This window comes from Lithobates pipiens, unplaced genomic scaffold (assembly GCF_037356315.1).
Source record: "Lithobates pipiens isolate NorthernLeopardFrog02 unplaced genomic scaffold, aLitPip1_a1.2 Scaffold_16, whole genome shotgun sequence".
NCBI lineage: Eukaryota > Metazoa > Chordata > Amphibia > Anura > Ranidae > Lithobates > Lithobates pipiens.
The window spans coordinates 575,657,479-575,729,567 of NW_027507748.1; positions in this window are offsets into that span (position 1 = coordinate 575,657,479).

Below are 72,089 nucleotides of genomic sequence, written 5' to 3' on the forward strand. Positions count from 1 at the left end.
GGTACAGTGTCACCTGACTGCGCAATGTTTAGTTAAATTAACACAGTGCTGTATCGCGAAAAATGGTCTGGTCATGAAGGGGGGGGGGGGGGTAAAACCTTCCAGCGGTCAAGTGGTAAAGGGTAAGTTCACCTTTTCACAAAAAAAATGTTTTCTCCTGTGATCACTATGACAGTTAGTTGTAGTGACCACATAACTAAACTGTCATAGAGGGCATAATACACAGAAAGGCATTTTGACAGAAGCAGCAGGCTGGCGGGCTGTAGCTGTAATGCCGCATACACACGATCGGAAAAGATATGATGTTTTTTCAGACGGAATTCTGCTCAAGCTTGGCTTGCATACACTCCGTCACACAAAAGTTCTCTGAACTTTCAACCGTCAAGAATGCGATGACGTACAACACTATGACGAGCCCGAGAAAATTAAGTTCAATGCTTCCGAGCATGCGTCAAATTGTTTCCGAGCAAGCGTAGGAATTTTGCGCCTCGGAATTGCTACAGACGATCGGGATTTCCGATCAAAACTTTTTCCGTCTGAAAAATTGAGAACCTGCTCTCAAATTTTTGCTGGCGGGAATATGGCCAGCAAAATTCCGATGAAGCATACACATGGTCGCATTTTCCGATGAAAGCTCTCATCGGTCTTTTGCTGGCCGAATTTCCGATCGTGTGTGTAAAGTGCAAAAATTTGAAAACATATATAAAAATACATGCAAGTCTATTCACACTAGATATATTGCAGCCTTGGCCAAAGCAATCCCAATGCATAGGCAAGGCAAAAAAAAAAACCTTGTTCACTATCATGGTAGGTCACATCACACACATCAGTAGTGCACACTGAAAAAAAGCACAGAATGCAACTTCATATTGCAGCCCAGAGTTTTGCAATGCAATCCACTGTAGTGAACTGCGCTGCAGCCAAAACATATGAATAAAATGCTAGTTTTGGTCATTACTGTAAAGTTAGGAAAAAAAAAGTTAGTTGCTTCTACATTGCAGACCAGAGACCGCGTGGTAGTGTGCGCTGTGAGTGTGAACCAGTGCTTGATAAGAAGATTTCGTAAACTGTTAAGTGGAAATTTATTTTATTTTCACCTTTTTTTTTTTTTTTGTCAGCTTATAATAGAAATGTTTTAGTGAGTAATTTATTAAAACATTTTACTAAGAAAAAGCTTTATTTAAAAAAAAAAAAAATGATTTTTTTTTTTTAAAAAATCAGTGTCCCAGTTATTCAAGTAGTGCTGGAGTAATTGTCAAGTTAACGGATTGCTGATCAACATGAGCATCATTGACGTCTGGTCGCAAAGGGGTTAAGAGCATGAACAGCTCCCCATTTTTATACTGGAAAAATACCCAAAAAATTTACAAAATAATCTCTGTAAATGGCATAAAAGGCATTCACAATCCCCCCCCCCCCCCACCGCCCCTCAAAAAAAAAGCTTATTGAGAAACCGTTAACGGAAGAATAAGCAATGAGCGCCTGGACAGTCATTAAAGGGTGTGGAGATGTTATATAAAAATGAAATGAACTTCTGGCATTTGAGCTTGAAGTTTTCCGTGCCCTGAACCTAGCCCCCAGTCACCTGTGCCTCTTCCCTGACAGATGGCTGAAAGCCTACCCCCCTTCTCAAACTGTTGCAGTCAGGCCATCTGTTCTGTGTCCCGTTAGGCCTGCCGGGCTATGTCACTGCAAGAAGAGGAGGAGATATAGGCAAGAGCTAGAGAAACGAATGGTTTGCCCATTTTACCATTCATTTGTGACTTTCCTATTTTGTTTATTAGGACCTCATGCAAGATTTCTTGTTTCAGCCCAAAATGAAGACACTTTGTGTAATATGCAGAGTGCAGCAATTCGCAACATCTGATTAAAACGCTGATGTGGTGCCGTTTGTACCCTGGCACTCATGTGATTGTACTCTAATAATTAAATGAAATAAAAATAGCTATAGTCAGCTCATTAGTAAAAAGTCCTGCAATTGTAAGATGTGTCATTGCCACAGAGAACCTTCCCGGGACTTCAGTAGCTGCATAGCTCCCAACTGTCCCTGATTTTGAGGGACTGTCCCTGATTTGGATAAATGTTCCTCTGTCCCTCATTCCTCCTCATTTGTCCCTCATTTGTCCCTCATTTGGGTGTGATCTATATAGTTGTACATAAAATGCACGATTTATCTTTTAAAAAGTGTTTCCCAGTGCTAAACCTTTCATCCGATTTCTAAATTGCTGCATTTGTAAATACCAAAAGCCAATATTAAGGAATAGTAGTGGTAAAAAACACTTGTGGGTTTAACTACCGTAATCATTCTTTTTTTTTTTTTACAATTCTCCTTTAAGGGGGCTTGTCGGGGGTGTCCTATGCCTACACCTACATACTTTTGCTACTATGTGTCCCTCATTCCCGTTTCAGAAAGTTGGGAGGTATGGTAACTGTAATGCCGCGTACACACGTCTGGACTTTCCGGCAGACTAGGTCCGACAGTCTTCCCAACGGACTTTCGGCGGAGTTCTGATGGACTTTCCAAACTAACGGACTTGGCCACACACAAGCACACCACAAGTCTGACGGATTCAACCATGATGACGTACGACCGGACTAGACATGTACGGAGCTGTATTGAAAAGGAAGCGCAGGACATACATGACAGGGTGCAAGGGAATTACTGGGCTAAAGGAAAAGCAGCGTGGGGGTGGTTTAAGATGCAGGCGTACTTACCCTATTGGTGGATGGTCACAAGGGGGGAGGAGTGTGGGTCCTTCGTCCATGTGCCAGGGTGGGGCAAGTCAGCAGTTGGGGGTCAGCAAGCGAGGAGAGACGTTGTGTCCTGCAATCAGATAGAGAGAGGTTAGTTAGGATGAGCGGGTTGCAGGATCTTTGGGCGCAGCTTAGGGAAGCAGCGGAGGTGCATGGCACGGAGTGGCTTCAGGGCCAGATTGCTGCCACGCTGCAGGGGGTAGGACAGGGTCCTTCCACAGCCGGGCCTGTCCAGCTGCGTGCTCGGAGGTCTAGACCCCCGGAGCGCCTGAGCCCAGACAATACCCCCCGGACTCGACGCCGTTATGGGAGCCCCAGCCGGGACCCTTCAGCCACCCCCGCCGAGCGGACACTCCGGCCAGCCAGCGGGGGGGCCTGGAAGGAATCCCCGTCCACGGCAAAGTCCCAGGGGGGGGGAAGTTCGGGGGGCCGGCGGGCCCCCACCCCCTCCTGCCACCTCCGTGACTCGGATCCGTTCGGCTGCTGCCTCCGGCGAGGTTCCGGTCGGGGGGCAGTCCGCCGTGGGAGACACAGACGAGCGGGCACCAGTGCGGGAGTTGAGGCAGCTGGGGGCTTACCTCGTGGAGTCGCCATCTTGGCTGCTGGCAGTGAGCAGGATCGCGCCATTGCATCACGTCGGTCGGGAGGCCCCGCCTCCAGGCTCAGTGTGGGTCCTGGGAGGGCTGGCCAGGGGAATGCCTGCGCGGTGGACGGGATTGCGGCGCGGCTTGATGACGTCACCGGCTCGGCGCCAATTTTAAATTCTGAACGGAACACTATGAGGAATCCTGGCTTTTCTCCTCTGCCCAGCGCTGCAGTGCCCAGGGGGGGAGGAGGAACTGAAGGACATCAGCGGTATCAGATGTCGGTGGACCGGGCTGGCAGCAGCAGTGAGGAGGGAGAGCTGCCTGAAGATCCCCAGGAGGCTGCAGGAGTATCCGGTGGGGCGGCTGGAGGTTCTCATCGCCTGGGACAGCCTGGTGAGTGTTCACACTCTTCTTTGTCTTGTGGGGGGGGGAGGGTTGTCGGGGGGGCCTCTGGGGGGGGGAGCGTGGCGATTGTGGGGGGGAGGGGGATGGGGGAGGGTAGTGCCCAGGCCGGGCAGGGGGTGGGGGAGGGGTCGCAGGGGTTGTTGGAGTCCCTCAGGGAGTTGCTACGGCGATTGGACGGGGGGGAGGCGAGACCCCCGACTCCGGTGACGCCGTGGGTTTTTCCGCCGGAGGTGGTGGAGGGGCAGTCTGGTGGGGGGGGGGGACGGCCCAGAAGGTGTCGGTGACGACGGAGACGCAGACGGAGAAGGACGCCGGGGGTACTAAGCCGGGATCAGAGACGGGGGACAAGGATTTGGACAAGGTGCGTTTGGCGGATGCAGCGCGCTGTGAGGTATACGTGTGTTTTGAGGGCCCATTGGGGGCCCACTTGAAGAAGGAGGTGCGGGAAAAGATTTGGAAGGACGAGTTTGTGGAGATTTTTTCCCTGCTCCCCTTGGAGAAATTTAATTTAGATCGGGTGAAGCCGGATGAGAGTAAAAAGGATGAGGAGGAGAAGAGGAGGTATAGGTTAATCCCGCGCACATTTGCAAACTGGCTGCAGGCGTTTGCGATTTTTGCAAGTGTGATCGGGGAGAAGGCCCCGGAAAATTGCTCCGCACTGTTTTGCTATTTGGAGGCGATCAGTGAGGCGCATAGGGTTTATGGGGGTTTGGCATGGCTTCGGTATGACGAGCAGTTTCGTCAGCGGAAGGCTGTTCGCCCCTCCATCAGATGGGATCACAAAGACATTAGTCTTTGGATGAAGCTGATGACATCTTCGAGGGGGTCGGGGCAGTTTTTTCCAGGGGGGGCAGCGGCGCTTCTTCCGCGGGATCGCCAGCCCCTAAAAAGAAAGGGGTCTGCTGGCAGTTCAATGAAGGAACTTGCCGTTTCGGCGCAGCGTGCAGATACAAGCACGAGTGCGCAGGCTGCAGCGGGAGCCACCCCTTCCTGCGTTGCTTTAAGCAGGGCAAGGGTCGGCCAGGGGACAACGCTGGAAAAAGGGATGACGCCGGTGAGTCTGGTAAGGATGCTTCCTTTTCTAAGTAGGTATCCGGACAGGGCGGCGGCGCTGTTTTTGGAGGTTGGCTTTAGGGAGGGGTTCAGGATTCCGAGTATGGTGCGGGAAGTGCCACCGCTCTCGGATAACTTGAGGTCGGCCCGTCTCCATCAGGAGGTGGTGTCGGCCAAATTGGCCAAGGAGGTGGCGTTGGGGCGGATGGCGGGCCCGTTCGTGGATCCTCCGCTGCCAGGTTTAGTTGTTTCCCCGTTGGGAGTTGTTCCAAAAAAGGAACCGGGTCAGTACAGGATGATTCATCATCTGTCCTACCCTAAGGGCGGCTCGGTTAATGATGGTATTGACCCGCAGGCATGTGCGGGTACCTATACATCATTTGATGCGGCAGTAGCATGGGTTAGAAGATATGGTAGGGGATCTCTGATGGCGAAAACCGATGTGGAATCGGCCTTTCGTTTGTTGCCTGTACACCCCGCGAGCATGTGTTTGTTGGGTTGTTGCTGGCTGGGGGAGTACTTCGTGAATAGGTGTCTCCCGATGGGGTGTTCCATTTCTTGTGCGTATTTTGAACAGTTCAGTTCATTTTTTGAATGGGCAGTGAGGGAGGTTGCGGGGGTGAGTTCTATTATCCACTATTTGGATGATTTTTTATGCATAGGCCCCCCGGATTCTCGTTGTTGCGGCATTTTGCTTGGGACGGTTCAACATTTAGCGCACAGATTTGGGATCCCCCTGGCGGCGGATAAGACCGAAGGTCCCACATCGGCCTTGGTTTTCCGGGGCATCACGATTGATTCGATGGCCATGGAGTGTAGATTGCCGGAGGACAAATTGGTGGCATTGCGGCAGGAGGTGTGTATGGCCAGCGGCAAGCGTAAGCTTCGCTTGAAGGAAGTGCAGTCCTTGCTTGGCAAATTGAATTTTGCTTGCAGGATTATCCCTATGGGGCGTATTTTCTGTAGACGATTGGCGGCGGCGACTGCGGGGGTACGCATGCCGAATCATTTTGTGAGGTTGACGAGGGAGTTACAGGAAGACATGAAGATTTGGGATTCCTTTCTGGCGGAATTCAATGGGCGGGCCATTTGGCAGGTTGGGCCGGTCGGCAATGCTGATCTGGTCCTGTTCACGGACGCGGCTGGTTCGGGTGGCTATGGCGCTTACTGTCAGGGTAGATGGAGCGCGGGTCCGTGGCCGGAGAGTTGGAGGGAAGCGGGTTTTCTCAAAAATTTAGTATTGCTGGAGTTGTTCCCCATTGTTTTAGCTGTGGAGTTGTGGGGGGAGGTCTTTGAGAACAGGAAGGTGCGATTCAATTGCGACAACATGGGGGTGGTGATGGCCATTAATAACATCTCGGCCTCTTCCCCCCCGGTGATAAGGTTGTTGCGCCACTTGGTGCTTTGCTGTTTGCGCATAAATGCGTTTATATATGCTGTGCATATCCCTGGGGTCGACAATGGCTTAGTGGATGCTTTGTCTCGTTTCCAGTGGGACACGTTTCGCAAATTGGCACCGGAGGCACGTCAGGAAGGGGAACTGTGCCCGCAGGAGCTGTGGACGGTTGCATTGGAGTCGCCGCAGGATTGATCAGACAGTCTCTCAGCGCAGGAACGTGGAAGGCTTATCAGAAAGTTTGGCAGGAATGGTTGGTCTTGGTGAATGAGGTAGGAGGTATGGGGGGCCCGGATGGGATGGAGATGCTGGTGTTGATCTTTGTATGTGCTAATCATGCAAAGGGAGTGTCCGGGGCAGCCATCAGACGGAAGATGGCTGCGTTGGCCTTCTGGTTTCAGATGGAAGGTAGGGTGGATGTCACAAAGGCATTTTTGGTCCGCAGGGCTCTGCGGGGGTACAGAAGGGGTTCCCAAACACGCGACTCCAGGCGCCCTGTTTCTTTTGCGGTGCTGGGGTCAGTTCTGTCAGTGTTGGGGGAGGTGTGTTCCACGGGTTACGAGGTAGTACTGTTTAAGGCGGCGTTTGTGCTGGCGTTCTTTGGGGCTTTTCGGATTGGGGAGCTGGTCTCGCCGTCCAGGAGGATGGCTGGCGGACTGCGGTGGAGTGATGTCCAATGCTCGGGAGGCAAGGTGAGGATCTGGATTAGGAAGTCGAAGATGGATCAGGAAGGAAGGGGGGCCTGGGTGGAGTTGTTTCCAGGGGTGGAGGAGCAGCTTTGTCCGGTAATGGCTCTGCAGCGGTTTTTGGCACTCCGCCCGCCGGGGGAAGGAGCGTTGCTGGTGCATCGGGATGGATCCTGCCTGTCCAGGTTCCAATTTTCTGCGGTTTTTCGGAGGTGTCTGGAGGCAGCTGGTCTTCCCTCGGGTGAGTATGCTTCCCACTCGTTTCGGATAGGGGCGGCTACTGAGGCAGCTAGATGGGGACTTCCGTCGGAAGTCATTCAGAGGATTGGTCGGTGGGAATCGGCTAGGTACCGTTTATATGTTAGGCCACAACTGTTGTGCTAAATTGTTTTGTTGATTTTGTATATGGTTTTTTCTTTTCTTTTCAGATCCCCCAAGATGTCTCGTTTGGATAATGGGACATTCTTTTGTTTTTTGGGGGGCCAGGAGGGCGGATGTCAGGCCTGAAGGTAGACAACTCAGGGTGGCCAGGGAGGAAGGCACGGTCAGGTGGATTGGGATCCCGGGTATGATGTGGCATAAGGTGGTCCCCGAGGTACATCGCTTTGCTGCCTTGGATCGGTCCCCGGATATTTTGGTGCTCCATGTTGGGGGCAATGATCTGGGGATCCGACCTATGCGACAAGTGATCAAAGATATACAGTGGGATTTCTTGAGGCTCCGTACCGCTTTCCCGGACATGACGGTGGTGTGGTCGGATATAGTGGCCCGCATGTCGTGGAGAGGGGCTCGATCCTGGGAAAAACTGAACAAAACCAGGATTAAGGTCAACAAGGAGGTGGGAAGGTTTGTGGCCCGGAATGGTGGGGTGGTCATCCGTCATTGGGGGCTAGAAGTGGACACCTGGAGGTATTTGAGGGGCGACGGGGTTCATTTGAACCCTGTGGGCATTGATCTGTGGGCCTTAGGGCTGGAAGATGGTGTGCACCGGGCTTTGCTGGCGTGGCGGCGGTCACAAGTGTAAGGTTTCACACTTGTTCCGCGGTGGCGTTGGGTCCTTGGCGACTGCTATATATATATTTGAAAATATATATGTAGAAATGCATGGGTCAATTGAAAAAGGTTGGGACCCATGCCAGAGATGGAGTCATTGTGTTTGGGCTGGTGTCAGTCCAGATTAATGGCTAACATATGTTGGGGGTCTGTGGTCAGTTAGTGAGTCCTCGAGGCAAGTTTGGCGGCTGGGGACAGATGCTGACGAAGTGGGGATCACAGGCTCAAAATAATAAGGGGTCGTCAGGGACCAGCCAAAAAGCACTTAGGGTCTTTTGGGTAACTGGAAGTTGTTACAAGTTTTTTGTATTATTAAAATATTTAAAATAAAGTTTAATTTTTTATTGTTATTTAACCAGTTGCCGACCGCCGCACGCCGATGTACGTCGGTACAATGGCACGGGCAGGCATAAGGACATACATGTACGTCCCTTGCCTCCCGCGGGTCGGGGGCCCGATCGGGCCCCCGCCCGGTGCCTGCGGCGGTCGGTATTCGTTCGGGAGCGATCCCGGACGAGGGGACGGCCATTCATTCATGGCCACCCCCTCGCGATCGCTCCCGACGAATAGAAATCCCCGGTGACATCACTTCCTCTCCTGTAATGTAAACACAGGAGAGGAAGTGATGTATTCTCTCCTCCGTGTCGGTATTTTTCGTTCCGACACGGAGGAGAGCGGATCAGTAAGTTGCACCAACACTCACACACACAGTAGAACATGCCAGGCACACTCACACCCCCCCTTTACCCCCCGATCACCCCCCCAATTACCCCTGCCCCCCAGTCACAGTGACACCAATGTCATTTTTTTTTTTTTTTTTTTTTTTTTTTTTGCATTGGTGTCATTTGTGACTGTAATAACTGTTAGGGCAGTTAGAGTTAGCCCCCTTTAGTTCTAATGTACCCCCCTAACCCCCCCAATAAAGGTTTAACCCCGTGATCACCCCCCGTCGCCAGTGTCACTAAGGCTGGGTTCACATTGCAGCGGTTTATGAGAACGAATGTGATTCGCACCGCACTGCAGTGCAAATCACATCCGATCTCTGTGCGATTCGAGTTCAGCCATTCGCCGCACCCGCCGCACCCGCCATACCCGCCGCACCCGCCGCAAATTCGCACGGGACCCTTTTTTTGGCCCGCAGCAGAATCGGATCGCATGGGTGTTCACACCATGCGATCCGAGTTTGCAGATCGCACTGCGATATGCGAACTGATCTGGGGGTGTCATTAACATTTCACTGACACTCCCAGCAGTTCGCATAGGGCAGTGTGAACTGCCGCCGGGAGGCATGCGATGCGGGAACCCGCCGCGGATTCGCGGCGTTTCCGCATCGCTCCAGTGTGAACCCAGCCTAATAAGCGATCATTTTTCTGATCGCCGTATTAGTGTCACAGGTGACGCTAGTTAGGCAGGTAGGTATTTAGGTTCGCCGCAGCTTTTTATAGCGCCAGGGACCCCCATATACTACCGCATAAAGCCCCCTGATTGCCCCCTAGTTAACCCTTTCACCAGTGATCACCATATAACTGTTACAGGTGACGCTGGTTGGTTAGTTATTTTTTTATAGTTTCAGGGCACCCGCCATTTATTACCTAATAAAGGTTTAACCCCCTGATCACCCGGCGGGTGTCATTTGTGACTAATAACTGTTAGGGCAGTTAGGGTTAGCCCCCTTTAGTTCTAAGGTACCCCCCTAACCCCCCCAATAAAGGTTTAACCCCGTGATCACCCCCCGTCGCCAGTGTCACTAAGGCTGGGTTCACATTGCAGCGGTTTATGAGAACGGATGTGATTCGCACCGCACTGCAGTGCAAATCACATCCGATCTCTGTGCGATTCGAGTTCAGCCATTCACCGCACCCGCCGCACCCGCCGCAAATTCGCACGGGACCCTTTTTTTGGCCCGCAGCAGAATCGGATCGCATGGGTGTTCACACCATGCGATCCGAGTTTGCAGATCGCACTGCGATATGCGAACTGATCTGGGGGTGTCAGTAACATTTCACTGACACTCCCAGCAGTTCGCATAGGGCAGTGTGAACTGCCGCCGGGAGGCATGCGATGCGGGAACCCGCCGCGCATTCGTGGCGTTCCCGCATCGCTCCAGTGTGAACCCAGCCTAATAAGCGATCGTTTTTCTGATCGCTGTATTAGTGTCACAGGTGACGCTAGTTAGGCAGGTAGGTATTTAGGTTCGCTGCAGCTTTTTATAGCGCCAGGGACCCCCATATACTACCGCATAAAGCCCCCTAATTGCCCCCTAGTTAACCCTTTCACCAGTGATCACCATATAACTGTTACAGGTGACGCTGGTTGGTTAGTTATTTTTTTATAGTTTCAGGGCACCCGCCATTTATTACCTAGTCTCACTAGTGTACCCCTAAATTTAGGGGTGTCTACTTTCCAAAATGGGGTCATTTGGGGGGGGTTTGTGCCATCTTGGCATTTTATGGCCTTCAAAACTGTAACGCCCTTAGAAAGCCTGAAGGCGGTGCTTGGTTTTCGGGGCCCCGTACGCGGCTAGGCTCCCAAAAAGTCCCACATATGTGGTATCCCCATACTCAGGAGAAGCAGCAGAATTTATTTTGGGGTGTCATTTCACATATGCCCATGGCATGCGTGAGCAATATATCATTTAGTGACAACTTTGTGAAAAAAAAAAAAAAAAAAAAAAGTTTGTAATTTTGCCGCAACTTGTGGCAAAATATAAAATATTCCATGGACTCAACATGCCTCTCAGCAAATAGCTTGGGGTGTCTACTTTCTAAAATGGGGTCATTTGTGGGGGTTTTGTGCCATCTTGGCATTTTATGGCCTTCAAAACTGTAATAGGTAGTGAGGAGTGAAATCAAAAAATTACGCCCTTAGAAAGCCTGAAGGCGGTGCTTGGTTTTCGGGGCCCCGTACGCGGCTAGGCTCCCAAAAAGTCCCACATATGTGGTATCCCCGTACTCAGGAGAAGCAGCAGAATTTATTTTGGGGTGTCATTTCACATATGCCCATGGCATGCATGAGCAATATATAATTTAGTGACAACTTTGTTAAAAAAAAAAAAAAAAAAAAAAAGTTTGTAATTTTCCCGCAACTTGTGGCAAAATATAAAATATTCCATGAACTCAACATGCCTCTCAGCAAATAGCTTGGGGTGTCTACTTTCTAAAATGGGGTCATTTGTGGGGGTTTTGTGCCATCTTGGCATTTTATGGCCTTCAAAACTGTAATAGGTAGTGAGAAGTGAACTCAAAAATTTACGCCCTTAGAAAGCCTGAAGGCGGTGCTTGGTTTTCGGGGCCCCGTACGCGGCTAGGCTCCCAAAAAGTCCCACATATGTGGTATCCCCATACTCAGGAGAAGCAGCAGAATTTATTTTGGGGTGTCATTTCACATACGCCCATAGCATGTGTGAGCAATATATCATTTAGTGACAACTTTGTGTAAAAAAAAAAAAAAATTTTTTTTTTGTCATTATTCAATCGCTTGAGGCAAAAAAATAAAATATTCAATGGGCTCAACATGCCTCTTATCAATTTCCTTAGGGGGTCTACTTTCCAAAATGGGGTCATTTGGGGGGGTTTTGTACTGCCCTGCCATTTTAGCACCTCAAGAAATGAGATAGGCAGTCGTAAACTAAAAGCTGCGTAAATTCCAGAAAACGTACCTTAGTTTGTAGATGTGACAACTTTTGCGCAAACCAATAAATATACAATTATTGACTTTTTTTTTACCAAAGACATGTGGCTGAATACATTTTGGCCTAAATGTATGACTAAAATTGAGTTTATTGGATTTTTCTAATAACAAAAAGTAGAAAATATCATTTTTTTTCAAAATTTGCGGTCTTTTTACGTTTATATCGCAAAAAATAAAAATCGCAGAGGCAATCAAATACCATCAAAAGAAAGCTCTATTTGTGGGAAGAAAAGGACGCAAATTTTGTTTGGGTACAACATTGCATGACCGCGCAATTACCAGTTAAAGCAGCGCAGTGCCAAAGTGTAAAAAGACCTCTGGTCATTTACCAGCAAAATGGTCCGGTCTGAAAGTGGTTAAATAAAGGCCGTTGAGGCCATTTTCATCCAAGCAGGTGTCCGGGTATTTATTTTAAGATTAACAGTTAAGGTTTACATGTATTGTTGGGGAAGTAAGTTATCTGGCTACCCTAGTCAAGACATGTACGGAGCTGTATTGAAAAGGAAGCGCAGGACATACATGACAGGGTGCAAGGGAATTACTGGGCTAAAGGAAAAGCAGCGTGGGGGTGGTTTAAGATGCAGGCGTACTTACCCTATTGGTGGATGGTCACAAGGGGGGAGGAGTGTGGGTCCTTCGTCCATGTGCCAGGGTGGGGCAAGTCAGCAGTTGGGGGTCAGCAAGCGAGGAGAGACGTTCCCGCCCGCCCTCCCTAATAATGGATAGTGGTTGGGTTTGGAAGGGTTATCGTTACGAGGGTGGCGTTGGGTCCTTGGCGACTGCTATATATATATTTGAAAATATATATGTAGAAATGCATGGGTCAATTGAAAAAGGTTGGGACCCATGCCAGAGATGGAGTCATTGTGTTTGGGCTGGTGTCAGTCCAGATTAATGGCTAACATATGTTGGGGGTCTGTGGTCAGTTAGTGAGTCCTCGAGGCAAGTTTGGCGGCTGGGGACAGATGCTGACGAAGTGGGGATCACAGGCTCAAAATAATAAGGGGTCGTCAGGGACCAGCCAAAAAGCACTTAGGGTCTTTTGGGTAACTGGAAGTTGTTACAAGTTTTTTGTATTATTAAAATATTTAAAATAAAGTTTAATTTTTTATTGTTATTTAAATAAAGGCCGTTGAGGCCATTTTCATCCAAGCAGGTGTCCGGGTATTTATTTTAAGATTAACAGTTAAGGTTTACATGTATTGTTGGGGAAGTAAGTTATCTGGCTACCCTAGTCAAGACTAAGGAAATTCATAGCCAGTAGCCACTAGCTGCCCTAGCGTCGGTTTTCATCCGTCAGACTAGCATACAGACAAACCAATTTTCCTACCGGACTTGAGTCCGTCAGAAAGATTTGAAACATGTTCTAAATCTAAAGTCCAACTGATTTTTCGACAGCAAAGGTCTGACGAAGCCTACACATGGGCGAATTGTCCGATGGATTTGTTCCGTCGGACCTTTGCTGTTGAAAAGTCTGGCCGTGTGTACACGGCATAAGGCCCTGTTTACTTCTGAGGGACTCAGAATCGCAGGCAGAACCTCACTAAAATCACAGAAAAGCATGCTTAGGTGCTGTTCATGCTTCATGGTACCGAAACACACCAAAACACAGGCGTTGTGTAGCACCAAATCTCGCTGTCCAAAAACACACCAAAGTCAGTTTCCAAAATGGGTTCCGGCGCTACTGTGGCATGTTTTTGGAGTGGAGGGGCCAAAAACGCCATGTAACCCATATCTAGACGTGAACAAGGGCCTTAAAGTGAATGTAAAGGTTGCAACTTTTTATATAAAAAAAAATAACGAACATGTTATACTTACCTGCTCTGTGCAATGGTTTTGTTGATCTTTGTGGGTCCCCTGCCGGCAGTCCTGGCTCTTTTTCTTTGCAGAGGGCTCCCAGTAGCCTTTTGCTATGGGGGGGGGGGCACTCGAGCAGATATGCTCTCGAGCCACGTCCCTGTAAATGGACATTTTTTATTCACACACGGAGCGTGGCTCAGCCCTGCCCCCTGCTCTCTCCTCATTGGCTCACTGGCTTTGATTGCCAATGGCTCCTGCTGCCGTGTGAGCCAATGAGGAGAGAAACCTGAGACAGCTGCTGCTCTCATGCACATCGCTGAATCCAGATGGGACTCAGGTATGTATAAGTGGGGACTGGGAGCTGCTCACAGAAGTTTTTTTTACCTTCCATCCTATTCTATGCACTTCTATTCTAAAAAACTTCTGCCTTTAGAACCACTTTAAGGTCACACTTCTGCAGGTGCAGGAATGCATGTAAATTGCACTTTCCTACACGTGCAGAAAAAAAACACGCTGCTCGATGGGACCCCAACGCACTAAAAACAGCACTGCGGTTTACCATACTAGGACCAACATAGCATTATTTGGTTTCCCTGAGGCTGTAATTTTGGAAAAGATGCAGGAATTTTTCTCTGCGTTTTCCGTAGGTACAGCAGCCTATTGAAATAAACTGCTGTGCCCACGCAAATGCAGCCGCCAGAAAACAGGCATTGTATGAACCTAGTCTAATGGTTGAAAACATATAGAACATTATAAAGCTTCTACTGTTTTACATGTACAATATATGTTTGTCTTAATATAGTCTTAATTTAAAAAAAGGAAACATTGCTGCAAAGGAAATGTAAAGCTTGTCTTCATTCAAAGCTTGTCGTACGTCTGTATGCCATAACAAGCTTAGACACTGTGCTGGGGGAAGGGCGTGTCAAGGCAAGTCTGATCATTGGAGTTGAGCAGGCCGTGTTCTCAGCACAGCTAGAGAACTGACCATGCTGCCTTCTCCTGCTTAGTATGGTCAGTTTTTAATAGAAAACCAGGGGGACTGTCAGGTTCATTAGGGAACAGAGCTGCACCAGATTTTGCACTCTCTAGTTTTAGTAAATTAACCCCAATGGCATTCTGTTGACTAAAAGGCAAAGCGTACAACCAAACTGATATATTATTTCCTATCTTTCACTTCTGTATATACCTAGATGGTTTTGATGCCTTGGCTAAAAGCCACAGTAAGCATGGCTTGGATACTTGTGCCTACAGGTAAGCTTATAATAAAGCTTACCTGTTGGTATAAGGAATATCTCTTAAACATGCACAGTTTAAGAGATATTCACTATTCCTGCAGCTGGTGATGTCAACAGCACATGCGCACTGCACTCTGAATGGATGGCATACTAAGTATGTGCCGAGATCCTGGCTTCCATGCGCATGCGCGGGAGTGAGGTCATTGTGGTTTGACTATTCAAACAGCCGTGAACCTGGAAGGAAGACCAGGTGAAGATGGAAGCCCTGGTGGTGGAAGGCTTTGTTTTAAGGCAAGTCTTTCATAATTTGTTTAGTTGTATGCGATGCATACTAGCACATTATGACATTGACTTACAGGGGGAAATTTTTAATTTTTTTTTACAACCTTCATCATCACTTTAATTATGCTAGGTAAATAGAAGCTGATTTCCATGCACAGATGCATTCTGATAAATTCCCCTCACTGTATTGTCATGTCATAGCCCTTGTACACACGATCGGAGATTCCGACGGAATGTGTCCGATCGGAGTGTTTTGTCGGATATTCCGACTGTGTGTGGTCTGCATCGGACTGTTTCTGTCGGAATATCCGTCGGACCAAATTTTCCAACTTGCCGGAAATATTTTCCGACAAAATGCTCCGATCGGACATACTCCGATCATGTGTAGAGAATTCCGATTGGACAAAGTGCCACGCATGCTCAGATCAAATTCCTACATCAAAGCTATTGGCTACTAGCCTGAACGTAGTTTCATCGTAACGAAATTACGTCATCATGTTCTGAAAGATCGGATTTTCCGACAACTTTGTCCGACCGTGTGTATGCAACAGTTTCGGACAAAATCCGTCGGACAAAATCCGACGGACAAAATCCCACGCATTTGGTTGTCGGAATCTCCAACCGTGTGTACAAGGGCTAAGAGGATAGAACGTGCACACTATATTTCTGGCTCATCAATAGTTATTTTTCTGAACCTGCAGAATGTTTAAAGGTATAATATTGAGAATAGTCAGTGTATTGCAGAATTGGCTAATTTTGGCAAACTAGAGTAATAATGTTCCTTATTTATATTAATATCTACATTTGATAAAACGTATTGAAAGATGAAAAATAATCTGTGATAAAAATTAAGCTCACTGACATACATGAAGAGCATACCGTATATGAATTAAAAACAAGCAGCAGCATGAAGTGGGATACATACAAAGGATAACTAGAAGTAAAGAAGCTGCACTAAAAATAAGCATAAGTCATTGATCAAATCAAAACATACGAACATGTATAAAGTCCATAATTGATCACTTCAGCTTTCTGATGTCACCACAGTGTATGAAAACAGACAGGAGAGTGTCCACCACCGTAATATGGATCTGCTTACCAGATAGTAAGCATAAGGGGCAGATGGTTACAACCCAGCCGCGGCCTTTAGCTTGTGGATGTCAACACCAAAAACAGCAGATTGCTCAATTATGATGTCCGTCTTTTACTCAGGTGACTACCCAAAAACAGAGAAGACTTTAAAGATTACATTTCAAGGCATTAGAGTGGAGGTAAAGGCTGTTGTCACATTTGCATACTCTGGGATTCAGCGCTGGGTTTTCTCTCTGACACTTTGCCACCAGCACTCTCAGGTTTCATCTGGAATGCAGGTGCCTAGTGTAGCAAAATTGCAATGTATAGGTCGCCCTCCAGACTGAGAGTCTCTCTTTTGGGGTATTTACCTGAGTAAAAGACAGACATCATACTTGGAAATGGTGAGCGATCTGGAAGATCCAATCTGCTGTTTTTGGTGTTGACATCCACAAGCTAAAGGCCACGGCTGGGTTATAGCCATCTACACTTTATGCTTAATATCTGGTAAGCAGGTCCATATTACAGTGGCGGGCACTCTCCTGTTTGCTTTTATACACTGTGGTGACATCAACAAGTGGAAGTGATCAATTATGGACTTTCTGCATGTTCATATGTTTTGATTTGATCAATGACTTATGCTCAGTGGTGGCTGGTATTCAAAATTTTTGGGGGGGTGCAAACAAACTGAAAAATTCAGAAAAAAAACCCATCATTTGTAGCCTCACTGTGCCATCAAACGCAGCCACTGTGCCCCAAATGATGCCAATGTTCCGATTGAACGCTGCCACTGTGCCCCAAATGCTGCCACTGTTCCCATCGAACTTTGCCCCTGTGCCCCAAATGTTGCCACTGTGCCCATTAAATACTGCCACTGTGCTCCAAATACTGCCGCTGTGCCCATTAAATGCTGCCACTGTGCCTCAAGTGCTGCCACTGTGCCCCAAATGCTGCCACTGGGCCCATTAAATGCTGCCACGGTGCCCCAAGTTCTGTCACTGTGCCCCCCGCCTGCCATCTGCCCAGCACTTACCTTGACTCTAATGTGCAGCGGGTGATGGTGGCAGGCGGCGAGCAGTGTCCGGTGTCCTCCATTTCATCCCGACCCTGATGTCTTCTCCTGCGCTCCTCCTCTCGTCTTCTGCAGTAATTGGACGCCTGGTAGGCGTCCAATCACAGCGCCTGTGATTTCAGCCAATCAGGTGACCGGTAGCACAGGCCCGGTAACCCGATGTATTCGCTTCTCTAACACAACACCGTGTAAACAGCGAACGCACAGCATTGCTCCATTACCATTTTGGAAGCCTATTAGAGCCCACGGCTATAATCAGGACACCTAATAAAGCTGACAGCTCTAATCAGGCGTTTCCAAAGAAACCCCGGCTCTGTAATTCAGATGCCCGGCGCCTGACAAGGGGCCGGACACCTGAATAGGGGACGGCAGCGCGACAATAGAATAGATTCATGCAATGCATGAATCTATCTATTGGTGATGGGGGCGGCGCTCCTGCGCCCCCTCTATGGATGCACTGCCACTGTGTTATGCTTCTTTTTAGCGCAGCTTCTTTTCTTCTAGTGATAAAATGTATAACTGTGGAAAAGAGTCAAATTATTGCAGTCAGTGGTTATTCTTTGATGGACATTTGGAACAGGCTGTTGCTGTCCAGGGTCCTGAGAATACAGTACAAATCAGATAATGAGCATTCAGGTAGGCAGTGATTTTATCTAAAAAATCAGAAATATTCCAGTTCCCCACCCCCTCACCAGTGCTATGCATGGGTTTTTTTTTTTTTTGGTCTTTGCGGACATGAATGATTTTTGCATCATTTTAACTTTTTTCTTTTTTTATGACAACACCACATTGTAATGACATCCCAGGACAAATGTGATCCGGTGAAGTGGACAGTTTGGCAAACTGGAGGTTTTCTTCCGTTAAGGGTAGGGGATGTTCCTGACTTATCCTCCTCTCTGGGGTTACATGATTTAAGCACATACTGATCTCACATGTTTATTTTGAGGTTGACAGTTCTAATGAGCTCTAGCTGTGAGCAATGCGATGGAGGTCACATTGTGGTCTGTCTGCAAAGCGCTGCAAATTCTCATTAGTTGTGTTCAGTAGGTACTGAAAGTGGAAACTGAGCATGGACTTTTCTTGTTATTGTCAGACCATATAGCCCCTTTCACACGGATTGACCGATTAGGTCCATCTGTTTGTTTTTTATCCAGACTAGATCGGACCATCCATTGCTTTCTATGGAGCAGCAGGTGTCAACAGACATGTGTCCACCGACATCTGATCCGATCCTGTCTGTTAAAGTCAGGTGGATGGGGATCTGTTTCTGTCTGGCAGATCGAATCGGATGACAGTCAGATGGAAACGGACAGATGGTCTGTTTTCATCCGATAGCCCATAGAGGAGAGTCGGCTGTGTCTGTGTCTGCTCTGAATCAGCGGAACGGACACAGACCTGTCATCCACCTGCTCAGTGGGGATCAGCGGGAGATCCCTTGAGGAGCGGGCGGATCTACTGGCAGACTCTGCCAGTGTGAAAGGGACCTATGGCTTTATAAATATCCTCAGTAAAAGTGAATCCTACAATGTTTTTTAATAAAACCAAATAAAAATATGCAATCTGCTCCTGCAAATCAACGTGTAATACCTTTTAAAGTGGGACATAAATAAGTATGCCTACAGGTATGCATGAGTAGCTTAAGCCTGAGATTTTTTTTTTAGAGAACGATGAATTTCCTTTGGCATTAAAGTGGTTGTAAACCTTGAACATGAAATATGAACAAACATATTCCACTATAGTGTGTATTTGACTTAATCCAGCATACTAAGTGTCTTTTCAGTATGCTGCCTTGTTCTTCTGCTATCTGACATGTAAACACAGGAGAGCAGTTACTATCTGATCCCTGCTCTCCCCTCACACACCAATCATGTGAGGAGAGAACAGGGATCAGTGAGATTTCAGTGTCTGTCTAACTGTACTGTATTATTGTGCACAACACCCCCCCCCCCCCATAAAGAGAACCTGTCAGGAGTTCTGTCAGTCGATCTGGATCTGTCACAGCCCATCTATCACACAGAACCTCCACCAGGACCGCCATCATTACCGCCACCAGTACTGCCACACAAGCCCACTACTAGTTCTGCCATCGGTACCACCACACAGGCCCGCCATTAGTACCGCCATCTGTACCACCACACAAGCCTGCCACCAGTACCACCACTGGTACCGCCACACAGGCTCACCCCTAGTACTGCTATCGATACCACCACACAGGCCCGCCACTAATACTGGCATCAGTATATCCACACAGGCCCACCACTAGTACTGCTATCGGTACCGGCACACAGGCCCGTCACTAATACCTCCATCGGTATATCCACACAGGCCCACCACTAATATCGCCATCAGTATATCCACACAGGCCCGCCACTATTACCGCCATAAATACCATCACACAGTACCGCCACTAATACCGCCATCAATATATCCACTGAGGCCCACCACTAGTACACTAATACCGCTATCATTAAATATCCACACAGGACCACTACTAGTACCGCCACACGGGCCTGCCACCAGTACCACCAGCAGTACCGTCACATAGGCCCGCCAATAAAGACTGCCATTATGTCTCAAAGGGTTTACACACCTGAGGAGGCATATGCCATCCTTACCATGTCGGATGATGAGAGCAGTGGGGAGCTCCCATCATCCGATTCTGGTTCGGAATATGAGCCAGTAGAGTGTAGTGGATCAGAATCAGAGTCAGAGGAGCAAACCGTCCCTCCAAAAAAAATAAGGAGATCAGGACGAAGATCAGGACCAAGATTAGAAGACCTGCTTACCACCGCCCAGTACCAGTACTGGATGTACACACCCAACCTGAAGAATCCAGTCCTACCTTCCCGATGCCCTGGCAAACCCCTTATGTTGCCTGCCAACTCAGGAATCCCTATAATCCCCCCTTTCACTGTACAGCCAGGTGTGCAGCCGAACATCACACATTTTTCAGAATTGGATTATTTTTATTTATTTTCCCACAAGACTTGTTGCAGAATATGGTGGACCAAACCAATCTTTATGCAGAGCAATTTATTGCTGTCAACCCCAATTCATCCTACGCCCACATGTCCCAGTGGCGACGTCTCACACTGGATGAAGTTATGAATTCCGCTGCGTTTTTTTTTTTTTCATACCTGTGTCACTGATGGGCGATTCCTACCGTCTCTTAGCAGTCACGATCGGCGTGTTTTTGACCCCCGGCGTGACGATTTTATTGCAATGGGAAACTTTTAAAAAAGCAGTCCGGCGGTTTCCATTTTTACTGTGGGCGTCTGAAGCCCACAGGCATTTACTTCCTGTATACGATGACGCTGGGCTCCCAGCATCCACCTCTCCATCTCGCACATGCTCACTGATAGCAGTGAGCAGCGCTGTAAAAGTTTCTGGTTGCCACCACAACGGGCGGTGTCCCCGGAAGATACAGCTGCCTGCCCACTTTGAAAATGGCAATTTCGGACACGCCCTCGTCACGTGACCGGCGTCCTCCTTCCAAAATCTCACGAGATTTCGGCATTGTTATGTCCCCCATGGATTCTTGGGAAATAGCTAAGAAATTTCCCAGGGACCATTGTGAGGCCGATAACCACGCCTACTCCCACGGGAGGACAGTCCGGAAGTCGGCTCAAACATCACAAATATAAGGTAAGTACTGAATAATATTTTATTTCAATGTTCATTACTGTAACTATGTTACCATGCGATTTAGATAAGAAGAAGATAAAATTTTAGGTACAAAACCGCTTTAAATTGTTTTTGGGCTTTACATTCAATATGGGGCTTACAAAGAAGAACAAACTCTATGCCTACTGGTCCACCAACCCCATGTACCATATGCTGATATATTCTGCTGTCATGTCCAGGACACGCTACAACATGCATTTCCTACATTTTAATGATAATTCTCAGTGCCCTCCCGAGATCACCCCAATCATGACAAATTATACAAAATATGCCCCCTAATAATATAATTTTCACAGCGATTTGCTGAAGTGTTTATTCCGGACGGAAACATTTGTGTGGGAAAATCCTTTATACATTTTACTGGCTGACTGCACTTCGAACAGTATAACCCAAGTGAGAGAGCCAGGTATGGTTTAAAATTGAATAAATTGTGTGATTGTCTTCATAAATACGGAACGTATCCAGTGGCTCAAAGACTCCCGGCTCCAGCCCTGCGAGTGCCCCACACATATTGGAACCAATGGGAAAATTGTCTGGGAGCTGGCATACCCCCTGTTCAAAAAAGGATACCATTTATATGTGGACAACTATTATAACAGCCTGCCCCTTTTTTGCCACCTTTCCGGAAAACAAACCCTGGCCTGCGGTACCTTCAAAAAAACTCGAAAGGGCTTCCCACAAAATCTGTTGACAAAAAAAAATTACAAAATGGGGTATCGGCATTCATGAGAAATGAGGAAGTGTGGGCCATGAAGTAGAGGGACAAGAGAGATGCCCACATCTTCTTCACCATCCACAATGACTCCTTGGTGTAGATCCAGAGAAGACGCTGCCCCATTGTAAAGCCTGAATGTGTCCGCGACTGCAATCTGTACATGAGGGGGGTGGATTTAAATGATCAGATGCTACAATCATATTTTTCAACCCAGAAGTCCCGTTATTGGTATAAGAAAGTTGCATTTCATCTTTTTCATATGGCCCTGTTTAATTTGTTTGTCTGCTACCAAATGCCAACTGAAAACCAACAAATCACCACCTCAAGTATATTGAAGACATCGTCACTGCCCTGATTTACCTACCTGATTTTACCAAGGCCCCGCCCAAGGGAAACATTCGCTCTGATAGTGTGAAGTAGTCCGGAAGAAGACGCCAAAAGAGATGTTGTGTATACAGCAGAGGAGGAGTTAGAAGAGATACCAGCTATTATTGTCCCCAATGTCCCTCCCAACCTGGCCTGTGCATCAGAGATTAGACATCCGTAATACGAATTTCTATGCTTCCGAATTGTATACGAAATACAAAATTTCGTTGATGAATTTCGGATCCAAATTCCATTACAACGGAAACGTGACTCGTGTTTTGTTGACCAATCAGAGCCTTTCTTCTGCTGCTGAGTGAGGGTTGGGAAAATTACCTTTTTTAATATGGGAGTGGGAGACTGGTACTGGTAGTCGATGGGAGATTCAGAATCAGACAAAATAAGAATGTTTATTAATTACGATTATTCGTTATGATGAAGTTAAAAACCCAGGAAGTCAGCACAGCACAGGGATATGGGGAGCCCATCATAATGAGCACAGCAGGGGTAAAGCCCCAGGAGGAAGCCAGTACAGCACAGGGATGGTGGGAGCCCCTCATAATGAGCACAGCAGGGGTACAAACCCATTAAGTCAGCACAGCCCAGGGATGGTGGGAGCCCCTCATAATGAACACAGCAGGGGTAAAAACCCAGGAAGTCAGCACAGCAAAGGGATAGTGGGAGCCCCTCATAATGAGCATAATGAGTCGACGACTGGCATACTGAGAAAGGTATTTTTTGCTTTTTAAATTCATCATAACAAATGTTTGTAATTGTTATGAAAAGTTAATGAACCTAACGAAAATTCGTATTTTGTACGAATTCAAATTGAATTTTCGGACACGAATTACGAAATACAAATTAAATGCTAATACTAAATGGAACGGAACAAAGCAAAACAAATTTATTGACGGTGCACATGTCTATCGGAGATTGCTTCAGAAGTTGCCACACATCCATTAGATATTAATTCCCCTTATTTTCAAATACCTGTGTGGATCATTTGCCTGCTACCATGTTTCTACCTTCCATGTTAACCCTGGCCTGTTTACTGACGAGGCTTTGCCTGCCATTTTTAAACCAAGCTTGAGCTGTTGTCTGATGATAAATTGGTAATGACCAGTTTATGCAACCTATATACGGATCTTTAAGGGTAACCATCTATCACTGACGGTTATGGTTATGGACATGGATTAAACATTAGTCCCTGGATTATTACCTAAGCATGTGATACACTGCTTTTAACATGAATCAAGATCAACAAGATAAGCAATCAGCTGGACAAAATTGGTATGTATATGACCGACAGATTGAATCTCACTATAGAAATCTACAAACAACCAGCTACCAGTAAGTAACCAAAAGAGCTTTGTATATGGCTTCAATTGTCTACAGAATACACCTGCGCATTGTGAGCACCTCGACATAAGGTTACACTGAATATATCTGGCTTTATTTGTTTGATCAACCTGAACTGCAGTGCATAGTAATCCAACTAGTGTCTGTCATTCGTTGTATTGTGGAGGACGAAAAACAGCAGAAAGTAATTTATTGGAAGACATATGGAAATATTGAGGAATATATTACTATTTTTCCCATCTAGTTGTTTTTTGAATCATCATACAACAATTAATGATCTCTTTTTTTCATCTCGCTTATGACGTTTTTGATGTCCCAGACTGACCTTGGATTTTTGGGTTATACTTTGTGCACAATTTTTTAGGTTGCTATAACTGGGTTATTCCGAATGGAACAGTGTGAATATTTCTGTACCACAGAATCACACTGTCCTCTTCAGGAAATTTCACCGTTCAGTTCTCGTCCTTAGGTGGCTTGGGTTAATAACAGGTGATTTTTGGGAGTGCTCCTTATTGAGGGAGGGAGGGATTCATGGACTGCATGTCTTTATCTTTATTGGGGAAACTGGAATATATTTATCATCTGTTTTAAGGTTTTTTTTGGGGATGATATAGACCACTTAGAAGTTATTCCCAATTTTATGGGACTTGGACTATTTGTATGGGAATAGGAGGTAATAAGGTCACAAATTTTGTATTTTGTTTATTTATAGCTAATAAATTATGTAGTTTTACTCTCTAGGGTGTATATTATCATTTTTTGTTATTTTTGTTTATTTGGGTCTGTTATTATTGATTACACCCCCCGCAATATATTCGGTGAGTGCTAGTTAGGCGGGATTCCAATATGTTCTCTATTTTGTGTGCTGACCATATTGCTGCCTGCTGCCTCTACTGACTATGGACATTATTTCTGCCTGGACATCTCTGCCTGCTACCTGGACCAATGCTTTGGCTGTGCTTTGGCTGTGCTGACAGTATCTCTGCCTGTACTAACTATGGACAGTATTCCTGCCTGCTGCCTGGACAATTGCTTTTGCTGTTGCTGACCACATCTCTGCCTGCTGCCTGGACCGATGCTCTCCTCTGTGGACCACTGCACTGCTAAAACTAAAGGTAATCTTTTGTTATTTGGTATGTACATGCTATGTTGTAGAAATATGAAGGACCTTCAAAAATGTGATCAGTAGTCAGAAAATTATATGTACACTTTCTGCTCCTAGAATGCCGGAGGTACTATTTGGATGTTGGGTCTTTGTATGTGGCCAGGCTGTGTAAAAGTCTCACACATGTGGTATTGCCACACTCAGGAGGAGTAGCAGAATGTATTTTGGTGTGTAATTTTTCCTATTTACTTGCTATGTGTTATAAATATCTTATAAATTGACAACTTTGTGTAAAAATAAAAAGGGGTTTGTGGGAAATTTGATTGTCTTGGTGCTCCAGAGTCTTCAAAAGGGTAATAGGTGGTTGAGAAATTAGATGTGTAATTTATGCTTCTAGGATGCCTGAAGGTGCTACTTCAATGTTGGGCCTCTGTATGGGGCCAGGCTGTGTAAAAGTCTCATACATGTGATATCGCCATACTCAGGAGGAGTAGCAGAATGTATTTTGGGGTGTAGTTGCAAGTATGCATATCCTGTTTGTGAGAAATAGCCTGTTAATATAACAAGTTTGTATTAAAAAAAAAAAAAAAAAAACCTTAATTTCCCAAGAATTATGGGAATAAATTACAACTTCAAAAAACTCACCATGCTTCTTACTAAATACCATGGACTGTCTACTTTCCAAAAATTGGTAATTTGGGGGGGGGTATTTGTACTTTCCTGGCTTGTTAGGGTCTAATAAATGAGATAGTAAATCAGGTGTAATGAGGTTTGATCAATTTTCAGTGATTGGCACCATAGCTTGTAGACTCTATAACTTTCACACAGACTAAATAATATCCACTAATTTGGGTTACTTTTACAAAAGATATGTAGCAGTATACATTTTGGCCCAAATTCATGAAGAAAAATTACTTATTTGCAAAATTTCACTCATTTTTCGCTTATATCGCAAAAAATAAAAAAACGAGCGGTGTTTAAATACCACCAAAAGAAAGCTCTATTTGTGAGAAGAAAAATGATAAAAATGTATTTGGATACAGTGTCACATGACTGAGTAATTGTTATTCAAAGTGTGAGAGCACTGAAAATTGGTCTGGGCAGGAAGGTGTATAAGTGTCTGGTATTGAAGTGGTTAGGGAAAGGTAGTCCTGGCTGCTGGAAACAGGTCTAAAGGGAAGATTTGAAGGATATTTTTCCCTCCTATGGGCTTCCCAAGCTAAGAAATTGAAGTGTCAAGATTGGTCAAGGTCAAAAGGGGTGTGGAAGATCAAGAAACCTTAAAGTGGGCAGGGGATGGGGTCAATGACCTCTTTGGAGAGAAACATCCATCATGCAAATTCCCACCCTCCCTCCTAATTTAAGTCTTCATCACAGCTTTTTTGGCAGTTTTTACCTTGCCAGTCATGTTTTAACACTTATTATACTGTTAAGTTAATATTGCTCACATTATTAATGTATTTATGTTTCTGTAGTGCTGGCTCCTGACGAGCAGGCACTATGGTTTTTGAAAAGTTAATTTGCCTGAAGCCAAAGTTGGGCTTTGGGATTATTTCTCTAAATTGATGGTTTCAGTACCAGTCCAGCTGGTTTGCCCTGGGTTCTCCTTGACCGCAGGTGTCGCTGTCACAGCCGGCAAGAGTAGAACCCAGTCTAGCTGGGTGCATTGAATGCCACTATTCTCTCTGAACCAGCCCAGTGGGAGTGTCTTCCTGCTGTGCATTTTGGGGAGTGGTATTTAAGGTACCGACGCCACGTTGGCAGGGGTCTTTGGTTTTTATTGTCTGTCTGGTTCTGGTGGTCCTCCTGATCCAGCCCCCATGGCCCTCCTGGCCTGGGGTGCGGAACCATGCATCCTGAGTCTCGGGGCCGCCTGGCCTGAGGCAATGCAACTGCAGGGACAGGCCAGACTGAATTTTGGGGCCTACTGATCCAAGGGTAGACCGGTGCCATCTCATCTGAAGGGAGAGGCTCAGCAACTGAAGAACCCCAGGGGAGGACTCTTCAGGAGAAAACCGTGTGCAAGGCTGGTTTCTCTGAAGGAGCCTGGAGGATTAATATAAGAAAGCAAACTGGATCAACACTCATACGTTATCGCCGGATCGGCTGAGAGAAACCGGTACTGTATGTCAGTTCTTTAAATTTGTCTACATCCCTCAGTAACGCTCAAGTGTATCTCACTAGTCTGTGGCAGAGACTTTGTCGAGCATCCCACCGGCTGCTAGGACTAGTGAGAGGAGGTCTATCCGGGGGTTGTTAAATCCAGTTGTGAAACGGTTTCTATTCTCTGGATTTTCTCTAAAGACTTCCATTTTGCAATCTAAGTACCTGAACTCACTCCTAACCCTCTACCCTTTATTGAAAGACTTTGTTTTGTTCTAAATAAATAACCCAAAAGAGGATTCAGTGTCAGTTTCCACATTCTTTTGGCCATCTACCACGGGAAACCCAAGACGGAGAAACAACCAAGTGAGGTAACGGTAAGCTCAAATAAAACCAGCAGCTCCTTCGTGAGGTCAATGCTAAATTTCCTTAGGTAAGCGTGTATTAAACGGATTGTTTTTAAGTCCAATAAAGCCGTGCCCTTGCCATTAAAACAAAAATCTGTCTCAAGTATTTTTGCATGAAAAGGCAGGGTCGCACAGCATAGGCTTAAAAGATGCTACTATCGTGTGCGCACCCATGTTTCTCAGCAGCCATGTTATCGGCCTTCTGCACCCAGAAGTAATCATTTCCTCAGTCTCCCTTTCCCCATTGACCATTCACTTGCACTGTTGTAACATTGTAATACTGTGGCAGCTAAAGAGGGGGCTGAGCCATGTGTGTACACATATCCAAGACAACTGCACCAGCATTAGTACTTGTGTACTTGTATCATTGGACAGTATCTCTGTCAATGAGTTACTGGTATCAGTAGCTAAGATAACTGCAATATTATTATTTTTGTGAGATGGGACATTTTTCTACATGTAGTCAGTTTGCTGTGTTCTTTGAAAGATGCTGGAAACTGCCACTTGTTAGCCTATTTAGCCACTTGTGGTTTTTATTACAAAAAAAAAAAAAACGACAATTTAAAAAAATATATATATATTTTTTACTTTCTGCTATGAAACACAGCCAATACAAAAATGTCAAAAATCTAATTTCTTCATCAGTTTAGGCTAATTTGTATTCTGCTACATATTTTTGGTGGGAAAAAATCGAAAAAGTGTATATTGACTGGTTTGCGCAAAAGTTATAGTGTCTACAAGCTATGGGATAGATTTATGGACTTGTTTTTACTAGTAATCAAATCTGACACTTGGGGACCAGTGACACCAATACAGTGATCAGAGGTAAAAAAAAAAAGCACTGTCACCGTATAAATGACACTGGCAGGCAAGGGGTTAAGATCAGTGGCGATCAAAGGGCTAAGTATGCACCTAGGGAATGCATTCTATCTGTTTGGGGATGGACTGACTGGAAGAAGAGAGACATCTGGGTTCCTGATTAGCAGGAACACAAGAATTCTCTCTACATCTGTGACAGAAAGACTGTCTTCCTTGTTTACATAGGCTGTTCTGCCTCTCCAGCGAATGATCGCAGGTGGCCAGCACCGATCAAGGCCACCAGACTCGTTTATTGGCTTCCACTGTGTCAAATCATGTGTGCACACCCCAGAGCTGAGAAGAGAAATCATGTACAGGTACGTGATTTTGTGCTTAAGGGCCGCCCTGCCATAGTTGTACGTGGGACGGTCCTTAAGTGATTAACAATTGTCTTTAAACCATTCTTTCTGTTTGATACAACCTAGCCACTCCCACTGTTCCTCTTCTTAGTGTGTCCAAGGATGCTCAGATCGTTTATAATTCTAGCAATGCTGCTTTTAATGACCTTTCCTTCAGAATTTTCTAGTTGATTGGCTGTCATGCTGAACTTCTGGCTTCAAAACTGGCCCAGAACAAGTATGCAGGTCATTCATTTCTCCTTCTGCAGCTGCATTTTGGGTAAAATTGACAGATTGCTGTAGAAGTTCCCTTAAGAACTACTTGCGCCTGTCACGAATTTGCACCAATGTTGGTAAAATTAAACTACCACCAACTTAAGAACCTGTTGCTATGGCAGCCATAAATTCTTACAGTTCTCAAATTAGGAAACTGGCAGTAATTAGGACCAGCTCTGAGCTGGTGTATATGTGTAAGCTAGTATTCAGAGTGGGCCATGCTTGTGCTGGGTATCTGCCATTTACAGTATTTGACAGCTTCTTGCACACAGCTGTGTCTCCAACCCCTTTAAACCATTTGCTAGGAGATTCCCCAGCAGAAATCTAATTGAAAAGGAGGATTGAGGTAATGTCATTCCCCAAATATGACAATATCAACATTTGGGAAATTATGTCACTGAGTGGATGGTGGGAAGAATCAAAAGCCACTATTAGAATGAATAGCAGCTATGGAACTGCCCACTGCCATGTGCTGTCAATCAAAGTGAAGTGGACTTGATGGGAAATTAGTCTATCAATTCTTCATCAGGCTCCACCTGCCTCAGTACAAAACTCCTTATCCATGTGCCTGTCAGTGTGATGGGCACAGTGGCTGGGAAGATTTAGAGGGAGTGCACTTGTGGGCAGGTTGAACCAGTTAGGTGCTGTACTGGCCGGGAAGGTGAGAGTTAATACCATGTCTGGTTTCTTGGTCTTTTTGGCGGGTTCTGCTCTGGGTATAAATAAATATCAATTGGGACAGCGGTCCAGTACGAGAGTCAGCCCCCAGAGGTGGTTGGGGAAGAGAGAATCCCCGAAGAATTTAAGAGACTTGCAATTGTGGGTTGCGAGACCCATAAAGGATGCAGCCGGAGGATGACAATTAGAGGAGCAGAGGAAAATCATTCATCACGGCCCACATGTGTTTAACTTGGGGTTCACCCTGAAGACACCAGTACTGGAGTATGCCTCTGAAGGACTTACACTTATGTGAGGGAACTTTCAAAGGACTATGATTACTGGAATGCACTTTTGCAGATATGCCAGGGCAGCACACAAGCCTGTAGTTAGGAGTAGGAATATCTGTTGGACTGAAACATATTTTTTCAAAGTAAAGTATAGTGTATGGCAAGTAACTGGCATACATACAGTTAGCCAGTGGGTCTTAATACATCGGGTTATGAAAGTATTCATTTGGAATGGAGTACTGTGAAGAAGTTAACTAGAGTAACATAAGTTTAACAAGTACCTGTTATAGGTGGCGCGGCCTCTAGCAGCAAGGAACATGTTGACGCCACTCCTTTCACCAGTGGTCTGTCTTCCATAGCAATGGAAATGGATTGCACTGCAGAGGTTCCCATCCTGTACAGAGGTATGGAAGGTTCAAGGGTTAAGTTGAGTATAGGTGTGGAGCTGCTTGGGAGTATTAGTGGAAAACGCTGGACAGGTGGATGTGGACATTGGCTCAGTGTGTTTCTCCAAAATACAAGTTATGGTGAAGGTGTGTACTGTCACAGGGAACTGATAGTTAACTGGAAAATAGTTACACTGTCAGTGTATATGGTGTACATTCATCTCTAAGAGCAGAGGTCTGCCTTAAAGCGTAATTTCACTTGTTTTTCTGTTTATTAAAAGTCAGCAGCTACACTTTTTGTAGCTGCTGACTTTTTATAAGCACCCACTCACCTGTCCCATGGTTCAGCAATGCGGCCGCCCAAAGCCTTGATTCTCTCCCTCTGCTCTCCGTGGCGCCAATATTGCAAGTATGGACACCCGGCTGTGATAGCTTGCAGCTTAACAGCCAGGTCGCACTGCGCATGCGTGTCCTGAATGGCCGAGCAATCTTCTGGGACCTGTGATGTGTCCTAGAAGATTGTAGGGAGGAAGGGGGAGAGGAGAAGTCACCTAGGTGGTGTGAGCAGAAGTGGGAGCTGGGTACCTGTCAAAACTAGGTACCCGACCCCCCCTCCCCACCACAAAAAAATGACATGCCAAATGTGGCATGTCAGGGTGTTAGGAGTGCTTAAAGCAGAAGTTCCACGTTTGGGTGGGACACCGCTTAGGTTGAGTATTCCACCACGGCAGCTTCATCCTTGTACTGGGGCATTGGTTAAGATGGCACAAAGTAAAGATACCCCATGTGTGTGTAAAATGACCCTGTAACCAAATGCCTAATGTAGCTCAGAAGAACCAACCCCGGGGTCATGTGACCCCTTCTTGGTGCCCAATGAGGAGGGAAACAGGGAGGACATGACAATCAACTACTACCCTGGCTACCCCCTTACACACTGAGGAATAAATGTCCAGTGTGGACACTCCGATGTTGGTACAGATACAGGCACATTCACGTACCTGTCAATGCTGTCAGTGCTGCTGTCAGTACTGCGCTCCAATGGAATACTAAAGGGTGTCTATGACACCCTTTATAAATTTCCCCCAAGTAAGTTTCAAAACCATAGATATCCTGGCAATTATCATTTTTAGACAGAGCTCAGCAATGGGAACCTTCAGAATTCACTCAACTTTAAGTGAAAAAAGCCTATATGCTATGTACACACCATTCATCTTAATGAAGTTTTCATGCTTTGCATCTTCCATATGTTGTACTTGTCACCTGTATACATTCTGAAATGTGTCCATCTAGCTTCAGTGGGAAATTTGGTTTGTACAGCTAATGCATTGCTTACTGAAGTTTATGGGACACTTTTCACATAAAAAACAGACACTGCTAACTTATGGCGATTCCGTCATAAATGCACCATATAGCATCTGCATAGCGTGCTTGCGTCCTAATTTAGGAAATTATCTATCCAAACTAATATGAGAGCATATGAGTACAATTTATTATTTTATTTGAGGTTTACAGATAAAGATGTCACATAAAAAGTTACAGCTGGGAGAAGGAGATGCTTGCAATTATAAAAATACGACAAACACACTGTGGACCTTATGCACAGATGATATAATAATGAATTTGATGAAGCAAAGCTTTGCTACAACAGTTCTCTCCACTGGAGACTTGCTAATTCCTCTGCAGCAGATACATTTACATTAATGGCAGGCATGCAAAGGTGCCTACATGGAATAGAGGAACGCGTGTGTGTGTGTTACTATGAGGGGAAGAGAAAGAGGAGGGGTCAGGTGGAAGCAAGCTGATTTCCCTGCCATCTGTCTAGTTCTCGAAAACTCAGTGGAGAACTCCAGACCTATGGCTGTGTGCACATGGGGAGAGATTTAGACCTCCCAGGACATGTCCCAATGTAGACCACACCTGAGCACTGCTGTGTGCCCCCCAGAGAACAAAAATGGGGGCTCTGCAGTTTGCCCTCTGCTCCAATATGGGACGTGAGCCATCACAGCAGCTGAGAGCTAATCTATATCTGCCACATGTTGTGAGGTCCATTAATACTTGGTCTGAGTTTATTAAACTACCATAACAAATCTAACTTTGTGGGAAAATGCCATGATAATGACAAGGCTCTGGATTCTGCATTGTTAGAGGTGACCTTAAAGCTGAACTCCGGTCTTGCTGTACCTTCAGTCTAGCACAGTTGTACAGACTCGTCTCATGTATATATTGCTTACCAGGGCTTTTTTTTCTCAGAGTATAGGTGCAGGTACTCCCTCTTCCGAGTCACCTCTTATCTCAATCCACTACCCACCTCTGAGCATCATCCTGTACAGCCAGCAACAATAGATCCTCCAGCGACACTAGACCCCCCAACAACAATAGATACCCCAGCAACAATAGACCCCTGACATAACCAGTGGCGGCGGCTCATGCAGGGGGCACAGGCACCGCCCCCCCCCCCCCCAATCCATGCACCTGGTCCCCTAATGTATATTCAGGGTGCTGGATGCATGGATTTCTTTGGATTTTTTGTTTTAGAAACACGATTAGAGCCTTAGTCTCTAATTGGCTTCAAAAAAGGGTGGGCTCGGGGCGCAGAGCACTGAACCCTGAGCCCACTCTGTTGTGAAACATTAGCAAATTAATATTCACTAATATATTCCTGTTTCTCCTCCCAATTAGGACACCCCCAAGACTCCATTGGCCCGGGAGTCTGAAGACCCTATTGGCCGGGAGGAAAAGCGACGTCCGAGACATGGAGGAGATGAAGGGGAGAAGCCATTGCCCTAGCCGTGACCTGCACAGGGTAAGTGCGGGGCTGACGGGGGCCTGGCGGGCAAGAAGGCGAGCTGTGACTGCGGGGGGTGGGATTGCAGTGATGTCAATGGTGTACGGGGGTGGGCTCGAGCGACCGGGGGGTTAGTGTGGAGTGGCGGGCTGGAGCGACAGTTGGGGGGAGATCTGTGGTTAAGTCTGTCTGCCACCCCCCCGACCGATGGAGGACCAGCCGCCACTGGATATAAGTGTAACGCCGGCTCCTGAAGAGCGCGCGCTATGTGTTTTTCAAACTTAAGGTTACACCTGAACTACAGTTTGGTTTGGGTACAATTGTCTAAATTTGGACTTCCGCATCAGTCTTACTGGACTATGAGATGTTCAGCCTGACCGCAGGGGGCACTGTCTCTTCTGGCAGGCATGGAACTATGGTCTGGTTGGGTGCTTAAGTTACTCTCTCTCGGAGCCTGCCCAGTGGGAGTGGCGCTCTTGCTGTGCTTTCTTGGAAAGGGTATTTAAGATGCAGCTGTCACGTGGTTTGGGGTTCCGGTCCAGTTCCTCCTGACCAGCCCCCAGGAAGGCTATGGCCTGGGGTGCGGATCCACCCGATCTTGTTGTCTCTGGGCTGGCTAGCCCAAGGCAAGGAAACTAAAGGAGGATTCTGAGGTGTTTGGGTGCCATCTCCGGTTTGGGAGAGACCCAGTGACTTCATGCTATCCAGGGGAGGACTCTTCAGGAGAAGGCCACGTACGGGTTGGTTTCTTAGCAAGAGCCTGGAGGAGCTGAAGTACCCAAGGGAATCCGGTCTCATCAGGGGCGTAACTAGAAATCACAGGGCCCCATAGCAAAATGTTCTATGGGGCCCCCCCTTCAAACAGCCCCCCCCCACAAAAAAATGGCGGGGCTTAAATTAAATAGTGGGCGTGGTTTAAAATGCGTGGCTCAAAGGGGGTGTGGTTCGAGTCTGAGATGAAGGAGGAAAGAAGGAAGGAAGCAAAGAAAAGGGGTGGAGGGACAACAGGCCCAGATCCTACACCACAATAGCAATATACATATTCCAGAACGTTTAACAATCAACAGATAAAGATACTCCAAACAGCTGGTGTTAGCGCTTCAATAATCCTCACCTGTACCCAATGTGGCCTGCCTGTTCCCAATGCAGCGTGGCCTGCCCATGCCCAATACTGCCTCACCTGTGCCCACTTGTGCCCAATGCAGCCTGTCCAGTGCCCAATACAGCCTTACCTATGCCCAATGCAGTGTGGCCTGTGCCCAAAGCACCCTCCCCTGTGCCCAATGTAGCATGACCTGCCTGTGCCCAATGCAGCCTCACCTGTGCCCAATGTGGTCTCACCTGTGCCCAATGCAGCGTGGCCTGCCCATGCCCAATACTGCCTCACCTGTGCCCACTTGTGCCCAATGCAGCCTGTCCAGTGCCCAATACAGCCTTACCTATGCCCAATGCAGTGTGGCCTGTGCCCAAAGCACCCTCCCCTGTGCCCAATGTAGCATGACCTGCCTGTGCCCAATGCAGCCTCACCTGTGCCCAATGTGGTCTCACCTGTGCCCAATGCAGCGTGGCCTGCCTGTGCCCAATACAGCCTCACCTGTGCCCAATGCAGCCTCCCCTATGCCCAATGCATCGTGACCCATGCCCAATACAGCCTCACCTGTGCCCAATGCAGCGTGACCCGAGCACAATGCAGCCTCACCTGTGCAGAGGGAGAGGCGAGCCAGTGGCGGAACTACCGGGGAGGATGAGGAATGCATACTGGAGCCCTCAAATGGCTGCTGGCAAGTGTGGGGCTGCCTCACAGTGGGGGGGCTCTGGCTCTACATCCAACTCCTGGCATGTCTCTTCCAGAGCTTTCCACTGTGATTTCCACTCACCGACACCTGGCCTGGATCCCTCCTGAATGACTTTACTCAGGACGTGCTGACCGCGCTGGTCGGGACCCCTGTGAGTCCGGTCGCGGGACCCGCGGACTCGATCGCCGCGGGCATCCCCGCGATCGTCTCACGGAGCAGCCGAATGGAGGAAATGCTGTATAAACAACATTTTCCCATTCTGCCTAGCAACTAGTGACGCTGATCTCTGCTCCATGTGATTGGAGCAGAGATCAGTGTACACTAAATGAAAGCCCAACCCCCCCACAGTTAGTAACACACCCCTAGGAACACTTAACCCCTACACTGCCACCCACTGGTTAACCCTTTTTACTGCCAGTGTCATTTACACAGGAATCACTGCATTTATATAGCAGTGATTACTGTATAAATGACAATGGTCCCAAAAATGTGTCAAAAATGTCCAATGGGTCCCCCACAATGTCGCAGTCACAATAAAAATCGCAGATCGCCGCCATTACTAGTAAAAAAATAATAATAAAAAATTAATAAAAATGCTATAAAACTATCCCTATTTTGTAAACGCTATAACTTTTGCGCAAACCAATTAATAATCGCTTATTGCGATTTTTTTTTTACCAAAAATATGTACAAGAATACGTATCGGCCTAAATTGAGGGAAAAAAATATATGTTTTTTTATATATTTTTGGGGGATATTTATTATAACAAAAAGTAAAAAATAATGCGTTTTTTTCAAAATTGTCGCTCTATTTTTGTTTATAGCACAAAAAATAAAAACCACAGGGGTGATCAAATACCACCAAAAGAAAGCTCTATTTGTGGGAAAAAAAGGACGTCAATTTTGTTTGGGAGCCACGTCGCACGACCGTGCAATTGTCAGTTAAAGCGACGCAGTGCCGAATCGCAAAAAGTGGTCTGGTCTTTGACCAGCAAATTGGTCCGGTCTGAAAGTGGTTAAAAATGCAAACACTAATACTGTTAACTTTATAGCTGTAAAAAAAAAAAAAAAAAAAAAAACAGAAATATGTAGTAAAGAAAATTCCTACATGCAAAAATGCACTGTACATTACATGTTCTTTAGACATAAATTTTTTTTCAAACATTAGTTTCCTTTGCCAATTCAAATTCAAAAAATTACCATATAACATGAATTAAAAGATCAGCATTTGTAATTTTCCTTTATGTAACCAATGACTAATGTTAGAATTAGAACAACTAGAGAAATGCTGAATGAATGTGCAGTCACAATTGCAGCCTCACCTGTGCAGAGGAAGAGGCGAGCCAGTGGCAGAACTACCGGGGAGGATGTGGAGTGCAGTCCAGTATGGAGCCCTCAAATGGCTGCGGGCAAGTGTGGGGCTGACTCAGAGTGGGGGGGGGGGGGCGAGCACCGTCCGCATGTTCCCCCAGCCAGGGGAAGCGAGGAGAGGAAGAGGCAAGCTGTCTGTACGAGCAGAGAGCTGTAATAGCTTTCATTTGAATGTCCCGTGTTCCCGGGGCTCACCGTCACATAGCCCCACCTCTTGGCCTGCAGCCTTTGATGATGTCACATGTCCCGCATTGGACCGGTGTTCTGTCTATCAAAGACGCCGGGCCAAGAGGTGGGGCTATGTGACGGTGAGCCCCGGGAACACGGGACATTCAAATGAAAGCTATTACAGCTCTCTGCTCGTACAGACAGCTTGCCTCTTCCTCTCCTCGCTTCCGCTGGCTGGGGGAACATGCGGGAGGTGATGCCCCCCTCCACAGTATGCATTCCTCATCCTTCCCACGGGCCCCTCTCAGCTGCGGGCCCCATAGCGGCTGCATGTGCCGCTATGGCGCTAGTTCCGCCACTGGGTCTCATGGATATTGCCAAGCTAGCTGAAAGATCCAGGTATCACACGAGTGTTCTACAAGTTTAGTTTTCCTACGTGTTCTACAACAATGTCTGTGGCAGAGACTTATCCTTGTATGTTCTACAACGTCTGTGGCAGAGACTTGTTCCTCAGTAAGCACCTTGTTGGCTGCTAGGCCTTGTGAGAGAGGGACTGTCCAACTTGAATGAACATTCAGTTGCGAATGGCTATTCTCTGGATGCAAAGTAAGCAAGTTCTTCAACATTGACTTGAACTTCCTGAACTTCCTGAACTATCTGAACTTCCTTTCCAACCCTTCGATCCCATTTTATGAGACTGTGCAATATCTATGTTTTTTGCAAATAAAATCCATTTAAGTGGATCTGTCGTCAGTCTCTCAAGTTACTGGACCATCTACCACAGGACACCCCTAGACGTGAAGTGAGGAGAAAGAAGGTAACAGTAATCCCAATCTAACCAGCAGCCCCTTTGGGGGTTAGTGCTACATAAGAATACAGTAGATCTCCCAGTAGCCATCATCAACAAACCCTCCAGCAGCCAGCATAGTTTCATAGTTAGTAAGGTTGAATATAGACACCAGTCCATCCAGTTCAACCTGAGTGAGTGTCAACAATTGCCCCTGTACATTACACACTCACATTGGTCCCTACCCTCAAAGAGCCCACAATCCAAGGTCCCCATTCATATACTAGGGCCAATTTTGGACAGAAGCCAATTAACCTACCTGCATGTCTTTGGATTGTGGGAGGAAACCGGAGTACCCGGAGGAAACCCATGCAGGCACAGGGAGAACATGCAAACTCCAGGCAGGTAGTGTCGTGGTTGGGATTTGAACCAGCGACCCTTCTTACTGCTAGGTGTGAGTGCTAACCACTACACCACTGTGCCGCCCGAACAGACCCTTCCCTCAGCAGTAAATCCCACCCAGCAACAATTGACCCCCTAGCAACATAAGATCCCCATCAGCAAAAATAGCATCCCCCACCAGCAACAATAGATCCCCCAGCAACAATAATCCCCTGCCAGTACCAATACTGTAGATCAGGCATGTCCAAAGTCCGTTCCGGTTTTGGACGGCCCGCCTGGTAATGTTGACATATATATCTTTTGTGGCCCCCAACCAATCCCTGAGTGCCGGGGGCCACAAAAGATAGATATGCTGGCTGCCATGGAGGGGGAGGGGGACGAGTGCCGTGGATACAGGAGTATTTCCTGTTTACACAGCATCCTGTGTAAAAGGAAGTCCCGTCTCCTGCGCTGTCATTGGACAACTGTTTTGTCCATCACAGGAGGTGGGACTTTCAATTAAAGAGGCCGGCAATAAAAACAGGAGTTCCTCCTGTATGTCTGTTGGCGCTCATCCCGCCCCCCCCCCCTCCCCCCGGTCTCCTCCATGGCTGCTGAGGACATGAATCAGGCTGCACTGATGGCAATGGTGAGTCTGCAATCATGGCAATGTGTGGGCTGCATTCATGGCAATGTGTGGGCTGCATTCATGGCAATGTGTGAGCTGCATTCATGGCAATGTGTGGGCTGCATTCATGGCAATGTGGGGGCTACATTCATGGCAATGTGGGGGCTACATTCATGGCAATGTGGGGGCTACATTCATGGCAATGTGGGGGCTGCATTCATGGCAATGTGGGGGCTACATTCAGGGCAATATGTGGGCTGCATTCATGGCAATGTGGGGGCTACATTCAGGGCAATGTGGGGGCTGCATTCATGGCAATACGGTGGTGCCTGCATTCATGGCAATACTCTGGGGGCTGCATTCATGGCAATGTGGGGGCTACATTCATGGCAATGTGTGGGCTGTAAAGGGTTTACAACCACTTTAAAGTTGCTTTTCATTTTTAAAGAATGCTCATCATTCATATTTGAAGCTTGGAAGACCAGACTGGTGCCAGGACATATAATAGGATCCAATAGTGTAACAGTCTAATGTGCATGAATGGGCCAGGATCTCAGTGTTTGGTGTATAGCAAGAATCAAGTCATAAAAGTATTTATATCATATAAAAGCAGGGGCCTACCTAGAGCATTTGGCACTCCTATATCTGGCACCCCCCCCCCCCCCTCACTTTAAAATGTAAAAACACTGCATTGTGTCCCCTACATACCTCTGCATTCCCCAATACCTCTTTGTAACTACTTTGTACCCCCTCTCCACAACTGGACTCCTGTACAGTACCCCCTGTACCTCTAGACCCATTTACATTGCACAGCCCTCTGCAGCTCTGGATCTCTTTACATTACACACCTCTGGACCCCTTTACATTACAAAACCGGTGAACCTCTGGACCTCTTTACATTACACAACCCCCTGTACCTCTAGACCCCTTTACATTACACAACCCCCTGTACCTCTAGACCCCTTTACATTACACAACTCCCCTGAACCTCAGGGCCCCTTTACATTACACAGCACCCTGCACCTCTAGACCCCTTTACATTACACAACACCCTGCACCTCAGGACACCTTTACATTACAAAACCCTCTGCACCTCCTGGACCCCTTTACATTACACAGCACCCTGCACCTGTGGACCCCTTTACATTACACAGCCCCCTGCACCTCAGGACCCCTTTACATTACACAGCACTGTGCACCTCAGGACACCTTTACATTACAAAACCCTCTGCACCTTTGGACCCCTTTAAATTACACAGCACCCTGCACCTCTGGACCCATTTACATTACACAACCCCCTGAACCTCAGGGCCTCTTTACATTACACAGCACCCTGCACCTCTAGACCCCTTTACATTACACAACACCCTGCACCTCAGGACACCTTTACATTACAAAACCCTCTGCACCTCCTGGACCCCTTTACATTACACAGCACCCTGCACCTCTGGACCCCTTTATATTACACAACCCCCTGCACCTCAGGACCCCTTTACATTACACAACCCCCTGCACTTCAGGACCCCTTTACATTACACAGCACCCTGAAGCCTTTGGGTTCACACTGGTGTCCTGGAGTTTGTCGCAGTGCTGGGGTATATGCAGTTTTTCTGCATTTAATCCTAATTTTTAGCTGCAGTCCCACAGACGTCTATTAGCTTGTGTAATTTTACTGTGTTTTCTGAAAGATTCAGTATAGAGGACATTTGGTGCGCTTTCAGAAAATGGTGCAAAAATGTGTAACATAATAGAAGTCTGTGGGACTGTAGTGAAAATTGAGGCAACTGAACCACAGCGCATCAGTGTGAACCCACTTGAGTCCTAGTTCACATATATGTGATGCAGGAATCGGCGAGATTCCAGTGCAGCTTCCTGCATTGCATGTTGCTTGTTGGCTGTTCACACTGCCCTTTGCAAGCTGCTACGGGTGTCAATGTAAAATTAATGACATCCCCTGATCGGTTTGCAAATCGCAGTGAAAACTGTGAAATGGTGCAAGAATCGGATTGCATAGGTGTAAAACCCATCCAATCCAATTCCAGTGCAGACCAAAAAAAAGGGTCCCTCACCATTTTGGTGCAAATGCGATTTCAGCCGTACAGTTTGTATGGCTGAATTTGCATCGCACAGACATTGCATGTGATTTGCACAGCAATTCGGTGCAAATCACATGCAATGTCTATGAACACACTAGTGTAAACCCTGGTAAAGGAACATGATGGGGAGCATGATGGGAATATGATGGGGAGCATGATGGGAATATGATGGGGAACATGATGGGAATATGATGGGAATATGATGGGGACCATGATGGGAATATGATGGGGACCATGATGGGAATATGATGGGGAACATGATGGGAATATGATGGCGAACATGATGGGAATATGATGGGGACCATGATGGGAATATGATGGGGACCATGATGGGAATATGATGGGGACCATGATGGGAATATGATGGGGAATATGATGGGGAATATGATGGGGAACATGATGGGAATATGATGGGGACCATGATGGGAATATGATGGGGACCATGATGGGGACCATGATGGGAATATGATGGGGAACATGATGGGGAATATGATGGGAATATGATGGGGACCATGATGGGAATATGATGGAGAATATGATGGGGAACATGATGGGGAATATGATGGGAAAATGATGAGAATATGATGGGGACCATGATGGGAATATGATGGAGAATATGATGGGGACCATGATGGGGACCATGATGGGAATATGATGGGGAACATGATGGGGAATATGATGGGAAAATTATGGGAATATGATGGAGAATATGATGGGGAACATGATGGGGAATATGATGGGAAAATGATGGGAATATGATGGGGACCATGATGGGAATATGATGGAGAATATGATGGGAACATGATGGGAATATGATGGGAATATGATCAGGAATATGATGGGGACCATGATGGGAATATGATGGGGAACATGATGGGGAATATGATGGGGAACATGATGGGGGATATGATGGGAACATGATGGGAATATGATGAGGAATATGATGGGGACCATGATGGGAATATGATGGGGAACATGATGGGAATATTATGGGGAATATGATGGGGAACATGATGGGGAATATGATGGGGAACATGATGGGGAATATGATGGGAATATGATGGGGAACATGATGGGAATATGATGGGGAACATGATGGGAATATGATGGGGACCATGATGGGAATATGATGGGGAACATGATGGGAATATGATGGGGACCATGATGGGAATATGATGGGGAATATGATGGGGAACATGATGGGAATATGATGGGGAACATGATGGGAATATGATGGGGAACATGATTGGAATATGATGAGGACCATGATGGGAATATGATGGGGAACATGATGGGAATATGATGGGGAACATGTTGGGAATATGATGGGGACCATGATGGGAATATGATGGGGAACATGATGGGAATATGATGGGGAATATGATGGGGAACATGATGGGAATATGATGAGGAATATTATGGGGACCATGATGGGAATATGATGGGGAATATGATGGGGAACATGATTGGAATATGATGAGGACCATGATGGGAATATGATGGGGAACATGATGGGAATATGATGGGGAACATGTTGGGAATATGATGGGGACCATGATGGGAATATGATGGGGAACATGATGGGAATATGATGGGGAATATGATGGGGAACATGATGGGAATATGATGAGGAATATTATGGGGACCATGATGGGAATATGATGGGGAATATGATGGGGAACATGATGGGAATATGATGGGGACCATGATGGGAATATGATGGGGACCATGATGGGAATATGATGGGGACCATGATGGGAATATGATGGGGACCATGATGGGAATATGATGGGGACCATGATGGGAATATGATGGGGAACATGATGGGAATATGATGGGGAATATGATGGGGAATATGATGGGGAATATGATGGGAATATGATGGGGACCATGATGGGGAACATGATGGAAAGACTTTGGAGGACAACAGAGGAAAGAGATTTGGGAGAGAGAGGGCAGAGTCTGGACACAGGGACAGTGCTGATAACTTACTTGGATGTTCTTGCTCACACTGTTTAAATGTTCCCGCCCCCACGTTCCTTTCAGACGCAGCACAGCACAGCACATGGGCTGCATGGAGCATGGATGGGACACGCAGGGGAGAGAGGGGGCAGAGCAGGGGAGGGCTGGGCTGGGGGGCAGGGATGCAATTACCCCCTGGGCTGCTCTGATATGCTGTGGCAAAGGCTGCTGTGCCATCAGCTCAAGAGCACACATGCGCAGATCTTGACCTGGCCGAGTCCAGTACTGTGATCCAGCGATGTCTTCATGTCAGGGCTGACAGTCTGTGTTACACAGCACAGAACAGCCCCGCCCAGCCCTTCCCTCCTCCACACCATTGGCTGGCAGAGGCTGGACCTGCTCTCTCTTTCCCGGACCCACACTCCGGAGCAGCCCGTGTGCCGTCTGTGAGGAGGATGTGTGGGGCTGGAAAGTTCAATCTGAGCAGTCAGCTGGAATCCAGTGAGGCTCCTGGGAGGCTGAGACCATCCAAGTAAGTGAGCTCCTCCCTCCCCCTCTCTGCAGCCAAAGAGGTTTTTTTTCTAGCAGCCTGAGCAGTATGGTGGTATGATGTGGGCTCACACTGGCATGCTGCGGTTTGGCTGCAGTGCTGGTGTCCTGGCAATCTTCCTGCATGTTGTCCCTGGTCCCATAGAGGCTGCACATTTTTACTGCATGTTCTGAAATTGCACACAACGTCCTGCATGCTGCATCTTTGGTGCAATTCCAGAAAATGCAGCAAAAAAGTGCAACCTAAAAGAAGTCTTAGGGGCTGTGAAACCGACACCTGTGGGTGTGTGGGTGTACAGGCAAGTCTCACACATGTGGTATCCCCGTACTCAGGAGTAGCAGCAGAATGTATTTTGGGGTGTAATTCCACATATGCCCATGGCATGTTTGAGCAATATATCATTTAGTGACAACTTTGTGTAAAAAACAAAACAAAAAAAACGTTTTTTTTCCCCCAAAATTGGGTCATTTGAAATCCTGAAGGCGGTGCTTGGTTTTCGGGGTCCTGTACACGGCTAGGCTCCCAAAAAGTCTCACACATGTGGTATCCCCATACTCAGGAGAAACAGGTAACAGACCCACGCTTCGTGATTGGTGAAGAGGCAATTCAGTGTTAGAAAAGCAAATATTAATTTGCTTTTCTAACACAGCGGCACAGTGGTGTAGTGGTTAGCACTCTTGCCTATGCAGTAAGAAGGGTCGCTGGTTCGAATCCCAACCATGACACTACCTGCCTGGAGTTTGCATGTTCTCCCTGTGCCTGCATGACATGCAGGTAGGTTAATTGGCTTCTGTCCAAAATTGACCCTAGTATATGAATGGGGACCTTGGATTGTGGGCTCCTTGAGGGTAGGGATTGATATGAGTGAGCAATGTACAGAGATAGGGACAATTCACTCACTCAGGATGGACTGGTGTCTTTATTCAACCTTACTATGTATGTAACATATGGGTGGACTTCAAGCCCAATGCTCTGTGGTCTGAGTCCACCCTATGTTGAAGCCTATTAGAGCATATGGCTCTAATCAGGTGCTTCAAAAAAACACCCCTGCTGCTGTAATTCATTTGCCTGGTGTCCAAAAAGGGGCCAGACTAGGGGGTGGCATCAGCGGCTATGGATAGAATCATGTAATGCATGAATCTATCCATTAACCATATATGGGGGGTGGCTAAGATAGAGGGTCGGCAGCTGTGCACCCTTAATGCATGGGCCGCCTCTGGTCATACACCACAGGAACAAGGTAGTTACACTGCATCAAAAAGGTCTCTCCCAGGCAAAGATTTCAAAGCAAACTGGAGTTTCAAGATGTGTTGTGCAAGCTCTTTTAAAGATGCACAAGGAAACAGGCAATGTTGAGGACTGTAGACACAGTGGTCGGCCAAGGAAACATAATATAGCAGAGGAAAGATACATCATGCTTACTTCCCTTCGACATTGGAAGATATCCAGCAGTGCCATCAGCACAGAACAAGCAGAAATCAGTGGAACCCAGGTACACCCCTCTACTGTCTGGAAAAGTCTGGCCAGGAGTAATCTTCATGGAGGAATGGCGGCCAAAAAGCCATACCTCTGACATGGAAACAAGACTAAGTGACTCAACTATGCACAAAAAAATAGGAACTGGAGTGCAGAAAAATGGCAGCAGGTATTCTGGGCTGATGAGTCAATTTTTTAAATATTTGGCTGTAGCAGGAGGCAATTTGTTCACCAAAGGCCTGGAGAGCAGTACAATAATGAGTGTCTGCAGGCAACAGTGAAACATGGTGGTGGTCCCTTCAAGTTTGGGGCTGCAATTCTGCAAATGGAGTTGGAGATTTGGTCAGGATCAATGGTGTCCTCAATCCTGTGCAATACAGGCAGATACCTATGCATCATGCCATACCATCAGGGTCCCAAATTTATTCTGCAGCAGGACAATGACCCAAACATACAGCCAATGTAATTAAGAAGGATCTTCAGTATAAAGAATAACAAGGAGTCCTGAAACTGATAGTTCTTTTGTTAATGTACTTTCCATGTTGTTAATTGATAAAAAATAAACTATTAACATATGAAAGCAGTCTTACTTTTTTACTTACCTTTTTTTCACACCTGACTAAAACATTTGTACAGTTGTAATATATATATATACAGCTTTTTTTTCTGGTGGATATATGTGTTCTCTCCAATTCCAACCCCGCCATCTCCTACTTTGGGCACATATTCTCTGTCAAGTAACACAGCCCAATTGAGATGGTATCATTAATCACAGCAAAAGGCCCACATTCTCAAGTCCCTCTTGTTATGGGGATTTTAGCTTCTATTTTATAATAAGAGGAAGAGAAGACTTTCTATTGTAATTACGGAAGTGAATCACCATGCAGTGAATTTACCCCAAAAATATATGAAGATTAATATATAAGGGGACAGGGTTTATTCACACTCAGTTGTATAGTACAAACCTATATCACTCTGTTACTTTTTTTTTTTATCTTTTTACTATATTGGGTGTGAATAAACCTTTTCTCTCAATATATTTATCTTCATGTTACTCTCTATATGCTTGGTGTGGCAGGCTGGTATCCTTCGGGCACAGTTTTAGGTTTGCATTAAAATAAGCAATAAAAGAAAAGGTTCTAAAAAAAAAAAAATTTGGGGAACAAGGTAGCAGTGGTGTATCTAGCAAGCTGCTGGTGGACCAGATTTGTAGAGATTTGCTCATCTCTAAAGTTGACATTGCTGCACAGAAGGGTGCAGGGACTCCAAGCACTTTCTTGTGTAAGAAACTGGTGGGAACCTTGTCTTCTTTTGCCATTCAGTGTGATGGTTCTTAATTAATGCCCGCAGGCTGGGCTGAGTGCTATTCCCAGCGGGGACTAGAAGGGAGTGTGACTTGGGAACTATGCTTTCATCTATAGCGTGCAACTGTAACACCCCCTCCTCTTCTCACCCCAATATGTATACACAAATACACACATTTCTTACAACTGCTGTGCAAGGCACACCTCCAAGGTGCCAGTCTGATATTGGCACACAGAATGTGTGAATATTCTTCTTATTTTCATGCAATCACCTAGTTAACATATTGATTTATAGATATTGGCAAAACATAATTTAAAGAGATCCTGACTCATAATGTATCTAATTCTAAGCACGTTTTCTTAACCTATGTAGTTGTTTTTACCCTTCAATAATTTGTTCATATTGCTGGCTTGGCATATAGCTCATCTTTTATATTACATTATTATTATTACTATTATTATTATACAGGATTTATATGGCGCCAACAGTTTGCACAGCGCTTTACAAAATAAAGGCAGACATTAGTTACATTACAATTTGGTACAAGAGGAATCAGAAGGCCCTGCTCATTAGAGCTTACAATCTAAAAAGGGAGAAAAGGTAATAGCTGTGGGCAGAGCTTTTTTTCTCAGTGAATAGGTACATGAACTACCCCCTTCTGAGCCACCTCTTGCGTAGAGGAGAAAATATTAAGAGCTCAGTTTTAGATAGATTTAGTTTGAGGAAGTAGTTTGACAACCAGGCTAATATGTCTGTTAGTAAATCAGTGATGCGTGAGGAGACTGATGGGGTGAACCGAGGGGCAGAGAGATAGATTTGGGTGTCATCAGCATACATCATTCGTTTAATAAAGAGGTGCATGGTTGAATTTAATATAACTTTGCCCAATAAATATCTTATTTAATATTTTCTTCTTGTATAAAATATATTATGTCTTTTTATTAAGGACACAAAGATGTTGACCTATAATACTTTATGTTGGTCTATAATGGGGATGCAGCTCCAATTAAAAGTGAAAATTAGGCTGTGGGATGCATACAAGAAACAAGAAACTCCATCTTAGGGCATTGGTTTATTTTAATAGCTGAAGTGCACCAGCCCACTCATGTCCCTATATCAGTGTAATATGGGGGAATGATACACCTTTTTGCAAACCAATAAATATGCAGGAGTATTTGGGGTATTCCCAAACACAAAAACTATAGACTCCCTGCTGTCTACCTGTACTGAACATCTGATGCAGTACTAAACTCTCCATAGTTGCTTTATCGCTGCCTCCAATCAGTTTAAAGCTTGCCTTGGAAGACGATCTAATAGGTGATAGATCACTTAGAAGAAATTACCATCAAGGCTTTAGGAAGCAGGCACACACATCCCACATGTAATGCTACCTCCGGGAGGGCCGCTTAAAAATGCTTGACCCCAGTGATTTCCCTGACCATGCAAGTCTCCCGACCCTCCGACACCCTGGAGAAAGAGGAGTCCATTTTGTTGCAGGTGTTCTGTGTTTCAGATAGCTCAAATAAGGGCCCAGTACAGCTTCTGGATTATAACATCCAATGTTGTAGCAGTAAGTGTACAGTGTCTCCTTAAATAGGCTCTAATGGGAGAAGCAGAGTAAATGTGCCTCCTTTTATGAGGCTTTGATGAGAGAAGCAAAGTAAAGGTGTCTGCATGCAGTGTCTCTTGGGCTGCAAATAGGGTGGGCCTTTGCTCGCTCGCCAATCCAAATGACACTAGGCTTGTAGGAATTGCGGGAAGGTCCTGAAGCAGGCTCCTGTGGATACTGTGATCAGGTAGAGGGGTGCTCGACCTACCCCCCTGCACACAGTGATTCAGCCGGAACCGTGTTGCGGACAATGAGAGTGGCCTCCCGATTGCCACCAGGTGGATGTGACTCCACACTTTCGTCTGAGGCTCTCCTCGCTGCCTAGGCTGAAGCACTGACTCACACTCCTATGACCGTCTGGGTCACTGCTTCCAGATGAAGGCTGGGGTCCCAAGAGGGTGATTCCATCTCAGCACAGGCTATATATCATCTCTCCAGCATTCTGTTCCATCTCTCCAGCCAGCTGGAACTTGTAGCCTATAGCAGTCTGACTTCAGTGGAAAACCTGTCTCTTCGGACTACCTGTCCCAATTCTTTGCTCTGCTCTCGGGTTTTATTCACTCTTCATTCAGGATGTGACAACATAGAGTCCCGACCAGGGACGTGCAGCCAGGGAGGCAGGTGAGGCAGGGCCTCACCTGCAATGAACATTAAAAAAATAAATGTAGCACTGACCCCCGAAGGATCGGCCGGTTTTCTTGGGCTTAGCAGCCGACACATGAATCAAACTAAGCAAAGTCTCTGCCACAGACTTGGTTGCAAACTTTTAGATGAACACAGAAAGTCTCTCACAGGAACTTAGTTGTAACAGTAGGATAGAAATAGGAACCTTCTTGCGGTACCAGTATCTTGCAGCTGGATCCGGCGATACCGTAAGAAATGTGGATTCAATTAGTGTCCATACAGCTCAACATCCAGGCATTTACAGAGAAGCCAGCCTCTTGCGTGGCCCTCTTCTGAAGAGTCCTCCCCTGGTTGCGTGACGAGTTGCTGGGCTTCTCCAAAACCTGAGTCAGCACCGGACCACTTTATAATCCTCCTTCCAGTTACTGTGCCTCGGACTAGCCAGTTCCGAGACTCGAAAACGGATGGATCCGCACCCCAGGCCATGAGGGCCTCTGGGGCCTGGTCAGGAGGACCAGGACCATGGAGTCAGAACATACTTCTGGACCGGAATCCAGAACCACGTGACTTCAGCACCTTAAGTCCCCTTTCCTGGAATACACAGCGAGGCAACGCACCCACTGATTGGCTCCGAGAGAGAGATTGGTACCCAATGCATCCAACCAGACTGCATTCCAATGCCTGTCAAAGGTGCTAACTACACCTATGACCAGGCAGAACATTAGTACAGCCCAGCCAAACTGATGCTAAAACCACAATTTAGGACGATTAACCTCAAGACTCAACTAGTCTTGGGGAAAAAACAAAATTTACAGACATAGCGCATACTCTTCAGGAGTACCGGCGCTACACAAAGATAAATAAAAAATAAAATCGAGCTTCGAAGGTCATAGCTCGGTGACCAGGGGTCATAGAGACCCAAAATTTGGAGGGTATGTAGTCTACCCCACCATTACTAAAAAATGTGGGGCTCCTACGACCTATGGTTCCAGAGATATGGGGCTCCTTGTGCAACCTGTCAGAAGCTAAATACAGTGCAGCCACTTTAAATACAAGCTGACACACTAAGTTTGCAGCAGACTGGGAGGTTGAGCTCACAGTGCCTCTCACTTCTTGTCAGAGGCACTGTGCTCAATGAACAACATGGAGACTTGGACCAATGGAAAAGTACCATTGGTCCCAGCTGTCCAATAAAAATGCTGCAGTGGAGGCACGCCTCTCACTGCAGTGCCATAGAAGGGACATGTGTCTAAAAGACAAATGCTCCCTTCCAGCACAGCCCTCTTATCTACAAGGAAAAACTTGTGTTTATGTGTATACGATTTACCCACAATCCCATGTTTTTCTCACACAATTAAGAGGGAGAAACTGATACTGTTGAAAATGTACTGTTATATTCAAGTTAATCATATATTTGTATGCTATGTAATAACATAATAATTTATTATTTATCTATTTACTGTGAAATTACTGGTTGGACGTTATAACGTCAAACTTCAGTAATTTTTCCATTAAGTCACTTGCTTAAGTACAGATTTTGAAAATATATAGTAAATGACCTTAGAAACAATATATAATAATTATTTGTACATTACTTACTTATGGTAATTAACCCCTAGCCACCCAGGCCACTCCTGATACTCTCCTACATGTAAAAATCATCTTTTTTTTTTTGCTAGAAAGTTACTCAAAACCCCCAAACATTATATATATATTGTTTTTGCAGACACCCTTTCATGAATAAAACAAAAAAAAAACACTAATGTAGAGTTACAGAGGAGGTCTAGTACTAGAATTAGGGAGTCTTCGGAAGGCAGGACTAAGTGTGACTTTTGTGGGAAAAGATTTACATATGTTTTAGTTGATTAATCTTTGGGCCCAGTCCTGGATTTTCTGCATGCTTTGCAGCTTCTCCTCTACTGTTTATCTTCTGTTTCAAAGGACTACATATCCCATGGTACCTTGTTGCCTGCAAGCACTGATTCCTGTTAAGACTGCTCCTCCTAAACAGGGCCATGGATAAAGGGGCCCACCGGTCCTCCTGTATGGGGCCTGGGCCAGCAGGGGGGCCCAGGCAGCTGGGTGAATCCGATTTGGGCAAGGAGGGTAATCAGCGCCGTGGTTGGGGGGTAGGCAATTACTGGAACTGATCCCCTATATGGTTCTCTCTGCAGCAGCTGGAAGTTAGCTTCCTCTCCTCTCCCCCCCCCCCCCCCCCTCAAGCTTGTAACTGCTGCAGAGTGGGACATACAGGGAATCAGTTCCAGTAATTGCCCCCCACCGCACCTCTTACCCTCTCTGTGCACCATACATTTTACCCTGCTGTGCGCCCGCTACCTCCGCAGTGCTGCCAGCTTCCCTCCTCTCCTTCCTGCTGGCAGCTGCAAGGACACAATAAGATCCTCCAGGACGGAGAGTGGGGGAAGGTTCCAGTAAATGCCATATTTACCAGCCCCTTCCTTTCCTGAATGAACACAATGATTAATTGGTACCGATTACTCACTGTGTTCATTCATAACTGAAGCATAGTAAGCTGTGCTTATTTGGGGGGGGGGCCTGCCAAGTTGGTTGTATGGGGCCCTGTGGTTTCTAACAGCAGCCCTGCTCCTGAAATTTCTCTTCTGCTCCTTTGGCACTTCTCAGGGTGGGTTTTCTGATGGCCACAACAGTGGACCATGCCTGTCTAACGTGTGTTGAAATGGCCACTGGAAACCTATGTGACAGGATAACAATGTGGGAGAGCATATGGGACACAAGGACAGGGTATTTTCACCCCCGTACCTAGAAGTACTTGATCAATAATCCTTATAGCAGGATCACCAATTATTATTTTAACAAAAGCTTCAAATAAAATAAATAATGAAAATGACAGAACAGTATCCAATAGCAACCAATTTGAACTGACTGTGCTGAAATCAGACCAGGACAAAATGGATTGTGATTGGTTGCATTGGGTTACTAAACTAAAAAGAATAAGAAAAAAGGCTGCTTATGTTTAATTGACCCTTGTGCTTTTGATTTGCCATGCTTTCTTTTGTAGCAGAATTTTTATTGAACACATTAAGATGAAGCTTTACAAAAAAAAAAAAAAAAACTTTCTCTAATATATAAAACTGTGGTTGTTAATAGACTACATTTCAGCTATTATGTTTACTTACATAAGGCTTTGATGTAAGAGAGGAGCCCATGATGGCTCCAAGGCTCCTAGCAATGGGGGTAAGGCGTCTTAGAATGGCGTTAGGGGGTGGAAGATTATTAATTCAGCACTGGAAAGAGATAATTTGAGAAAGTTGGAAGACATCCAGGATGAGATAGATTTCAGGCAATTAGTAATTATGGAGTTAAGAGAGGGAGGAGATGTAAATTAAAAGGTGACAGTGAAAGAGCTGATTAAAGGACCAGTAACAGATCCTTTATAGCTCTATATTTCAAATATTTCCCACTCACTCCACATTGGATTTGTTCAGTATGGAGCTTTCGGTGCCGAAAGCAAGTATAAACCCAAGACCTCTGCTAACTGTCACCCCCGAAAACTTAACCCTACTTGTGCCTGACCCGTATTCATAAAGATTGCCTTAATTTAATTGTGCCAATATTTTTTATTGTAATTCAACAAGAGAAAAAAAAAAAAAAACGCATAACTGTATGAAATGATAGGAGCTAGAAAGAATCATATATCTGGTATCCAATATTAGGCAACACTGGGTCACAGGAATGGCAACTGCTATCTAACTATAGGGAAATCGTGACCCTAGGGCAGGGTTGCTGGCATCTCAAGAAGGACCTACCCGAGGGAGCAAGCCCCTGGAAGGATTACAGGCACCCAACGACATGGGTAAGAAGAAACCAGAGGAGGAATAAATAGAGAAAGCAGAAGAAAAGTGATAAAATAAGAGAGAGAAAGGAGAAAAGAACGTCTCGGACTTGGTAGTCATAGACAGCCCAAGCAAGCCGAGAGAAGCATGGGGAACACGTAGATAATGCCTTAATTTTTAACACTCCTCAGCACTAACACTTAACACATAAAGTGAACCCATACTCTGTCCATGCAGAGACATAGGAAGATTTATTAGGTTTAAAACTATTTTAATTATGAAATTAACTTTAACATGTAATACCAAGCAGAACTGCTGAAAGACTCAAGCAGCAATATCTTATACCAACTAAATAACAGTTTACCAACCACTGTCCACCCAAAAGTGGGCGACAATACTCAAAAGCCAGGTTACCAACATGGCCCCACCCCATCACCGCGGCCTAAATAATCACTTTTTACAATCCAGCATGGACAATGCCCTTACCATTATCTTAGAAAATGTACAAAAAAACATACCTCCCAAATTTCTGAAATTATAAAGAGGGACACCCTTTTACACAGTAAGTAGCAAAGGACATGTCTCCAGTTACAGGATCCGCAAAGATCTAATATGCAGAAAGTGATTGGCTAAACAACAGAATTGCTTTTTGCTTACCTCTACTTTTCCTTTATACTGTAATGGCTTTTTAAAATAACAAAATGTAGTAATCTAGCCACTTACACACTGGGCACTTATACCCCCTTCCTAATCAGACCAATTTTCAACTTTCATTGGTCTCAAATTTTGAATGACAACTACTCAGTCATGCAACACTATACCCATAAAAAAAAAAATTCACACAAATAGAGCTTTCTTTTGGTGGTATTTAACCACCACTGTTTTCTTTTTTTTTTCTTTTAGCACTATAAATGAAAGATTTTGAGAAAAAAAATTTTTTTTCTTTGTTTTGGTTATAACATTTAGTAAATTAGTAATTTTTCTGCATGAATTTCGGTCAAGATTTATACTGCTACATATCTTTGGTAAAAATAACCAAAATCGGTGCATATTATTTAGTCTTTGTAAAGGTGCCAATCACTGAAAATTGATCTCACCTGAGGTACTGATGATCTATTTTCAAATTTTTTGAGACACTAACAAGCTAGGAAAGTACAAATACCTCCCAAATGACCAATATTTGGAAATTAGAAATTCCAAGGTATTTAGAAAGAGCCATGGTGAGTTTTTGATGTTGTAATTTTTCCCAACATTCTTTGCAAAATTAAGATTATTTTTCTCTCACATGGCATATGCATACTTACCACTACACCCCAAAAGACTTTCTGTTACTCCTGAGTATGGTGATACCACATGTGCTTTTTCACAGTCGGGTCACATAGAGAGGCCCAACATGCAGGGAACACCGTCAGGTGTTCTAGGGACATAAATTACACATTTAATTTCTTGACAACCTATCACACTTTTGAAGGCCCTGGAGCACCAGGACAATGGAAACGTCCACAAAATTACCCCATTTTGGAAAGCTAACACCCCAACGCATATTCTATTAGGCATAAAGAGCCTTTTGAACATTTTTTTCCACAAGTTTTTGGAAAATGTGGAAAATAAATTAAAACTAATTTTTTTAACACAAAGTTGTCAATTTATAAGATATTTCTAACATATAGCATGTACATAGCTAAAATGACACCCCGATATACATTCTTCTACCCCTCCTGAGTATGGCCATACCACGTGTGAGACTTTTTTACAGCTTGGCCACATACAGAGGCTCAACATGCAGGGAGCATCGTCAGGATAAGCACTGATTTGGCATGGATGAGGCACGGATGAGCACTGATGTGACATGTATGTGGCACGGATGAGAATTGATGTGGCACAGTTGAGCACTGATGTGGCATGAATGTTGCATGAATGAGCACTGATGTGGCATGGATGTGGCATGGATGAGCACTGATGTGGCAAGGATGAGGCATGGATGGGCATGGATGAGGTATGGATTAGCATGGATGTGCCCGGATAAGCACTGATATGACATGGATGGAGCACTGATTAGGTATGGATGAGCACGGACGAGGCATGGATGGGCACAGATGAGGCACAGATGTGCATGGATGAGGCACAAATGAAGCAAGGATGGGCAAGGATGGGCATGTATGAGGCATGGATGAAGCAAGGATGGGCAAGTATGAGGCATGGATGAGGCACGGATAAAGCACAGATGGGCATGGATGAGGCACAGATGTGCACAGATGTGCATGGATGAGGCACAAATGAAGCAAGGATTGGCATGTATGAGGCATGGATGAAGCAAGGATGGGCAAGTATGAGGCATGGATGAGGCACGGATGAGCAGGAATGTTCACGTATGAGGCACGGATAGGCATGTATGAGGCATGGATGGAGATGTATGATGAGGCATGGCTGAGCATGTATGAGGCACAGATGGGGATGTATGAGGCACAGATGGGGATGTATGAGGCATGGATGGGCATTTATGAGGCAGGGATGGGCATATATGATGCACGGATGAGGTATGAATGGGCACAGATCAGCACTGTGGGCACTTCAGATCCAGCCCACAGTGCTGCTGCACTGGCTCATGCCTCTCCTCACATGGTGTACCGATCGCACGTGAGGAGAGGACTTAATCAGACATGCGCCAGTTTGTTGACAAGTGATCGCTCCGTTATTGGTCGGAGTGATGATGTGGTAAAGGGTCGCTGTCATTGGCCTTCTACCCCAATGCGCCAGAGCCGGAGGATCACGGACGCTTCTGGGTGCATGCCCCAGGGGGGCATGTGGGAAGTGCGAGTCTGGGAGGATGTCATAGTACACCCTCCCAGAACTAGCTGACCGCGCTGTAGCCTTCATTGGGCTATGGCCCAGTGGGCAAGTGGCTAGAAGCTGGATAAAAAGTTTAGTGCAGCATAACACTTTTGGCAGTAAAATACTTAATAGTCCATTCTGTATAGAGATGTACACATCAGACCAAAACGAGGAACAACTGAAGCTGCACGAGGGACAGAGAGATTTGGTCCCAGAGGAGGGCCAATTGAGCGCGATTCCAAACTCTGCTAGACCTCTAATGAGACTCCCCAGATCACAATAGAGAAATATTAAGTCACTAAAAATGAGTATACAAATCAGCTTCCAATCAGTTCACATTTTATGGTAACTTTAACATGAACTGAAGCCTAGGTCTAGAAAACCATGTATTTGTAAACAGAACAGTTCCCATCTAAATTAGAAGCTCTAATATTTTGAATAAACCAAAATGATTCTCTTAGGGCCGGTTCACACTGCGGGCGATGCGAGGCGACACCGACTTGCCTCGCCACGACCTGCCGCGACCTCAGCGGCGATTTGCAAATGACTTCTGTATAGAAGTCAATGCAAGTCGCCCCGAGGTCGCCCAGAAGTAGTACAGGAACCTTTTTTCTGAGTCGGAGCGACTCGAGTCGCTCCTCTCAGAACGGTTCCATTGTACAGAACGGGGGCGACTTGTCAGATTGCGGCGAGGCAAGTCGTGTCGCCTCGCATCGCCCGCAGTGTGAACCGTCCCCTTACGGGTGAACAAGGATATCCAAGACAGCTCACACTTGCAAATAGGGAATATAAGCAGCAAGCTATTCCAAATACATACCCCATATAACCTGCAAGAGAACTGAAATTTTAACAGGAGGAAAAATAAAATCCTCTGCACCATAATATTCATATTCATTATTTTTTTATTTATTATTATTATTATTATTTTTTTTTTATTATAAAAGATGGTGACATAAATGCAAAGAGCAGAATGGACATGAAAAGCAGGGCACCCATCTAGGTCCTGATGCACTCCCTATGTAGCAGCTGCATATATTCTGCACCATTAGCATCTTTTAGGGACAGGTTTAAAGGTGTACCTAATAAAGTGACCGGTGAGTGTATATTACCCTCTTGTAAGCTGTTGACAAGAATTAGTGAAAAGAGATCATTAAAGTGACCTTGTCACCACAGGGTCACGGTAAGCTAAGCACAATCTGTTAGAGAAGAGCATCAATGCTTCTCTAATGGCCTGTGTCTTCAAACTCTAGCACTTTACTGTTACCTGCCCACTGCAGATATTCTGCACTTTTGGATGTGTGACTACCTGCTACTCCCATTACACGTTTGTATGTTATTAGGATACACGGGCCAGTGGAGGATGCAGGTATATGACACTAATCCCGCGTACACATGATCAAATTGTCCGGACTTTATAACGAACGGACTTGGCCATACACGGACACTCCGAAAGTCAGGCGATTGCTAACGCGATGACGTACAGCACATACGACGGGACTAGAAAAAGGAAGTTCAATAGCCAGTAGCCAATAGCTTCCTTCTCGTACTTGCTGCCAGTAGCCAATAGCTTCCTTCTTGTACTTGATTCAGAGCATGCATCATTCTTAGTCCACCGGACTAGCACACTGACGAACGGATTGTCTGCTGAAAGCCAAGTCCGACTGACATATTTTGAGTCAAAACTACTTTCTAAGTCCACTGGACTTTTACGATGAAAAAGTCTGCTGGAGCCTACACACGATCGAATTGTCTGGCGTACTGTGGTCCGGCGGAAAATTCGATCGTGTGTAGGCGGCATAAGAAGAATCAAATAGATGCAGAGATCAGGGATCACCAAAGCATTGGAGTTTGGAAATGCAGACCACCCGAAGAATAAGTATAGATGCTCTTCTTTTACATATTGTGGTTTGTTTACAGGTGACAGATACTGCATAACCATATTTATATTTCATGAATGGAAATCAGTTGTAACCAAAGTGTAGCATTATTATTCTAATTTAATGTCACACTCAAAATAGCTGGTATTTTCTTCTAGGAAAGGTGGCATCTCTAGTCGCCATTCATTTTGCTGCATTTTCTATGTCCAAGCAAAATGCAATAGTCTGTCTATTAGCGGCGGCCCATCCATAAGGGGCGCAGGGGATCCGCCTCCCTAATCTCAATACGCTCAACCCCTAATCTCCATGCAGGGCACCGGATGCATAGAGTTCTACAGGGTTTTTTTTTTTTTTTGTGAAGCATGTGATTAGAGCCAGAGGCTTGAATTGGTTTCAGAAAAGGTGGGCTCGAGGCACAGAGCACTGCACCCTGAGCCTACCCACTTGTCACAATAGCGAATCAATATTGTCTTCCTGCTTCTCCTACCGGCCAATCAAGACAGGAAGAGGGTCCTAAGACCAGATAGGCTGAGAGGAGAATCGACCAGATTGGCTGGGTGGAGAAGCCGGGGAAGCTGCCTGGGACCTGAATGGGGTAAGTGCGGGGGCTGGCGATCGGGGCTGATGAGGGGGGTTTGTTTGCCCCCCCAAAAAAATGGAGCACCAGCCGCCACTGCTCTCTATACCAATGCTTTGTTTTGCAGCATGAAAATATATAATGTGTATGAATGAGTCCAACATGTCCACCACATGCAACTGCAGACTGAATTGAATCATTGCCCACAGTAGTGGAAAACAATGCATCCATTCCAATGTGCATGCTGATAGCACATGCAGAAACAGAACTCCAGTGCTTGTATGTGAATGAGCTTTAAGCTCTGGTTCACACTATGAATGCCTCTGTGTGTCTGTGTAAATCCAGGAAGAGAGTAGGCAGCAGCTTCAGCTGCCCACAGTTAAAATGGTTGCAGCCAGACTCAGTGGAGGGAGATTTCTGAAGCATATTTGGCAAGTACAGAATCACAGTATATATAAAATAATATGCAAAGTGGTTGGAGGGAAACTTCAGAATGGCAAAGTTGTTTTTAGTACAAATTATGTGAGAAGACTGCAGTTCCTCTTTAAATAGTAACTGCACTTTTGGTGAGAAAAAAACAATCCCCTCGTGATGAGTAATGTACATTATACATTGCAAGGATTTTTAACAAACTTTGTTGCAGATGCCTTACTTTTGTGCTCTGAAGAAGTAATGCCCCGTACACGCGATCGGAAATTCCACCAGCAAAAGTCTGATGTGAGCTTTTGGTCGGAAATTACAACCATGTGTATACTCCATTGGACTTTTGCTACCGGAATTCCTGCCAGCAAAAGATTGAGAGCAGGTTCTTAATTTTTCGCTCTGAAAAAGTTCTGATTGGAAATTCTGATCGTCTGTACCAATTCCAACATGCAAAATTCCTACGCATGCTCGTAAACAATTCAACGCATACTCTGAAGCATTGAACTTAATTTTCTTATCTCGTCATAGTGTTATATGCCACCGTGTTCTTGAAGGTCGAAAGTTCAGAGAACTTTTGTGTGACCGTGTGTATGCAAGCCAAGCTTGAGCGGAGATACGTCGGAAAAACCATCCAAGTTTTTTCCGACAGAAAATCCGCTCGTGTGTACAGGGCATTTGTATTTATTTGTGATGTGTAAAGTGACTTTCATTGTTAATCAGCTGATGTACTTGTAGTGTTCTAATGAGGAAAGCTGCAATGTTTGAATACCTTTAAAAGTGATTAACCCTTTGGGAGTATCTCACAAAAATGAGATTTTTGTTGCAGAAGATGACGAAAATCTGACTTGTATCTTAAAGGATATGTATCTTGAACCATTGCCTACAGTGGTGGAAAACATGCATCAGTTCCAATTTGCATGCTGTTTGCAGAGGCAGAAAACAAAACTCCAGTGCTTGTATGTGAATGAGCTTTAAAAATACGTTCACCTTTTAGAACATATTCAAGGGCATCCATTAAGGGTGCATGGGCACCACCTCCCCTTTCCATCGCCGCTGCCACCCCCTGTTCATGCATCTGGCCCCTTTCAGGACGCGATGCGCATGAATTACAGCGGTGGGGGTGTTTTTTTGAAGCACCTGATCAGGGGCTCTAATAGGCTTCAAAATAGGGTGGACTTGGAGCGCAGAGCATTGCGCTCGTTGCTCACCCAGGTGTGTTAGAAAAGCTAATGAATATTGGCTTTTCTAACACTGAATCACCTCTCTGCCAATCAGGAAGCGTGCTTTTGATGCTTGTTTCCCAACTGGCTGAATGGACAGGAGATCCTATTGGTCGCCTAGGAGGAGGAGGAGGGAGGTGCATGGCGGAAGCCGCCGTCATCCACAGGAGGAGGAAGATAGAAAGCTGTCGCTCACCGGACACGCTGCCTGCCCACCTGCTTCCCAGATGGGGTAAGTCTGGAGTTTTGATGTCCTCCCTGGAGGGGGGGGTGGGGGGGTTGCTGCCAACCGACTGGGGGGTGGCTGTTTTCTGCCCCCAAAAGAAAAAAACACCAGCCGCCACTGAACATGTTACATGTTCCACACTTATTTAGGGAGGAGCATGTACAGTACCATTTTCCAGCAGCTGCAGCCTCTCCCCCATCACCCCAGTGATGCCTGGCCACCAGGGCCGGCGCTACCACTAGGCGAAGTAGGCAGCCGCCTAGGGCGCACTACCACCTAGGGCGCAACCACGGCCTCTGTCGGGCTCCTCTTCTGATCTCTCGCCCCCCCTGTAGTGGGCCGTCGGCGCCACCAATCCCCCATGTTTCCCGCTGAGCGCCCCACCGTGCTCACATGTGTTTATCACACAGCGCCGCTCCAGGACTCCTTTGCTCCAGCCTGTCCCTCTGGAGCGGCGCTGTGTCTGTGTGAGTGCAGCGGAGGGGCGGGGCTCGGCGGAGATGGGAGCATTGAGAGGTTGGTCAGCTGACCTCCTGCCCGGCGGGGACATCGTGGGGCGGGGTGGACGGCGCTGGCCTGGTCCCGGCGGGGATATGATGGAGGCGGAGCGGGTGCACAGCGCTGGCGTGGCCCCGGCGGAGTGGGTGTTCTGTGTTCCCCGGCGGAGTGGGTGTGGAATTCTGCACACCCAGTGCGGAGTAGTCTGAGAGGCCCGGATGATGGTCGCTGAAGGCAGCATCAAAGAGCAGAGGTAAGGAGGAGAATGGATCCATTGAGCTGTATGGAGGGGGTTTGTGTGTGAGTAATGCAGGAAGTAGGAGTCAGGTAGGTCAGTGTGATGTGTGTCAGTGTGATGTGTGTCAGTGTGTCAGTGCCAGTGTATGTGTCAGTGTCAGTGCCAGTGTATGTGTCAGTGTATGTGTCAGTGTGATGCGTCAGTGTATGCGTCAGTGTGATGGTCAGTGTATGCGTCAGTGTGATGGTCAGTGTAGGTGTCAGTGTCAGTGTATGTGTCAGTGTATGTGTCAGTGTCAGTGCCAGTGTATGTGTCAGTGTGATGTGTCATGGTATGTGTATGTGTCAGTGTGATGTGTCAGTGTCACAGTATGTGTCAGTGTGATGGGTCAGTGTATGCGTCAGTGTATGCGTCAGTGCGATGTGTCAGTGCGATGTGTCAGTGCGATGGTCAGTGTATGCGTCAGTGTATGCGTCAGTGTATGCGTCAGTGTATGCGTCAGTGTGAGGGTCAGTGTATGTGTCAGTGTGATGCGTCAGTGTATGCGTCAGTGTGATGGTCAGTGTATGCGTCAGTGTGATGGTCAGTGTATGTGTCAGTGTATGTGTCAGTGTCAGTGCATGTGTATGTGTTAGTGTATGTGTCAGTGCCAATGTATGTGTCAGTGTGATGTGTCATGGTATGTGTATGTGTCAGTGTGATGTGTCAGTGTCACAGTATGTGTCAGTGTATGCGTCAGTGTATGCGTCAGTGCGATGTGTCAGTGCGATGTGTCAGTGCGATGGTCAGTATGATGGTCAGTGTGATGGGTCATTGTATGCGTCAGTGTATGCGTCAGTGTGAGGGTCAGTGTATGTGTCAGTGTGATGCGTCAGTGTGATGCGTCAGTGTATGCGTCAGTGTGATGGTCAGTGTATGTGTCAGTGTATGTGTCAGTGCCAGTGTATGTGTCAGTGTGATGTGTCATGGTATGTGTATGTGTCAGTGTGATGTGTCAGTGTCACAGTATGCGTCAGTGTATGTGTCAGTGTGATGGTCAGTGCGATGTGTCAGTGTGATGGGTCAGTGTATGCGTCATTGTATGCTTCATTGTATGCGTCAGTGTGAGGGTCAGTGCAATGGGTCAGTGTATGCGTCAGTGTATGCGTCAGTGTGAGGGTCAGTGTGAGGGTCAGTGTATGTGTCAGTGTGAGGGTCAGTGTATGCGTCAGTGTGATGGTCAGTGTATGTGTCAGTGTGATGGTCAGTGTATGCGTCAGTGTGATGATCAGTGTATGCGTCAGTGTAGGTGTCAGTGTGATGGTCAGTGTATGTGTCAGTGTATGTGTCAGTGCCAGTGTATGTGTCAGTGCGATGTGTCAGTGCGATGCGTCAGTGTATGCGTCATTGTATGCGTCAGTGTATGCGTCATTGTATGCGTCATTGTATGCGTCAGTGTGAGGGTCAGTGTGATGGTCAGTGTATGCATCAGTGTGATGGTCAGTGTATGCGTCAGTGTGATGGTCAGTGTATGTGTCAGTGTCGGTGCATGTGTCAGTGTATGTGTCAGTGCCAGTGTCAGTGTATGTGTCAGTGTCAGTGCCATTGTATGTGTTAGTGTATGTGTCAGTGTATGTGTCAGTGTCAGTGTATGTGTCAGTGTCAGTGTATGTGTCAGTGTCAGTGTATGTGTCAGTGTACGTGTATGTGTCAGTGTCAGTGTATGTGTCAGTGTACGTGTATGTGTCAGTGTCAGTGTACGTGTATGTGTGATGTGTCAGAGTCAGGGTATGTGTCAGTGTATGTGTTTTCAGGGTATGTGTTTTCAGGGTATGTGTTTTCAGGGTATGTGTCAGTGTGATGTGTCAGTGTGATGTGTCAGTGTGATTTGTCAGGGTATGTGTTGTCAGGGTATGTGTTGTCAGGGTATGTGTCAGTGTATGTGTTGTCAGGGAATGTGTCAGTGTATGTGTTGTCAGGGTATGTGTCAGTGTATGTGTTGTCAGGGTAGGTGTCAGTGTATGTGTTGTCAGGGTAGGTGTCAGTGTATGTGTCAGGGTAGGTGTCAGCGTGATGGTTAGTGTAGGTGTCAGGGTAGGTGTCAGGGTATGTGTCAGCGTGATGGTCAGTGTAGGTGTCAGCGTGATGGTCAGTGTCAGTGTAATTGGCAGTGTAGGTGTCAGGTGGGTTAGTGTAGGTGCCAGGTAGGTCGGTGTAATTATCAGGTAGGTCAGTGTAGGGGTCAGTGTGATGTGAGTAGTGCAGGAAGTAGGAGTCAGGTGGATTAGTTTATGTGTCAAGGGGTCAGTGTAGGGGTCAGATAGGTCATGTGTAGCAAGGGCAGGGTAAGGTGGAGTCATGGGCGCAGCCGGGGGGGGCGGCAAAATTAGGTTTCGCCTAGGGTGTCAACGATCCTTGCACCAGCCCTGCTGGCCACATCATTCATTCACAGTCCTCTGTGAATGGGAAACTACAAGTTTCCTTTGAGGCTGTAGGCTTATAGGTTTAATAAACTACCACGGCCTGCAAACTACCTGCAAAAAGATGTGCAGTTATTATTTATTTTTAAAAGGTGAACTTATGGCTTAATGCAGACTTCTTGAAAAATCAGTGATCCAATCACACAAGCAGGAAATTACATTTCTGGGGAAGGTCTTTGCATCAACTGTGTACAGAACGCCTCCAGGTTACCATATTGGCAGTTGGGATTTTTATTTATTCATTCATCTCTGTGAATGAGGAATGCAGTTGTATGATTTGAAGTCTGACAGCTGCTGCAGGGAAGAAGAAGCCTGCACAGTGTCAAAGGGGAGGTTGTTTTTTGGGGTGAGGGGGTCCACTTGGCATCATATTACATATTATACCCTAAATATGGATGAAACATGTACCAAGGTGACGTTAGCCTTTAAAGCAGACCTTCCACCAAAAGATAGACTTTGGAATTCCAAACCTCCTCATTTATAATATAATAAAAATACATTTAAAATATATTTTTTTGCTTTAATTTTCTTATTTAACATTCAACCTGCCTCCTGTCTTAGATTCTTGCCTAGGAGAGGATGGCATTTAAGCCTCCTCCTTCAACCTCCTGGCATAATGATGTCACCTGTCCCAAGAAGCATCGACCTCCCCACAGCACAGAGAGACGCACTAAACGCCATTTCATCCAGGGGCTGGCTGCAAGGACAAGGGAGAGACAGCCAGCTCCCGATGATTAAAAAAAAAAGGTGAAGGCATGGTCAGGACGTGCATCAGAAGAGTGGCAGGGGAGCAAAGGACAGGTCAGGAATTACTGAGCTTATAAATATGTTTCTCCTGGATAAAAGAGCATTAAAGCTAAGTGGCACATGAAAAATAATATTAATGGGCATGTATTAAGTTTGCTTTTATTAAAAAAAAAAAAAAAAAAAAAATATAAATATATTCCTCTTTAAATGTACAAAATAGGAACAACATCTATTACAATGAACTGATTACTCTAGCTTCTAATTAATTTGAGCCTTCTCTTAAGATCAGCAAAGCGTTTCTATACTACATCTATCTGTATAATTTAATGTGGATTAAGTCACAGCAGTGCTGGGGGCATAAATGATATTATAATTAACAAAACTAATAATTAGCCATCTCACACAAGGTGGGAGGGGCAAGTGTTCATTTCTATAAAGCCCCCCCCCCCCCCCCCCTCCCCTGCATTGGTTGCACCTCAGGTGTGGTATTAACCTTGTTATGTAGGTGGTGTGCCGTGGAGGGGTGATACTCTGAGTGGGGTGTGTGGTGCTCTTCCGTCCCTCCCAGACCGTGCATGGAACAAAAGCTGACTGTCACTGTGGTTGGAAAGAGACAGATGGTGTGTTGAATGCTCAGGCTGGCACATCTATTTTCACAGGCTGAGGCTGTAGTTTTCCCAGGCCTTTTATGAAATCCATCCCCTGTCTTCTCCTCGTAATTATTGCTTAGGTAAAGGTCTGGCAATATGCACAGCATATCAAATTCTGCAAGGCCATCTAAATCGTACGTATGGCATGAACCAGTAGTCCTAAACATCAGAGTCACACATTATGATATTGTTAGGGTACATTTTCATATAAATCGTTTAACATTTTACCTAAGTGGCTTGGTAGAGAGCAAAGAGGAAACCACTACCTTGAGAACAAAAAAAATATTTTACTGAAGTCTGATTGATCAAGTATACTGATTAATTGGTGTGGGTTACCTCTTTTGCAAATTGTCCTATTACATACACTTGTTGGTCACCTTTTTCTTTTTTTTTTTAAGTCAAAGAATAATGTGCAAATTACAAAAAACAATAGAAACCAGTCTAAAAATATTTATCATTGTATAGAAGGCTCTAAATGTACTAGTCTGTCTTTTCAAGTAGACATGCATTAATTCTTCTTTATATTATTGTATTTTGTCAAACCAATTATGGGGTTGCATGTTGAGCCCTGTTTGAGTGAAATTCGGCTTTATGTTGCTTTCTTTTTATAATAGATGAAAAAACTTTGGGGTAGATTTACTAAATGAAAATAGCCTGCACCTTGCATGTGCAGTTGCTCCAGAGCTTAGCAAATGAGGTGAAGCTTCACTTTACAAAGAATATCCAATCACCTGCAAAGAAAATAGAAAAAACAGCAAAGGTGTGGATATAATTGGATAATGGAAGTCAGCAGAGCTTCCCGTCATTTACTAAGCTCTGGAGCAACTGCACTTTCAAAGCGCACAGTCTATTTGCCTTTAGTAAATCAACCTCATAGACTCATAAGGGTTGATTTACTAAAAAAAATGAAGTGTGTGCACTAGGGATGAGCCTAACACCCCCCAATTCAGTTTGAAGCAGAACTTGCGAGCAGGCAAAAAAATTGAGCAAACATGCGAACACCGTTAAAGTCTATGGGACACGCACGTGAAAAATCAAAAGTGCTAATTGTAAAGGCTTATATGCAAGTTATTGCCATAAAAAGTGTTTGGGTAGGGGCAGGACCCCCAGTTTCTGATGTGGCTTGTTCCCGACCTGTCTGCCTATCTCCAGTCCCTGAATCTGCCTTTTCTTATGGATACCCACTGCCTGCTTCTCGTGTTTGACCCGGCTTCCACCTGACTTCGTCTGCTCTGCTTTATATCTGGTTCTGATCTCAGCTTGTGTTGATTACTCTATTATCTCAGTGACTTTACAGACCTGTCTCACCTCACAGGTGCCATCTGCCTGCAGACTCTCTTCATCACAACAGCAGTATTCCTGAGCTTTCTGCAAGCAACTCCACATCTGTGCTACTTTGTGCCTGACTCACCTTCAGGGGAGTCTGTAACTTAGCTGCAAAGGAAGCCCTCTCTGGCCTCCAGCACCTGGTACATGATAGTATCAGTCAGCCATTATGCCTGAGGCCAAGAGATGTGCTTCTGGGCTGGAAGCGCTGTGTCAACAGACGACAGCCCTGACGTAAGCCATCAAAAACATGCAAGATGGATAATTCCAGCTCGAGGGATGTCTCCATACCCTCACTACTTCAATGGCTCCTGCCGAACCCGACCCAGCCACAAGCTCCACCTCTGCAATGACACCCTCCAGTTCAGCTGCTGCTGCTCCACCTGCTGTGTTACTGCCTCTCCCAGAACCCAGAGTCCCCACTCCAGAATGCTTCTCCAGGGACTGACAAAGGTTCAGGGCCTTTAAAAATGCCAGCAAATTTTACTTCACCCTGCAACCCAGGACTTTCACACTTGAGACCATCCGAGTGGGGTTCATTATCTCCCTCTTACCTGTTGAACCACAATCCTGGGTTCATAACCTGCTTGAAAAGAGGGATGAGGTGGTAAACTCAGTCACCACATTCTTTGAAGCCATGGCGGTGTTATATGATGACCCACATAAAACCTCCACTGTCGAATCGGCTCTTCATTCCCTTGTGCAGGGCAGACGACCAGTGGAAGACTACATTGGAGAGTTCCATAGGTGGGCAGCTGATACAAGTTGGATCGATGTGGCCCTAAGATTCCAATTCCGCCTAGACCTGTCCTAAACCCTCAAGGATGAGCTAGCCAGGTCTGAGACTCCCGCTATACTCAAGGCTCTCATTCAAGTTTCCATACAGTTGGACAGGCGCCTGCGGGAGCAGCGCTCCGATCGATCCCAGAACTTTAGGCCAACTTGGCTACTACCCAAAATCCCAGCCCTAGCAGTCCCTTCCTCCAACCTCCAATACATCTGGTGTAGAGCCTATGTAGATAGGTCTATCCACTTTAACCCTGGAAGAAAGGGAACGTAGGCACCTAAATAACCTATGTGTCTACTGTGGAGCTCCAGGCCACTTCCTACATAACTGTCCCAGTCCAAGTAGGTCAAGGCACCTTTATCCCTCATACCTCCAGCTATCCGGGCCTGTGTCTACTCACAGATTTTTTCCTCTCTCTTTGCAGGTGGCTGGAAAGGAGGTCAAATTAAGGACAATCGTTGACTCAGGAGCGTGCAGCTTCTTCTTAGATATTAACCTTGAAAAAGACATATATTCCTCTCCTTTTCAAGAAACAAAGACTAGACATACACCTCGTTGATGGCACTTCACCTAGCTCATAGCCTGTTACTCAAGAGACTGTCCCCATCCTCGCAAACTCAGACATTGGTCATCAGGAACTCCTCCTGTTTGATATTATTAGATCTCCCAAGCTGAACTTGGGAAGGGCCTACAACCTGATCCAAATTAGAGAAGGGGACGAATGGAAGACAGCTTTCCGAACCCGCTTCGGTCATTTTGAGTACCTCGTGATGGCCTTTGGGCTATGTAACGCCCATGCATCGTTCCAACAACTCATGAACGATATCTTCAGAGAGTACATTGACCTATTTCTGATCGTTTACCTGGATGACATTTTGATCTTCGCAGCCTCACTTGAACTTTCACTGGGACCATGTCAAGAAAGTACCAAACACCCTGCAAAGTCATAACTTGTACGCTAAAGCAGAAAAGTGTAAATTTGAGAAGCAGTCTCTGTAGTGGAAGGTGTGCCTACCATGGGCAAGAAATGGGCCATCTTTGACAGGCGATCCACCACCACCAGGATGGTAGTGAATCTTTCAGAGGGTGGAAGATTAATGATGAAGTCCATGGAGATCATATCCCATGGACAGTTAGGGACATTTAAGTATCTCAATAATCCCCAGGGCTTAGTTTTGTCACCTTTGCTGTGCAGGCACACCGTGCAGGTTCTAACAAGGTTGGACCACCAGAAGAGCCATTGGATGAACTCAATACTTTTACCAGCTCAACAAAGAAGTTATCTTAGGGCAGGAAGCTTAATGGATTACGAGAGCGCTCACCTGTGCCCTCAAAGATTTGTTGAGAACTACAAGCCACTTACCGTGGCAGCCAACAGTCCTTGTAGTTCATTCATTCATAAGAAACTGTGAATGAATGACATGGCTGTATGGGCGGAGCCCGGCATGGCTGCACTGTTTTCAAATTGTGACAGTGGGTACGGGGAGAGGATCCCCCAGCTGCTGTCACAGGGAGAGGGGGAACAGCCAGGCGGGATGCAGATGCTGAAACATGTTACATGTTCCACCCTAAAAACAAGTGGAACATGTAACATATTCCAAAGGTAAACTTTTAAAATACTGAGCAGACAGATGCCACAAATTATGTATTTTAATGTTTTGTCCTACTGTTCTAATTTGATGATAGAAAAAGTCTAATCCCTCTAAATACAGCACATTGGAAATTCACTCTCATAGCAATATTTCCTGGCTAATGCTCAAAATAAAATGAATCCTACTTAGTACCCACAGGGGGTACAGAGGTGTACACTACCCCAGAACCTATGAGTTCAAAGTGTCCAAGCATCCCAGTTAATTTGTATTTACCCATTATGTGCTCTCTTTAAAATGAGTGGATACTATTGCACCATTACTGTTTCTTTCACAACCCTTTATTCCATTCTCTTATTCACTGCTTGAGTCTCTTGGTTATTGAAGCAAAACTCTATCCACACATTACAATAAAAATAGCCTCTGCTGCAATATTCACTTGCAATCTAGAGATTCTCCCCTTTTTTTCTGGGATGTCCTTAGTCTGTGACTGGACAGTGAAAGGAGAAGCAGCACAGTGATGAGTTCACCTTTGTCGGTATGCTTCTAGTCATCACACAGCAGATTGTCTCTCTGTACCTCTTCTTCCTTTCACACTCCAGTTCCACAGGGACTGCAGGAGGATGATACCAGGTCATAATCCGGTACAAAAAATGCAATATGTTGCAGCTTATTGATCATCAGATGTGGTAGCTGCACTTGTTTTCTTTTTCTTAGGCTGCACTCTGTGAATGGCCAGACAATCTTCTGGGACCTGTGACGTGTCCCAGAAGATTGCAGGGAAGGAGGGGGGTGAGGTGAACATCCTTTTGGCGCCGTGGAGCCCCAGGAGGAAGTGGGAGCTGGATGCCTCTAAAAAGAGGATATCCGCCTTTCCCCCAAAAAAATGACATGCCAAAAGTGACATGTCAGGGGGTCACCGTCACTTATTATTATTATTATTTAAGGCGCTTAAAAATGTATGCAGTTCTGAACATATACATTATACATTCACATGAGTCCCTACCCTCAAGGAGCTTACACTTAAAGTGGAAGTTCCATTTTTGGGTGGAACTCCGCTTTAAACTATAATTGATGTTCTACTCCCTAAAATTTTTAACAGTTGGTAAAAAGAATGAAGGTGAATTCATAAAAAAATAAAAAAATAAATTGAGATTTAGCATAGTTGTTGATATCTGCTGTGTTTACAAGGCACCGAGCCGCCTTTCTTGCTGTCACCTATGGAATATCTTCAGACAGATGTTGGGATTTGCTTTTTTCTTGAATGTTGCACAGTCTGCAAAGCCTCCAGCATTAATTAATGTCATATGTGAGGACATCATCTATTTATCTCTTTAGGATTTGCTCCTTAGCTGAATGCATTCCTCAAGACTCCTCTGTCCAGATGGTGATTCACGTGTCAGGGCATTACATATTAAAGCATGGGTACTTAGGCTGATAAGTGGCTGATTAAACACTTCTATTTGGGTCTGAACAGGGAAGAAATGCTGGAGTCCCATGATGCTACGGCAGATTCCAGTACTTTGTAAGCTCTGCTGAAAATTCACACAAACAATCATTTTCAGGATGTCAGATGTGAGTCCTTTATTAAAGTTGAACACTTAGGCAAATGAAAAAAGACACAAATTATTGCAGCTCTGTGTTATTTATTACAACAAGAAATATACACTTACCGCCACTTTATTAGGTACACCTTGCTAGTACCGGGTTGGACCTCTGTTTGCCTTCAGAACTGCCTTAATTCTTAATGGCAATGATTTAACAAGGTGTTGGAAACATTCCTCAGAGATTTTGGGCCATAGTGACATGAAAGCATCACACAGTTGCTGCAGATTTGCCGGCTGCACATCCATGATGCCAATTTGCCATTCCACCACATCCTAAAGGTACTCTATTGGATTGAGACCTGGTGACTGTGGCGTCCATTGCAGTACAGTGTACATCTCATTGTCATGTTCAAGAAACCAGTGGTGAGATGATTTGAGCTTTGTGACATGGTGCATTATCCTGCTGGAAGGAGCCATCAGAAGATGGGGACACTGTAGTCATAAAGGGATGGACATGGTCAGCAACAATACTCAGGTAGGCCGTGGTGTTCAAACGATGCTCAATTGGTACTAAGGGGCCCAAAGTGCGCCAAGAAAATATCCCCCACAACAGTGGCATCATTAGGGTGTGGCTTTTGGGGCTATAGCCCCAAATCTTGTGCCCATAGCCCCAGGTCTCTGCAGGGGTCGCCAATGGGAGGGGAGGCTCTCTGGGGACCCTGATTTATGGGGGGGGCTCTCTCGTGACCCTGATTTAAGTCGGATGCAAGGAGGTGGCTATCTGGGCATCCTAATGTAAGGGGGGGCTCTCTGGGGACCCTGATTTAATTGTGAGGCTCTCTGGGAACCCTGATGCAAGGAGGTGGCTATCTGGGCATCCTAATGTAAGGGGGGGCTCTCTGGGGACAATTATGTAAGGGAGGGCTCTCTGGGCACCCTGATGTAAGGGGGAGGCTCTCTGGGAACCCTGATGCAAGGGGGAGCTCACAGGGAATATATGCACACACACACGTATATTATATATTTCTTTACTACATTACTATGGGCTCTAGCCCCAGATCTTTTGTAGACCTAGCAATGCCCCTGTCCCCCACCATTATACCACCAGCCTGGACCGTTGATACAAGGCAAGATGGATCCTTGCTTTCATGTTATTTACATAAAATTTTGACCCACCCATTTGAGTGTCACAGTTAAAATGGAGACTTGCCAGATCAGGCAATATTTTTCCAAGCTACTATTGTCCAATTGTCATGAGCCTGTGCGAATTGTAGTCTTAGTTTCCTGTTCTTAGCTGACAGGAGTAGCACCCGGTGTGGTCTTCTGCTGCTGTAGCCCATCTGCTCCAAGGTTCCATGTGATATGCGTTCAGAGATGGTATTCTGCCCACCTTGGTTGTAACGAGTGGATACTTGAGTTACTGTTGCCTTTCTATCATCTGGAACCAGTCTACCTATTCAGCTCTGATCTCTGACATCAACAAGGCATTTCCGTCCACACAATTGCCACTCACTGGATATTTTCTCTTTTTTGGACATTCTCTGTTAAACCCTAGAGATGATTGTGCGTGAAAATCCCAGCAGATCATACAATTTTCTTATTCAATTTCCTTTAGATTTACAATCGACTATGTAGTGCAAGGGCTTGCCTGATTTCAGACAAATTGAAGTGTTTAGATCTGACCTCATATTTGTATATGGTTTTGGTAAGAAAAATTGTAAAAGAAAATTGTATACTATATGGCCAGCCTTAGTGTCTGAATCTGACTTGGGAGCCTTTTTCATTCTCAGTACAGCAGAGCTCAGACTAGGGGAGAGAGGAGCAGCACAATGATTCAATCAGTTGCGCTGCAGTGTAAGGAGCATGCAGTCTGGATGAGAAAGCAGAATAACAGGCGAGATGAGCTTATCTGTCTGCTGCACAGGGTGGGGGAGGGACAGGACGTGTAATTGTTACTAAACTGCAACAGAGAGAAATCAGGTCATGTCCCCTGCCAGTCAAGTCCTTGCTACATGGCAGAGCTATGTAAATCCCAGGACTGGATGGACGAAAATGTAAATTATATGGCAAGTGCACTGCACTGTGTACATTTAACAAGGTTGCGGGGAAGTTACAATGCGGTCCAATTCAGTTGAATGGGTCATGGTTGCCGGGCGGGATAATCTTTGCTGTGCAAAACATGGTGGTTGCTGCATGTGAACACTGAACATCCCTGCTGCCTCTACAGCTTAAGGGCCGATTCACACTGCAGGCGATGCGAGGCGACACCGACTTGCCTCGCCGCGACCTGCCGCGACCTCAGCGGCAACTTGCAGATGACTTCTGTATAGAAGTCAATGCAAGTCGCCCCGAGGTCGCCCGAAAGTAGTACAGGAACCTTTTTTCTGAGTCGGAGCGACTCGAGTCGCTCCTCTCAGAACGGTTCCATTGTACAGAACGGGGGCGACTTGTAAGATAGCGGCGAGGCGAGTCGTGTCGCCTCGCATCGCCCGCAGTGTGAACCGGCCCTAAAGCAAATTATTATTAAACTATTAACCAAAACCAATTAAACTAAAAAGCAAAAATGTAATATCACCCAATCATTAGATGTGGTAGCTGGCTGCATTTGTTTTCTTTTTTTTAGGCTTTTTTTTTATTTTAAAACAATATCACACTTTTCTATTAGATTAGCCCGGTGATTCTCAAACTGTGTGCCGTGTGAGCTTTGCAGGTGTGCCGTGGGAGTTTTGAAAAATATTTAATTTTGCTAACGTTTTGAAACCTTGAACATATTGAAAATTAAATGGTAAATCAATGTCACAAAAGTTAACAAACTAACATACAGTATCTCCCAAAAGTGAGTACACCCCTCACATTTTTGTAAAGATTTTATTATACCTTTTCATGTGACAACACTGAAGAAATGTAATTTTGCTACAATATAAAGTAGTGAGTGAACAGCTTGTATAAGAGTGTCGATTTGCTCTCCCCTTAAATAACTCAACACACAGCCATTAATGTCTAAACGGCTGGTAACAAAAGTGAGTACACCCCTAAGTGAAAATGTCCAAATTGGGCCCAATTAGCCATTTTCCCTCCCCGGTGTCATGTAACTCGTTAGTGTTACAAGGTCTCAGGTGTGAATGGGAAGCAGGTGTGTAAAATTTGGTGTTATCGCTCTCCCTCTCTCATACTGGTCACTGGAAGTTTAACATGGCACCGCATGGCAAAGAACTCTCTGAGGATCTGAAAAAAATAATTATTGCTCTATATAAAGATGGCCTAGGCTATACGAAGATTGCCAAGACCCTGAAACTGAGCTTCAGCATGGTGCCCAAGACCATACAGTGGTTTAACAGGACAGGTCCCACTCAGAACAGGCCTCGTCATGGTCGACCAAAGAAGTTGAGTGCAAGTGCTCAGCGTAATATCCAGAGGCTATCTTTGGGAAATAGATGTATAAGTGCTGCAAGCATTACTGCAGAGGTTGAAGGTGTGGGGGGTCAGCCTGTCAGTGCTCAGACCATACGCTGCACACTGCATCAAATTGGTCTGCATGGCTGCTGTCCCAGAAAGAAGCCTCTTCTAAAGGTGATGCACAAGAAAACCTGCAAACAGTTTGCTGAAGACAAGCAGACTAAGGATATGGATTACTGGAACCATGTCTTGTGATCTGATGAGACCAAGATAAACTAATTTGGTTCAGATGGTGTCAAGCATGTGTGGCTGCAACCAGGTGAGCAGTACAAAGACAAGTGTATCTTGCCTATAGGGATGAGCTTCGTGTTCGAGTCGAACATACGTTCGACTCGAACATCGGCTGTTCGCCCGTTTGGCAAATACCAAACGTTATGGGCCGTTCGCGCCAAATTCGTGTGGCGCTCACGGCCCACAATGCACTGCGCCATTGCAGTGTATTGCTGGCTCATGATTGGCCAAGCAGGCACTGTGACCCCGCATGCTTGGCCAATCACAGCTCCGGCAGCGAGGAGAGCCATGATTGGCCACAGGCAGGATGCTCTATTTAAAAAGAGCTATCTTGCTCTTTTTAAATAGAGCTTGCAGTCAGTTGTAGGAGATTGTGCGTGCTGTCTGCGTGCTCTGACCGCAGAATACACCGTTATAACCACCTATAT